Raw genomic sequence first — 71,263 nt, 5'->3', positions numbered from 1 at the left:
CAGCATTCCCACGTCCTTTTCTGCTGGGCACACTTCCAGCCACTCTTCCCCAGGCCTAGGCGGCTGCATTAGGTTGCTGTGAACCAAGAGCAGGAGCCAGCACTTAGCCTTGTATAGTGGCACGAGATTGAACTCGGCCCATCGATCCTTTAACCCGGCTGGCAGCTAAGCACCACACAGGTGCCTGTACTGGGCTGGAGTGGCCGCAGGGGCTGGAGTGGTAGCAGTGCTGCACCTGGCCCTTGCTGGGGAGGTGCAGCAGCTGGGGAAGGCATCTGCCAGAGGGTTCAGTGCTCGGGCAGAGGTGTGGGGCAACCACCAGCTCCGGCACTTCATGCTGCTGGGGCTGCAGGACAGAGGTCCCCCAGAGCTGCTCATCTGCAGCCAAGGCCAGCAGGCAGGTGAAGCGCTGCAGTCACTGAGGCACCAGGGCAGGAGGCAGCCAGGGACACCACGCACGGGGACCCCAGCAGGCTGTTCCCTAGGGCCTGGGCTCCAGAGCCCGCCACCGCGGACACAGGGCCAGACCCCTGCCCTGGCTGCGGCTCCCTTCCCAGGCTGGTGATGATGCTCTTTTTCTTTCCCTCGATGATGTTCTTTAGCTTTTCCTCATGCCCATCCGTCAAGTGCTGCCCAGCAAGCCTTAGGTGAGGAGCCACAGTCCTCAGGGGCTGCCTTTGTGTGACTTAGGGGGGCACTCCTGGCTCCAGCAAAGCCTCATTAGCTGCCCTCGTGAGGGCTGCCGGCTTCTGGTGGTTCCCTCAGCTACTTTGATGGCTGCACACTGTGATCCCCACTCCACTGTGGAATACATCTGCCCCAGAGCCGATCGCCTCAGGCGAGTGACTGTTAGATGGCGGTTAACAGTGCTCACAACAGAAGGCTTTTCATAGTCCACAAATTCCTTTAGCTGCCATTTCACAGCTCCACTTACAAAGGGAGCCCGAGCTTTCTCTCTCCCCTAAGCACAGCCCTAACCGACGCACGGAAAAGACTCCACAACCATAAGGTTGTAAAGTAGGTACGCTTTATTGCGGTGCATCGGACACACTGGGAATGGCTTCCCTGAAAAAGGTGCGCGCCTGCCCGCTCGTCTCTCACAATTTTATACACGAATACTGTTACATATTACATGAGCTCTCATACATATTCATTGATTTCCCCAAAAAGGCGGACCTCTTCCAAGTACTCATTTCTATACTGCCTGCCCTTAGTTCCTTCCGGCTGCACCTGCGCAATGTAGCCTGGTGGTCGTGGGCAGGGGTCTTTCAGGATGAAGGCAACGAGGAAGAGCAGGTTAAGCTCTCTTGACCTTTGTGGCCTTTGACCTTCTGTTGGACAGTTTAGGCCTTTTTTGCTTGTCTTTGCCTTGTTTCCTGCCAACAAGTTGTTCATCCTTCCCTAATGAGTTGTTCATCCTTCCCTCACCTGTTGGCCTTGAGCGATATCTTCCTTTTTACATCTGCTGCTCATAAGGTTCTCGTCTACATCCCAGATAATTAGGATATTTTACCATATATGTAGCTAAATCCATCAATGCAAAATGGACTTCCTTTACCGGATGCGGGGGGAAACCTTGTTACAAAAGATGAGGAAAAGGCGGAGGTGCTTAATGCCTGCTTTGCCTCAGTCTTTAGCGGCAATATCGGTCGTTCTCTGGATACCCAGTACCCTGAGCTGGTGGAAGGGGATGGGGAGCAGAACGTGGCCCTCACTATCCATGAAGAAATGGTTGGCGACCTGCTACGGCACTTGGATGTGTGCGAGTCAGTGGGGCCGGATGGGATCCACCCGAGGATACTGAGAGAACTGGCGGAGGAGCTGGCCAAGCCGCTTTCCATCATTTATCAGCAGTCCTGGCTATCGGGGGAGGTCCCAGTTGACTGGCAGCTAGCAAACGTGACGCCCATCTACAAGAAGGGCCGGAGGGCAGACCCGGGGAACTATAGGCCTGTCAGTTTGACCTGAGTGCCAGGGAAGCTCATGGAGCAGATTATCTTGAGAGTCCTCACGCAGCACTTGCAGGGCAACCAGGCGATCAGGCCCACTCAGCATGGGTTTATGAAAGGCAGGTCCTCCTTGACGAACCTGATCTCCTTCTATGACAAAGCGACGTGCTTAGTGGAGGAGGGAAAGGCTGTGGATGTGGTCTACCTTGACTTCAGCAAGGCTTTTGACACCATTTCCCAAAGCCTTCTTTTTCTCTCCCTCTTCTGTGACTGAAGCCGCATTGAGGCACACATTCCCCGTTATGGCCTTTTCTGTATCCTTGCTGTATCTTGTGCTGTCTCAGTGGTCCTAGCAGACACCACAAGGTAGCTTATAACTCTTGAAATGCAAGCAATCCATGCTCAGTCCAGTCTCACATTTCCCAAAAGTTAAGTTCTTTCTGCCCAGCTTACAAACACTGCCTCTCCATTTCCCCCATCTGCAACATGTTCTGTACAGTTATCCATTTCTTAGTGAACAGCGCTCGCTTCTGACTTAGGTGAATTCAGGTCTGTGCCAGGTTTTGCAGCATGTACCTCATTGCACGGAACTTCAACAACTTTCTTCATAACCTTCAGCTCACTGGGATGAGGGGTTGCTCTGCGCTGTAGGCCCTACCGAAGAAAAAGCACTCATGCAGAGCATGACATTTAACAATCAGAGGAATACGTGTCATACCTCAAGATTGAATCAGTTCAAATGACATGTTTTATCAGACCACTAGAGCCCAAGCTGGACATGAACAAAATGTCACAGAATCTGATGTGGACTTCTCTGCTATTACAGTGTGCAGCTGGGTCCAGGACTTCATTCTGGTCTAACCAAAGCTCGCACAAGTTTGGTAGCACTCCCAGAGTTATCTGGCTGTAACAGAGCAGGGCAGTAGCAGTGTCACAGCAGTAGCAGTGTCAGTCCTTTCCAGGGGAGAAACTGCTCTAGGATATTCCAAATCACACTAAAACTCTGCAAAACTCGATGTTACTGCTTTCACACCTCCTACAACCATTCACCAAATGGTTTATGAAACTAACATTTTGGTGTGCCACAATACTGCAGCAAATATGTTTGGAAGTGTCTGGGTTAGCATACTGGCTGCGGAAGCTCCCAACAGGAAACATGGAAGACAACAGGAAGGACTGTCCAGTAGCAAGGTTTTGGAAATGCTGGACCCACAGTAGAAATGTGTCTTTCTCCCCCTCCTCCCAGACATGAATAAAAGCTTTTGGTTAACACTGACAATCCCAACATGATATAGCAGCGCTATCAGCAATGGTAGACGTGTTCATAGTATTGCTCCTTTTGTTACCTGTAAACACAACACACACTGATGAGTGTTTGGTTTAGGAGTTAAAGCACCACTCGAGTGCTGTTCAAGCATCAGCCAACTGTTCTCACAAGCAGGCTGCAGTTTTGTGCATAGGAAGCTGCAAAATCTCTTCTGTCTCCCATTTTAGTTGGCTTTCTGCCAAAAAGCATTTCAGAACATTAAGAACAGGGTTCAGTAACAACTTGATCCACAACTGCAAAGGTAAATATCACTGGATTTCCCCCAGTGTCAAGACGAGCTGTAATTCAAGATTATGCACTGGCTCTCAGCGTACTTAGGTTTAGGCTTGGGTTCAGAGCCCTCCATGGAGGCACCCACCACATGCTAGGCTGACATCACTGTCAGGAACAACATGGAATGGTCCTGTACTTTCTAAAGGAGAAAATAAATTACAAAGGGAAATGCAGAAAGTCAGCCCAGCAGAAGTGAAAAACGACAGCTGGTGGCAGTGAAACACAGCAGAGAAATAAAGTACCAGACAAGAATTTCATTGGAAAGGAAAGATCTTTAGGCAGCTAGGTAGCAACAAAGAATGCCTCAGAGCAAAGGGGCTTGGAAAAAGCAGAGCAAGGTGTGTATAAGGGTAGTAGAAAGTGAAACAGGGCCAACACACAAAGAAAACATTACACTGGGAACAATGACTAGGCCATCCTGGGCAGATCAGAATCTTCCCAAACAACCTGAGGGTCTACTTCTTTGCATTTCAGACAAAACAAAACAAGAAACACTTCCAAAAAGGTACAGATGCTACCCCTACCAACCACCCATATTCCCTCCCCACCATGCCTCACCTACCAGTAATTCCAGGTCATTAGCACCAAGGTCCAACTGTTCTAACTTGACAAGGAATGAGAGTGAACTGCAAGATACAGGGAATAGAAAGGGGACAGGAGAGGAAAACTAATAATACTGTGTACAAACAAGTGATGTACAATGCACCCGCTGACTGATGCCCAGGCTATCCCTAAGCAGCCAGACTCCCCACCCTGTCCAGCCCCCCATATAATTGTTCAGCATGATGCCATATGGTGTGGATTAGCCCTTTGGCCAATTTGGGTCAGCTGTCCTGGGTTTGTCCCCTCCCAGCTTCTTCTTCACCCCAGCCTGCCTGCTGGCAGGACGGAGCAAGAACCTGAGAAGTCCTTGGCTTAGTGTAAGAACTGCTCTGCAACAATTAAAACATCAGGGTGATACCAACGTTAGTCTCATACTAAATCCCAAACACAGCTCTGTAACCTGCCCTGATCCTGACATCAGGCTGACGGGCCTGTAATTCCCTGCAAAGTCCTTCCAGCCCTTCCTGTTGCCTGGAGGCACGTCTGCCAGCCTGCAGTCCACTGGGGCCTCCCTCATCACAGTGGGCAGCAGAAGAGACCTGCTGCGCTCCTCCCTTGCCACGGGAGCCCCACGGCTCCCACTGTCCCCCCAGGACACAGTGAGCTCCACAGCCCTTCCAAGGAGGCAGGAGCAGCTGGTGCAGCAAGGCTGCCTCTGCCCTCCGCAAGCAACCTCAGGGCCCCATATACAACAGCCTGGCAGCATGGCTCTTACCCTCCAAACCGTCACACAGGTAGTCATTGTGGGCTTACATATGATGTTACAAGCACCCGGAAGTCCATAGCACTAATATCTACCTCTCTGTGAATATAACAGGCCATCAAATTATGGTCCCTTCATTTCGTATTTCATGTTAACAGTTAATATGTCACTCAGTAGTCATGTAACTTATTTCTCTTGAGACCTAAGACAATATTAAATTACATCTCATGCTTCTTCTATATTTGTCAAGGTGGGTGATTTATGGACTAATGAACACATTTCATGTGAACTTTTACAATATTCACCTCAGTTTCATTTCCATACTCAATATGATGTTCATGAAGGTGCATGACTACAGGATTGCTTTTCTCCAGTTAATTAGAATTCAGAGCATTTCTCTAGGTTAAAAGCAAAGAGTATGCAGCCACTTATGTTAAAATTGTTGCCCTGATTTTCACTGCTAGTGATTTCAAATTCTTTTCAGGCTAATTGGTCTGCTTTTCACGTTACTTAGCTTTCATCATCCCTTTGCACTTCATTTATAACATATTCATTTTTTATATATCAGAATCCTACTCACTGCACTTTAGAAAACAGTCTTCCTGGCAGGGGAGAAGGAACAGAGGTCTATGAAATAGGATATAGCTAATGATGTAATTAGCAGTATACCAAGCTAGTACCAGACCCAAAGGATTATAAATTTTATAAATGTTTATAAATCTAGTTATCTGATTCATTTTATATTTTGGCTTTTGGTTTTGGTTGGATGGTTTATTGGTTGGTTTGGTTTGGTTTGGCTTGGCTTGGTTTTGTTGTTGTTTTGTTTTGTTTTTGAGAAAGCCTGAGAAAGTCATAATTTTGATGAGGCTGAAACTCATGAGTGGTATATGGATAACTTTTCAGCCCAGGGAGGTTTGCATCTCTTTTTCCAGTGAGCTATTCATTCAAGAATAGCTCTAGAATAGTTGAGCTATTGATCAGCATCCAGGTGATTTTTTATATTGTTTTTGCAGATGTGGAGGGATGAGGCATGTGCTACAGGGTAATGGATGCAGTGGAGTTCTCTGTAAAGGTGATCTAATGTATAGTGTTGGAGAGAAGGCACTACAGTTGGTGACTACATGAAAATAGTTTTTGCTTGTTTGGAAGCTCTCTACAGGTACCTCAAAGGAGGCTGTAGCAAGGTGGGGGTTGGTCTGTTCTCCCACGTGCCTGGTGACAGGATGAGGGGGAATGGGCTAAAGTTGCGCCAGGGGAGTTTTAGGTTGGATCTTAGGAAGAACTTCTTTACTGAAAGGGTTGCTAGACATTGGAACAGGCTGCCCAGGGAAGTGGTGGAGTCACCACCCCTGGAAGTCTTGAAAAGACGTTTAGATGTAGAGCTTAGGGATATGGTTTAGTGGGAACTGTTAGTGTTAGGTCAGAGGTTGGACTCGATGATCTTGAGGTCTCTTCCAACCTAGAAATTCTGTGATTCTGTGTGATTCTGTGAAGATGCAAAGCAGGGCATGAAGTGGAATGTCAGCACCAGAGCCTACCTGAGCAAGTTAAGTGATGACCATCATGTTGAAACAGAGGTTATTTATTTGAGGGACTGGTGTGGCAGTTTTAAGTATTTCCCGTTTGGGTATTACAGGTGATGCCCAGTCCTCAGTGTGGGAGAATTATCCTTGGGGCAGGTGAATGGTTTGGGTAAAGGAGTGGGAGAGAGGAATCGCGGGAGGTAGATGCAGAGAATAGTCAGACTTGCTAGTGTCTCTGATAAGCACTGGCCTTGGGCAAGGTGGGAGTTGAGCAGCCTGCTTCCACTTCTCTCTTATACAGATGTTGTGGATGGAGGTCTGTAGGCTTTGTATGAGAGGCTACTGAGGGACGGTGTCTTGCCATATGAGGATGGTCCTTATCTGGCAGCAGAAGAGAATCTTGAAGGCCATGGTGCCTGGAGTGAAACCTTTCATTTGATTATTTGTAAAATGAATCTTAATGAAATACATGCTAAACATACATATCTTTACTATTTGACTCTCCACACAAATCATGCTAGACATCACTCCAGGGAAGGGAACAGATAATGTAAGGATATAAAGGAAATGGTTTTAGTGTTAGGAAAAAGCGTTGGTGTTAGCATTAGTTGATAAAGTGAGAGGAATGTCATAAAAGAGCTGGGGGGAGAAAGAAGAGATTGGAAAGCTGGAAGAGGTAGGTGAAAGGCTGGGCTCCTTCGTCTCCACCAAGACAGGGATGCCTTGTTGGTAAGCTCTGCACCTTCATCTTTTGGAGAGGAATACCTGAGACAGCATTTTGCTAGCACTGTTATCAGATATGAGCGCTATTGCAGAAAGGGTGTTTATCAAAAACAATTCCAAATCTCATATAGAAAATAGAATCATAGAATCATCCAGGTTGGAAAACACCTCTAAGATCATCTAGTCCAGTCCCATCTGTCACCTTATTAGAAGTTTTCAACTTTGTGAAACTGTCTCAGTGAAAGTTGTTGGCAGGGCTCTTAAACAGGCAAGTGTTTGACTTTGATAGGCACCTTTTAATGTGACACAGATCCTACTCCCACTCCACCTAGGTCTCCCACAAAAAGTTATTTACAACAGAAGCCATTTTATATCTCATGGTATATCTCTACTTCCTTTGGCAGTGTGAGAAAAATCTCAATTAATTTTCTTCAGACAGGATCTTCTGCAAAGCTATTTTATTTGTGATTGGAATGGCGGAAGTCCTGTCAATTAAGAGTGCATTTTAGTAAACAAATCATAACCTTTTATTCCCTATTACCCGACGCCTGATCACCTCCCCTGTTTCCTCATTGACTGAGTACTACAGGTTCACAAGCTACTCAACACTCCTCTATAGCATATATGTACAATTTTCCTTTCTTTCTTTTTTTTCCCCAACCCTTTAATTTCTCCTTTCTTATGTTTTGAGAATTTGTGATCTTTGTTTTACTATTCTCACACTGCTCATCCTATTTTTCTCAAGCTTCTACCTTGTTCTGGAACAGTGAGGGGCCTTCTACTGTCCACTTACCTACTTTGCATTTCTCCTTGTTATGATTCCACAACTACCTTTGAATACAGAAAACTAGTTCTCTACTGCAAAAACACAACTTAGTTTCTCACAGCAGCCTTTTCACACACTCACTCACAACGGAAGTCTGTACTCTCTCTGTCTCCAAATCCTAACCCTAACTCTGAACTTTCTGTGAAACAAAACAATTTGTGGACTTTGACTGATTCCAAAGTGCTGCCCATACAGCAGGGCCCCACGTGCCCCAAGGCTCCAAGAGCCCTGCTGGCATATCATAGTGGGACTGGCTCTGGTCTGCACTCAGCTCACAACCACAAGATGTGTGCTGCTGTGTCCCCAACCCCAAAGGCACATCCTTTGAAAGTCCCTTCACAGTCACACTAACAATGGGAGTCTGTGTTTTCTCTCTCTCCAAACCCTAAGCCTAACTCTAGACAGTGCCCAGGTCCAACACACACCACACACAGCACTTCCATGAAATGCTGCTTGCAGTGGAAGCAATTTATTTAGTAGCCCTTGATTTCCTTTGGCAGCCTTTTAATGAAATTGCTCACAATGGGAGTCTGGACTTTCTCTGTCTCTCTCTAAACCCTAACCCTAGCCCTAGACATTGCCTAGATCCAAGAAACATTGCACCTAGTGCTCCCAAGAAAAATTGCTCGCAACAGAATCTTTTGGTAGCCCTCCACTTGCTTTGGCAGCACTCTCACAACTTCAGTCACAAGGGGAGTCTGTGCTTCCTTTCTTTCCAAACATAAGGACAGGGCTAAGACAGCTCCCAGGTCAAACATTCGTCCTAGCAAGAGCTCCCATGAAAAAGTGTTCACATCTGAAGCATTTGGTAGCCCTCAACTTCCTTTGGCAGCCCTTTCACAACCTTAGTCCTAGAGAGAGTTTGACCTTTCTCTCTCAAAACCTTAATCCTAACCCTAGGCAGTGCCCTAGTCAACACCCTCTTCCAATACCCACCCCACCTAGGCTCCCATAAAATAGTGCTCACAACAGAAACCTCTTGATAGTCCTTGACCTTCTTTGGCAGAATTTTCACAAACCCACTCAAAAAGGGAATCTAGCTTAGAGCTTGGGGATATGATTTAGCGGAGGACTGTTACTGTTAGCTCAGAGGTTGGACTCGATGATCTTGAGGTCTCTTCCAACCTAGAAATTCTGCGATTCTGTAAATATTAATTCGGAGAAGTTTTAGCATCTTCCCCATCTCAGTAGCACATATGAAGCAAGGAGTGTTGCCTACATATTCATTCTTAATCCATCGCTCTCTAATTTCTAATCCCATGTTTCACAACGAGGAGCAGCCCAACGATCAAGCGCAGCAAGGACCTGGGCCAGCACCCCGGAGCCCATGTGGCCGCCTGGCACCGCAGAACTACAGCTCCCAGCACGCCTCGGGACGGAGCAGCCCACCTGACCCTGCGGGGACTCTGGAACGCCCCCCCACCGTGGCCCTCCCCTCCTCTGCTCGCTCTGCACTATGGCAGCTTCCACCGTCCCAAACTGCCCATGCTGTCTCTCTCCAGGTGCCCACACAGGTTCCGAGGGAGCCTTCAGACCGCCTCCCTGGTAAGGCAGCTTGTGCTGACGGGCCTGCTTCAGTGCCCCGCGTCTCTTGCTGGGGGAGCAAGCTCTCCTTTTCTGAGAAGAACTTGCTTCTTATTTCCAACCTGAACCTTCCCTGGCAAGGCCTGACAACCACCACCATAAGAGAACAGATGTTTTACTAAGACACACTGAGAAAAGCAGGGATGGAAAGTCAGTTGTCGGGGTGGGAGTCTTCTTCCTGAGAGGAGTCCATTCTCCTGTCCACGTTGGCTTTCATGCGAGCTGCCAGGCGGGAGAACCTCCGTCCTGCTGATGTGCCCTCCAGGCTGTAGAGGTGCCCCAGTAAGGAGAGGCAGCGGGTCTGCTGAAGCATCCAGGCTAGCTTCTTCCTCCTGACACACAAGAGAAACTGCTGAGCCCAGAGGCGCGGCTGTAGAGCACCAAACCAGACTGGGCAGGGGAAAGTGGGGTGGCAGCTGAGACACGTACACCTCCTCAGAGGAAGGGAGCTGGTGCTGGAAGGGCTGCCGGCACGGAAGTGGGCAAATGAAGAAGTGCTGCCAGGGGCAGCCAACCGCTACAGAGGGTGTGCTGGCACTACAGCATGGGGGGGGGGGGGGGGAAGTGATGCCAGGCACCAGCAGAAGGACTATCGCAACTCTGAGCCTTCTCCTCATCACGCCCTTCCCCCCCAACCTTAACCCAACCCCATCCCATCCCTTGAGGTCACTGCCTTCCTTCCCCTGTTAAGCCCGTCCTCCCTGTTCACATCTCTTCTCTGTTCCCAGCCACCCCAGCCTCATCCGAAACGTGCCAGCAGGTGCATCCCTCGGCACAAGCTGCTTTCTACGCAAAGGCCCAGGGACTGCACAGGGGGGCAGCGTGAGGCTGCACTGGCCCCTGTTTGACCCACATGTCGTGCCTTAATGCCTCGGTCCTGCTAATGAGCTATGGCACAGCTTAGGCGTGGCCTGAAGTCCAGGCAGGCCTGGGCCTGAATGCCTGGCACCAGAATACTCTTCCTTTCCCACGCTCTCCCTTCTGCTGCTTACCGAGCCTCTAGCGGAAGAGAGGGTGTTCTGTTTGTGGCACAAAGAGCACCCTGAAACCTTTCCCACAGAGACTTGACAAAGGCTCCGGCGCGTGTCTGAGGGAATCGCTTTTTCAGAAGGCTCAGCGCCTGCCTGGTCGTTTTCTTGGCCAGCCCCACGCGTCCTAGATTACAGCAGACCTGCACAGGAAGAGGAAGCCATGCAGACATGGACCGCTTTCCCAAGCCTCTCCTCCTGCAGAGGCTGCAGAAATGTATAACGGGCTGGCCATAGCAGGGACACCCCCTGCAAGAAGGGCGTCACCCTGCCGCTTTACCTCCGCTTTGAGGCTGAAGAAGGTCGCCTCCTCAAAGCAGTCTAACACAGTTGCTGTCTTCCCCATGGAGTTCCTCAGGACCTCCGCTTCGTTGAGCTTCATAAGGGCCTTTGAGCAAGCACACAGGCAGCAGGTGAGCATCGGTGCAGAGCCCCCAGCTAGCTCCACCCTTCCCTCTTGCCTCCTGTGGCACCTGCCTTAGGAGGGCCCGCATCTCCCCATGTGATCCCTGCCCTAGCACAGTGCCCCGTGGGCTCAGAGCTCAGGCACCAAGGGAGCCTTCAGACTGCCTCCCAGGTACTGCAGCTTGTGCTGACGGGCCTGCTTCAGTGCCCCGCGTCTCTTGCTGTGGGAGAGGCAAAGCGCAGGAAACAGTCCGGCTCTGCCCCCACTGTTTCTTTTGGGAGGCCCCTCAGCGGGCGTGTCCTGTTGCAGTGGACTCCAGGTGCAATGCGTGCTGGCAAGCAGGGTCACTCACCATGTAGCTGTTGGAGACGTGCAGGTAGGCAGCCGCACACTCCAGCAGGTAGTAGAAGGCTCGGGAAGCATTGCCTGTTGCCACATAGTGGCGAGCCAAAGGCATAAGCACTGATTCAATGACGGCTTCGCATTTGCAGGAACACTCGCCACCGTCCTTCTCTTTGGTCCTGCTGGGCTGCGCACTTGTCCATTTGCCCTCTGGTGGAAACCGCTCTGACGCTCTGGTCAGAGGCAGGTTGCCAGGAAAAGAAGAGAGCAAAGAGCAGATGAGCATCACCTGAGATGACCCTGCTCTCCCTACGGGTAGCAACAAACCCCTATTTCCTGCTGTCTCATCCCAGCTCCCACCCCACAGCCAGCCTCCTCCTCCCAAAGCTGGAGTCCCAGCCAGCAGCCAAATGGCAGAGCTCCATCTGTCTCCTCTGGAGCTCGCTCGTTTCCACAATCATCAGAACCTTGTCTCCTCACCTGAACTCCTCCTCCGAGAAAGCCTGCTGCGGCTGCAGGGCATTTGCACTACCTGGGAAGAAGAGAGCGTGTCAAGGGACTCCCCACGTAGCCCGGGCTAAGAGCTGCAGGCTTGCAAGGGTCCTGTCGAGCAGACCCAGGGCACAAGAGCTGCGGTGATCGTCCTTGTCCCCTGGCTTATCCCTGGTGTTGGGGACCCGGTGGGCCCCAGCCTGCATGGGCCTGGACTTCCAGAGGGAGGGGGCTCCGCTGCACGGCACACAGCCTACCTTCAGGGATGTGAGTCCTGTCCTTCTTCAGGTGTTCTCCAGCGAGCACCAAGGCCTCCCAGCTGTGCCAGTCATCCTCGTCAGCAGAGCCCTGGCAGTTTTCCCCATCCTGGGGACTGGGGACGGCGAAGCGGTGGAAGGCCACAAAGTCCCCTCCGTGGCAGCTCCGGCATTTGTGCGCGTGCTTCTCCAGGAAGGCAGCACACTTGCGCTGCGTGCTGGCCCTCTGTCTCTTGGGCCACAGCTCGTAGGCTGCCTCCTGCAGCAGCGGGGCACAGAAGGCCAGAACGCCAGCCTGCTGCTCCGTGTTCTCCTTGCTTGTAGACGGCCTCTCCACCCCTGCAAGGCAACGGATGGTGGCCTCAGCCAGAGTGGTAGAGACATTCCCAACAGCCGCTGGGAATTTCCCTCTGCACAAAGCTGGTGGGGGAAGGCCTCCTTCAGCTACAGCGCTCCTGGGTCTACGTTACTGCCACCACTTACCGCTCCCTGCCTGCTGAGAGGTGGCCGGCCCCTCTAGAGCATCTTGGATGTCTCTGGGCACCCCTGTGTCCTTCAGCCACTTAAGGATGTTGTCGCTCACCAGCATGTCCAACAAATAATTCATCTGCTGCCTGGTGCAACTGGGAAGGATGTGAGCCAGCAGCTGGGTGGTAAACACTGGCCCTATGATGGCTGCAAACTTCAAAACCATCTGCTTCTGCAGCGTGATCTGGTCCAGCTCAGCCAGTGCAATATCTGTCAAGAAGAAGCAAATCGTCTCTCTCTTTTGTGTCCCGGAGCCTGAGCTTGGAGAGGCTGGACAGTTCCACCACAGGAAACAGGGTAGACTTTGGCCTCTCTTCCTCAGGATGGCACCTGGTGGGCAATTGGAGCCCAGGGGAATGTCTTCAAGATGGCTCCACTCCTCTTGCAACCACAGGCCACAAGGCCCAGGGATAAGAGCTCCTCCACCACGGATGGGGAGGGCACGATCCTGCGGGTACATGCGACCCGTGATGCGACCTACCGGAGCTGAACTAGGCTGATGCCCAGCAGCGCACACAGAGAGCAGAGAGCGCTTTCAGCACCTCAGAGCTGGACTTGGAGCTCCCCACAACTGCTGTGGGCCTCACAGCCGGCCCACAGCCCGGAGGGGGACATCTGTGTCCTTAAGCACAGAGCTCTGTCTGCTCAGACCAGAGTCGCCTTCCTGGCAGGGCCCCCCAGGCTGAGAGGGTGCTTCTGCAGCATGCTGATGCCCAGCCCCTCTCTCACATGCACCCCAGGAAAGGACCCCAGCACAGCCGCGAACTCAGCCCCTCACCTTTCAAGGCAGCCGGCAGCACGGTGGTCTCCAGGCTGACATCTGCTCTGACGGTGCAGACCCTGCCACTGTTATTCCCAGCACTGGAGCTTGAGGTGGCTGAGACAATGGGTGAAGCCTCGACTGCAGAAGCTGGGAAGAGAGAGAGAGAGAGCATGAACAGGGTGGGGCAAGTCCAACCTGTCACGGTTGGGTGCGCTTCATGGCCCGCACCGAATGCGGTCAGTGAGCAGGGCAAACCGGTTTCCACTGCAATGGTTTTGTCTGCATTGCCCTTGCAACTCTTTTTCTGCCTTTGGACCAGCTGCCCAGCTGTACTGAACGAATATCCCGCAACAGAACGCAGCGGTTGCTACCTTTGACAGCGCTCCCTCCCACAGCCAGGGAAATTGCCAGTGATAATCCAAAAGGCAAAGCCCATGCAGGCTGTCCCCAGGGCAACAGCACTCTGCTTGGCATTGCTCTTGCAATTACTGCTCTTGCGTTACTGCCAAGCTCCTCAGTTCCCAGCGCCTTTGCGGGCATTTCTGGTTTTGGATTACACTTTCCCAGGTCTGACCCTCTCCTGCAGAAGGGCTTTCTTCTCGAGGGAGCTGGTGGCTTGCCAAGGTGACAGCAAGGTGTGCAGGAGCCCACACCTCAGCCAGATCAAGTTCTGTCCTGCTGCCAGATCGGACTCTGCCCAGACTCACTGGAAAGCCACAGGACACGGTCGTGTGTGTGTGTGTGTGTGGGTGGGGGGTGACGTGCAACAGCATCTAGCCAGTCCGCAACAAGAGTGCTTACCGATCAAGCCCTCCCAGTTGTCCTCTACTATTTTGTCCTGCCTCCCAGTGCTGAACAAGAGCATGTTGTTGCGACGCAGGCAGCGCAGCAGTTCCTCACAGTAATATGGGATGCCAGAGCTTCTTTGGATCAGGAACCTGGGCAGGAGCAGACCCAGCAGTGACCAACACCAGGGAAGTATGGTGCAACACAGTTCTGATGGGCAGGTGGCGAGTCACTCAGGCCTCACAGGGTAACCAGCCTCTTTGTCACAGCTACGGCTCACTTCAGAAGGGGGCGGTCCTCCCACTGGCTTGGGCGTTTGGGACCCCTGACCCTACACTGTTTGCTGGAGTCCATGGGGAAATGGTCGTGGGCAATGTCCAAAGCACAACACAGCAAGCCTGATCTTCCCTGTCCTCAGGAGCCCAGATCTGCTCTGGCAGCTGGCTGGACCCCTGCTCCTGGGAATCCCTACTGCAGCCTGGCTACATTGGTCAAAGCCTTTTTCACACCTCAGCCACGCTGAGGCTTGGGTACCCATCTCCCTCTGCTCTCCTCTCTCCTCTTCTCTCCCTTTTCCTCCCTGCCTTGCCCCCCCTCCTCTGCAACAGCAAAGGGCTGTCACTGCCCACGTGCTGCGTCCTGGGAGCTACCTATTTTTAGCTCACACCTGCTGTGGTGAGTCTTAAGGAGAAACCCAGGTCCTTGCTGGAGTCAAGGATGCTGCCAGAAGGCCCCGTGCTTCCTTTCCTGCGGGGCGACTTCCTTCCGTGGCAGCATAGGTCCAACCCCTCCGGAAGAGCTCCGTGGCCTGCAACATACCTTGCTAGATCCCTGGGGATGCTGACCACTCCAAGGTCCTGGCAGACTTTCTGCACCACAGCTGCAGGTTTCAGCTCTTCCAGATGAAGACAGCTGATTCTCTGGGACGTTGTGCTGTCTGCTGCAGCTTTGAAAAAGCTCTCCGTTCTCTCGTGGCCAGGAGCTAAGCTCATCACCATAAAGAGCGTGACGCTTTGGAGCACGGGCCACATGACAGTCCAGGAGGCAGGGTCAATGAAGTGGGCGTTGTCGATGACAAATATGCCAAATTCTCCTCCAAGGATCTGAAAAAAGCAGATGGATCTGTGTGGAGTCTGGCGGATTCTCAAGCATCCTCTAGGGGAGGAGATGCAGTCTCTCTCTCTGGAGACGGAGAATACTCAGAAGTCTCTCCCCAGCCGCTTCCCTCTTCAGAAGCTTACTGGCTTTTCATTTCTGCGAGACTTTAAGGCCTCCTGGAACATCACTTGCCCTTCTGAAGAAGGGAGCTTGGGCAAAGGAATGCAGAAGGCGTCAATCCTCCTCCAGGGCACATACCCTCCAACTTAACAGGAGGCGAGCTACGACGAGGCATATGGGGAGGGCATGAGAGGGGCTTCTGGGAGGAGGGGCTCCTGGGCCCTGAAGGGCGGTGACCCTGGCACATCGTCCTGCTGCCCACTCAGGCTGTTCTGATGTGGAGCCTGCAGCGGGCAGGGTTGTTTTCTTTCTCTGACCCAGGTAGAAGGAGGAACGCTCACCTTCTGTAGCACTTTCCTACAAGTCTTCTGCAACTCCCTTTTCCTTTGAAGGTCATGCATCTTGCAAACCTCGTCTGAGATGGCAAACTGGACAGGAAAGCAGAGTCAGAAAGAAACATCATCCTGGGACCAGGCATGCCTATCCACCAAGCTAGACAGCAGAGCAAAGCGCCTCTGCTTTTGCATGAGGTCAGCGCAAGCCTCTCTTCACTGGCCTTTCCAGGGCGCTGACCAAGACACCTGGCACATGCACAGGACATGAAGTCACCACAGACAAGGAGCCTCCCTGGACCCAGGAATCAGAACGGGGTGCTATGAGCACTGCAACTCCCAGCACAGCAGAACACCCAAACAACCACCAGACTACCTCAGGAGGCCTCCCTCTCGCTCTCACCTTGACGAGGAAAATGTTGTTGAGGAGGCAGTAACTGCTCTCTTCTATCGCCCCTTGGAGCTTGGCCTGCAGGGTGCGCTGCCGGTCCTTGCACGTTTCACCCGCCTGCAGTCCCAGGGCCCTGGCCACCAGCATACAGACGGCAGAGAAGGGCTGCCTCATGTTGGCCTTGGTCAGTTCCATGGTGACAACCCTGCGGTGCAAAAGCAAAAGGCAGTTGAGCTGCAGAAAAGGCCCCCAGTAGCCCACGCCTGCCAAGACAGGAGAGTTAGAGACTCACGCTGCCTGGTTCTTACTGCAAAGGAACGCAGGGTGCACAGTCCCGGGGGTGTGGGCGGAGGGCCAGGCACAGGGCAGAGGCATCGCAGTCTTCCACGAACGTCAGGGGACGGGCATGGGAAGGATCTCAAAAAGCCCACTTACCTGTGCCCAGTGGCCTGGCCCAGAAAGGCCAGCTCAGTAAGTAAGTGGCTCTTTCCAGAGCCCAGAATGCCTGCGTACGCCAGGATGCGCGGCTGTCCCAAAGTCTCATAGGCCTTCAAGCTGCGTTCAAAGAGGTCAATCTCCACCTCCCGACCTGTGAAGACCAACCAGGAAACAAGCTGTTGCAGCATGCTGAAAAGCAGGGCAGCATTCCCTTTTGCTGGCACGGCGGCTTCCCTCCACCATGTCAGCAAGCCTGCCTACACCCAGGCCTCCTTCCAAGCCCCTCATCTCAGAGCCGCCTGCCTGCTGGCCACACGGCGCAGCTCCTAGGAGCTCTTTCCCCTCCGCTTCTCCTCCCACAGGCAATGAGATTCAGCCAGCTGGACGCAGCTCCCCACACTGATCCAGCCCAAGACTGGAGGGCACACTTTGAGGCACTGCAGGCAGCTGCGCCCAAAAGGCATGCCAAACATCTCACTGCACCCTGAGCCCCAGAGCTCTTGCCAGCACCCTGTAGCTAAGGTGGCGTCTTCGGGCCTGTTGTGGTTTTGGCTGCGATACAGCTCCTTGTCTTCACAGGAGCTTGGAGTGTGCTGTGATGTGGTGGACTTGCCACCAAAGGAACGCCGAGAACACACTGAACTCTTGCCGAGCAGTGCTGGCACAGTGTCAAGGCCTCTGCAGTTTCTCATGCTGCCCCACCAGCCAGCAGGCTAGAGGAGGGAGGAAGGGAGCGAGCGGCTGTGTGGGGCTCAGCTGCCTACCGGGGTTAACCTCCAGCAAGGTGCACTGCTTTGGGCAAAGGGAAGCAGCTGGGGTTCTGAAGAGCGAGGACTTCTCTACCTACCCAGCAAGGGGCCATAGTCCGACCTCTTCTTGGTAAGACCCATGTCAAAGATGCTAGAAGCGGGAGAAGACAAAACATGAGTTTCACTTAGTTGTTCAGAAGCCAGGGAATATAGAGCCTGCTGTGTTAGGGGAGGAGACCCGCCGCAGGTAACTGCTTTTCTTTCCAGCAGCATGCTGTCCGGAGCATGCTCCCCGGCCAACGTTCGAGTGGACATGCCAGGACAGTTTCAAGCACGAAGAAGGCCAGCAGCCATGGCGGGACAGCAGAAGGTGTTGGGAGTCCCTCGCCAGAGGCCAAAACCAAAGAAAGCCCAGATGCGGCAAAGAAGCCAGGGTGTGCTGTTGGCTAGTAGACTGCTCTGCCACCCTGGACAAGCAAAAGAAGCCTCTTGGAAAGGAGGACCTGTGTCACTTAGTGGCTCAGGACACCAAGCACCTGGCACCTTTGGCTCAAGTCTTTTGATAGTTTTCAAGAGACAGCAACGTTAACATCCAAAAGGTCCTCCAACCCTGGCCTGGAGGGACAGCTGAGAACTGAGCAGGCAGACAGGAGGAAGAGTGGCCCAGTGGCCCACCTTTCCCCAAGGCGACATGACTGACCCAAAGCTTCCTGCGCAGAAGGAGCTGGGAAAAAATTCCTCCTTGCATCAGAATGACCTCTGCCTTAGCCTTGCACATAGTGGAGCAAACACAGGGCAGGGAGGGAGCCCAGCGGAAAGCCGCTTGGACAAAGCCTGCATGGCTAGCGTGCGTCTCCAAAGCCAGGACAACCTTCTGCACCCCACTGGCGTCACTCGCAGCTCTCTTAGCAGCAGGAGACACAAGGGCAGAAAGGCACAAAGCAGACCCATGCCAGGCCTTTGGATCTTCTTGGCCATAGGGAAGGGATGTCTGTGGGAGGCCAGGCTGGTCTCTTGCTGCACAGCTCCTCTTTACCGGTCAAGGTTGCACCCTTGGCTTCCCCTTGTGGCCCCATCCAGATGGCTCGGAAGACACTCACCACTTGTCGGTGATCCCCACATATTGATAGATAGCGCCGGGATCTGTAACACCTTTCAACTTTGTCTTCGGCAACTCCTTGAAGAGGTAACTGGGCAGGCGAGAGGCCTTGTAGGTGTCTTCATCACAGGACACCAGCCTGGGGTAGTGCACCATCAAGCGGGCACCCAAATTCACCTTATGGCCAATCACTGCCGTGGAGAGAGAACACATTGACATGGTTAGGAAAGCAGCCTTGCCCCACCCTTTAAGGCCAAGGGCTACTTCCCCTTGCTGTCCATAGGTGCATGCCTAGTGCACTGCACCAATGAGCACACACAGCAAAGATCTTTTAATTAATTCATTATATAAATATATATATATTATATAATTAAATATTTTATTATATAACTCTGCAGAGTCAGGTGCCTGGCGATCTTCCGCAAAGCCAGCACACCTCTGACTTGAATCACCGTTACTTGTACACAGCAAACTTGTGAAAGCTATCTCTTTGGGTACTTCTGATTGGCTATTACAGCTCACCTAACTTATGTCTCCTGAGTTTGCACATTACAGAGAAAGAGTGGGGGCTGGGGAAGTGGGGACACATCAAATCCCACATTAGCATACGTTAGCATTTTGATGGGTACGATTTTTAATACGTTTATGACCCTTAATGAGCAAAAGGTTACTACAGATTAGTCTGGAGCTGTTGTTCTCCTCCTTGTTTTCACCTTTTGTCCCTTATCTCCCTTGCTGCTGCTAGCTCAAGGCTACCTGTCTCTCTGTTCCCTTATTCTCTCACCTAAAAGACTATACAAGCTATAGAAATACTACACAAGCTACAGGACTCTCTATATTCTTCAAGGTTTCCTTGTTTTTCCCAGCTTTGGGACTACACCCTCAGGCACAGGTCAACCCCGCAGCAGGGCAAGCTGACCCAGCGGGAACCGCAAGTCTCTGAGCCCATTCTCCCACCTCAGGTCGAGACCTGTGACATCTGGGCCGCTCTCGGCAGGCTGTAGCATATGTGCTTGCCCCAGCCTTCCCATCTCTTCATGACTGATGTGTGTGTGACAGGTGTGCTTAAGCACACCCACGCCAGCCTCCCACTCTTCAGACTAAGGTGCGGTACCTGTATGTTCAGCCCTCTCCGGATGGCCACAGAGGCCGTAGAACATCGTCCCGCTGGTGACCCCAATAGACATTGCCCTGGCACACAGGGAGAGAAGTGCAAATTCAGTGGTGCCCCAGGCGCAGTCCTGCTCGCCCCGCTCTGCCACTTCCCACGTCTCCCCTTGGCACCAACCAGGGACACCTGCTGTCCCACAGCCGGTGTGTGCCTCGGGGACTTGGAGAGCTCAGGACACCACACACAAGGGACCTGGGGAGGGTGCACGCAAGACGACTTGGACCCTTCCCCTGAGGCCCGATGGCCATGACCTGCAGCAGGCCACAGCCCCTCTCACTAGTGGAGGAAAGCAGGTGCTACCCACAGAGCACCTACAATGCCAGCGACTTTGAGATTAGGCCAGAGCCCTGTTCCTGGCAGGCTGTGCTTGGAGGGACTGCGCCTGGCTGCAGTGAGCTAAGCCCAGGGGCCACCTGCTGCCTCTCAGGGTGCTGCCTCAATCCTGCCAGGGACAAAGGAGGCCAAGCCAGGAGGCCACGTCTCTTGCTGGTCAGCCCCCTTGCGCTGTCCCAGGCAGCACGCATGCCCTGCAACACCGCCACACACTCACTCAAGTTTCCTCAATGATCTGGAGCACGTGCTGAAGATCTGAAGAGCGCTGTCCAAGGCACGGGTGCTCTCGTCACGCAGCTTTGCTCCAGACATTCCGAACACACAGAGGAATGTACAGCCCTGCAGAGGACAGATGCAACACATCTGGTTACAGTGCCTATGGCCAGCAGCTAATGCCGTTCCATTGCAGTCGCCAGGGAGACCAGTAGAGCTGCAGGTCAACACAAAGCCACAGAGGACTGATCCCACCAGCAAGGCAGAGCTGCTCCTCAGTCCCTCTCCACTAAACAGACACAGGCCACCCTCTGGGGGTGGGATTGCTCCCCCACGCTCACCTTATCAAACAGAAGGCTTTTGTTGATTTCACCCCCGTGAGGACTGATGATTGTTGAAATCATCCTGTTGGCATCACGGAGGCCCCTCTGAAGATCCAGTAACCTGGCCTCTGCAGAAAACTGCAGCTGGATAAAGAGGCTGGTGACTGGCCGTAGCTCAGACCACAGGTGCAGCGGCATATCCACGTCCAGCTGGAAGTGAAGAGCACGACAGCTTTGCCAGCCTGTTCTCCCGGCGGTTCCTCTGGGCCCGTGCCACGTACCGAGGGAGAGCAGGCATCTTGGCAATACCAGGTACTACTGGAGGAAGGGTAAGTCCCCTGCTCGGTGCCAATCGCAGGCCAGCCTGCGGCAGGCAGGTCATAGCAGAGTCATAGCACAAACGACAGAGGGGAATGTTCCAGCAACACTGCATCTTGTGGCAAGTACAGATGCGAGGGGCGACCCTCTGGCACGTCCCAGGGACTTGAGCAGACTCGCCCCCTTGTCCTTGCCTCGTGCCCACAGCACGTCCAGAGCAAGAGTCATGGAAAAGACAGAGGCAAGTCCACCTCCTGCCACCCGTGCCTCTTTGAGGAGCAGCACAAAATGGGCAGTTGCCTGGCACGTGCAGCACCAGTAAGCCTGGCATCAGGTCCCCTGGGTTCCCGCCCCAGGGTGCTTTTTCTTCCATTTGTCTGTTTTCACGAGAGCTCCACCCATGCAATGCACACCGTCTTCTGCCCTCCCAAAATGCAGCCTCCAGCAGCAGTGGCCTTACCTTCCTGAGAGGAGCTGCTGGTATGTACTTCTGCATCTCTGCTGCCACTTTAGGACCATTGGACACGAGAAAAGCTGGCCTTAGGTGCCCTAAGGGAAGCAAACGCAGGCCTTCACTGGTAGGACGGGACTAGAAGGGGGTTGAAAGACGGGGCTGGCACTGGGCAAAGCAGAGCAAAGATTCTTTGGCGTTTCCTCCTGCTCCCCTCTGCAGCTGCTTGGCCAGAGCCATCCCCTGGAAGGAGGGGATGGCAGCGACAGCCTCAGCTGAAGCACAGGAGGGACAAAGGCACGAATGCTGACTGAAAGGTGGAAGAGGGCAGGGGGAGTTCCTCCCTGGAACTCTGAAGCAGGCAGGCCCCATTTTTCCAGCCAGTCTCAGAACACGGTGAAGCAGGGACTCACCTATCCTTTCCAAACGCTGCATCTTCGCGTGTTGCTCAAACTGGCCTGCAGCATCTTGGTGTTCTGATCCAGACATGTGCTCCATCCTCTGAACCTGCAGACACGCAGAACAAAAGTACTGCCACTGGCCTCCCCAAGGAGCCCCGGGAGACACAGCCCGCCCCTCCACTCTCACTTTCCAGAGAAGGGCAGAACCTCTTGGTGCAGCAAGCCCACCTCTCTGGATTTTCAGCTGGGACAGAAGTGCCTCTTCAGAAGGACCAGAGCCACGCAGGCATCACCCAAGCATGCCCCAGCTCTCCAGGACAGCTGCGCGACCCACGGGGGACATTGCTGGTGGGGCCCACACCCTTCCTGTGCTTCCCTCGGCCAGTCACACCAAGCAAGCACTACCCAGAGCTACCCCTGAGGTGGAAGGGCAACTGCTTCAGCTCTCTACCAACCCTTACAGCTACAACTCTCTCCACGTCCAGCGCCTCAGCCTTCTGGCACCTGCCTCCTTCCCTCTCAGGTGCAGGTCTTCAGAGAGGCTCTAGAGGCCAACCCGTCCACCTACCTTCAGAACCCGTTTGCCACCAAGAAGCCTGGTCTGGATCTTTTCCTGCTCACACAGCTTCCAGCAGGTGGGCGAGACAATCACTTCACTTTTAACCGCAAGGTTTTGGGCATTCATAACTTCCTCCAGGGCCTGGCTGCAGATGAAGTACTGCTGATGGTACCTGTCTCCAGCAGCCAGTACGGTCATTTGCCCTGCGGAGATCCCTGGGGAGAGAGCAAGAAGCAGCATTGACACCGGGGAGCAGAAGCAGTCAGCAGCACTGGAGAGTGCCAGGGCTGTGCACGTGGCACAGCTGACCCTGCAGCGCCCATACCTATCTTCAGGTGGAGCTTCTGACCCACGTGTGTGTCACGACTGCCATGCTTCTTCTGGATTTGTTGGCAACACTGCAGCACCAGGCTGATGGTCTGAGGCAGCTGAGCTTCTGATGCTCTCCACAGCACCAGCACAGCATCCCCTGGGGAAAGTGAGGGGAAGGGGAAGGCTCTCCTGAGGGACAGCAGCAAGTGGCCAGCCGGCGTGCAGAGGAGGACGGGCTTGTGGGAGGGCATCCTCCTGAAGGACAGCACCCTGGCCACAGGGACCCCTCCCCTCTGCCAGACCAGCCACAGCACCAGCCAGGGCAGCAGGGCAAGAGGGTGGGTGGCGGGGGGACCCTCTGCCCAGCACTCCTCCGCAGCTGCAGCAGCCCAGGGACACCACCGGAGGGATTGCTGCGTGGCCAGAGAGCTGCTCCATCAGGCCAGAGCACAGAGCAAGCGGCTCCCGCGGGAAACACTGCACAGCAGCAGGACATGGAAGCAGCCTCCTCCTAAGGACATACCTCCAAACTTCAGGATGTCTCCTCCAAAATCCAGCACAACTGTGGAGAAAGAAGGGAAGGCAGAGTTATGGGGCACCTTCTTCCGGAATCCGTGGGGCAAGCCACCTGTAGCCACAGCCCTGGCCCCTGTACAGCGAGTTGGGAGGCCACACAAGCACAGTACGGTGCAAGCTGGAAGGCACCTCTGGAGAGTATCTGCTCCAGTCCCGCACCCCATCTCCACTCAAGCCGAGCCACTCAGAGCCACCTGCCCGGGGCCACGTCCAGACGCCTGGTGAAGATCTCTGAGCGGGGACACTTGCAAATGCTGCCAAAGTGGTGGCCACCACATGCTCACGGTCAGAGACGTCCCCCAGGATAAGGGGCTCAGGAGGGCCACACACAGATGTCAGTGCGAGCCTCCCTAGGTCACTGGCACGCTGGCACTCACTGGATGCCCCCAGCCTGCCTGCGGTCCTAATGGCACCAAAGCGGTGTTCCATCGTGGAACTGGAACGGTCTCTCTGCAAGCACAGAGACAGATGCTGAGAAAGCAGGTGTCCCCTTGCTCATACGATCAGAGAATGATCTAGGCTGGAAAAGGCCTTCAAGATCATCAAGTCCGACCATCCACCTAGCCTACTGAGTCCCCATCACTAAACCATCTACCTTAGTGCCATGTCCACACATCTCTTAAATAGCTGCAGGGACTGGGACTCCATCGCTTAACTGGGCAGGCTGCTCCAGTGCTCAACCACAACCTCCTTGAAGAAATTCTTCCCAGTACCCAACCCAAGCACAGCCTGCCCCAAATCGAGAGCCTTTCCTCATGGCCTCTCTCTTGTCACCAGAGAAAAGAGACCGACTGCCTCTGCGCTGCAGCCTCCTTGCAGGGAGGTGGGAAGCGCAATGAGGTCTCCCCTCAGCCTCCTCTTCTCCAGACTAAACAACCACAATGCCCTCAGCTGCTCCTCGTAACTCTTGTTTTCTAGACCCTTCAGCAGCTTTGATGATCTTCTCTGTACACACGCAAGCAACTCAGACATCCTTCTCGTGGTCAGGGGCCCCGAACTGAATGCAATATTCGACGTGTGGGCTCACCACTGCCGTGTCCAAGAGCTATCACTTCCCTAGCCCTGCTGGCCACACTAGTTCTCATGCAGGCCAGAATGCCATCGGCCTTTCTAGAGACCTGGGCACGCTGCTTGCACATGTTCAGCTGGCCGCCAAGCAGCAACCCCACATCCTTTTCTACTGGGCACATTTCCAGCCACCCTTCCCCCAGGCCTATGTGGCTGCATTAGGTTGCTGTGTGCCAAGCGCAGGACCCACCACTTAGCCTGGTTCAGTGGCATGTGACTGGACTTGGCCCAGCCTACCTCAGCAAAGCCTTCCCACCCTCAAGCCAGTCAACCGTCCCGCCTAACTTGGAATTGTCTGCAAACTTACTGATGGAGGGTGCATTCAATCCCCTCCTCCCTCCCGGTCACTGATGAAAATGTTAAACAAAAAAGGCCCTGGTAGAGTGCCCTGGAGAAGGCCACTGGTGTCCAGACACCAACTGGATTGAACCTGGATTGAACTCCGCTTGCTAGGACTCCTTGAGCCCAGCCGTCCAGCCACTTCTTTACCCAGCAAACAGTATGTCTGCCCAAGCCCTGAGCAGCCAGTCTCTCTGGGAGAATACTGTGGGCAGCAGTGTCAAACGCTTTATAAAAAGCCAGGCAGACAATGACCAGAGCCTCTCCCTCCTCTACCAAGTGGGTCACCTTGTCGTAGGACATCAGGGTAGTCAGGAGGCACCTAGCCTTCAAAATCCCACGCCAGCTGCTTCTGATCCCTCCATTGCAGGCATGTGCCATGTCACAGCACTCAGGATCACCTGCTCCGTAACCTGCCCTGATACTGACATCAGGCTGACGGGCCTGTAATTCCCTGGAAAGTCCTTCCAGCCCTTCCTGTTGCCTGGAGGCACGTCTGCCAGCCTGCAGTCCGCTGGGGCCTCCCTCATCACAGTGGGCAGCAGAAGAGACCTGCTGCGCTCCTCCCTTGCCACGGGAGCCCCACGGCTCCCACTGTCCCCCCAGGCCACAGTGAGCTCCACAGCCCTTCCAAGGAGGCAGGAGCAGCTGGTGCAGCAAGGCTGCCTCTGCCCTCCGCAAGCAACCTCAGGGCCCCATATACAACAGCCTGGCAGCATGGCTCTTACCCTCCAAAACGTCGCTCATGTAGTCATTGAGTGTTTGTGCCAGCTCGTCAGCACCTCTGTCTGTGCCGCTCTGCTGGACACACTTCTCTGACAAAGAAGTGAAACCTGCAGGAAGAACAGGCAGAAATCAGGACATGTCTACGTGGGCCACAGGGCCTGGCAGCCAGTCCCATGCTGCCAAGCCTAAGCGCCTGTCAGTCGCTGCATCGCAAGAGAAGCCAATCCGTGCTCTCTTTAGCCATCACAGCAGGAGTCCTCAAGAGCGACAAGATAGCTGTGCCATCTACGGGCCAGGGCCCCCGAGGGCCTGGTGTGTCCCAATGGCTCGTTTCCGGGGAGGCTCTACCGTGCCCAACCCACCTGAAAAATCCGCTAAGAACAGCACTCCCACGATAAGCCTGGGGATCTGGCTGTCCCAGGTGAAGTCCTCAGAAAGAAGATCGGGGAGGAGCACGCTCCTGTTCTCCATCTCAGAGTACGGGTACTTCCCCTCCCAGGCAGATGCTATGGTCAGTGCCCTGTGGTACCGGGGTACCTCAGCAGAAGACAACCATGCCCAGCTGGGAGGGAGGAGATGAAGACCCCTCAGCACCGGACGGTGCAGTGAGCCTGGGGCCTTCTTGAAGGACAGTTTGGTCTCTGCCACCATGGGTCATCACAATCACCTGGTTGTGATGTCATTCATAGGTCATCGCTTAGTGGCTGCCCTCCAGCAACACGGTGGGCTAACAGTGCCATCCTCCATAGATCAATGCCTGCTGAGCAGCAGCCGCTGTGACCCCGTACAAATGTATAGAGCTACTTCTTCCAATGAGGTTATTAAAAAAAAAGGAAAAAAAGTACAAATAGGATTAAGACTGGAAGAGGGTAAAGAACATTCATATATTCATGACAACATTCACCACCAGAACCTTCCAGAATGGTTGCTCAGTTCTTCTGTTCTGGGGGGGTGGTTAGGGGCTGGTGGCAGGGAATGCAGGCTGCTGGTCAGTTAAGTCAGCGGACCACTGACACAACCAGAATGAAGAATGCTAACACATAAATAAAATTCAGAAATTATTCTATTCTGGCTAGAAAAGTTGTTTCATGTTGTTCCATCCATCCAAGAGGAAAGGTTGAAAACAACAGTGGCAACGTGAAGTTTAAGAGAAGAAGAGATAAGGAGTGAAGGATGGAGGATGAGGATGGTAACATAAGCAGCAAACGGTGGTTAGTAATTAACCTCTTAGAAGATCACTAGAAAAGAGATATTTAAGTAGGAGATTTGTTTTGTTTTGAAAACACTGGCTTGTGCTTTTAAGGGTCACCGATTACCTGAACTGTTTGCAAGGTCACTGCTTGAAAACTGGAAAACTTGTTCAATAAAATTAACAATTCTGTATATTGAAAATTGTTATAAATGGCTCAGGATTCAAATTAGGATTACATAAAAAAATAGGATTTATTGAGAGAATATAAAGGAATAGAGGTAAGCAAACAGCGCTGGGTGCACCGGGAGTCTCCGCTCCACCAGGACGCATACCAGTTACATCAAGCAGCTGATTTTTATGCTCCTAGACTAATACATATTCATTACTACTTCTAAAAAAAATAGATTATTAAAATTAGCTTCTGGGGTGCAGTCCCTCCTACTGGAGCATGCGCAGTCTCCTCTGGGGTCTCTTCTGGGGGTCTCTAGGGGTCTTTCATGCTGAAGGCTCGTAGTCTTCCTCTCCCCCTTTGTACTTCCTGGGCACCATGCCAAGTTTATAGAACATCCTCTTCAAGTCTTGTCTCCCAGCCGTCCTTCAGCTTCTTTCTCCTTCCTCTTTCTCTCTCGGCCCCCCCTAACCAGATACCAAAGATCCGCATAGTATCCCATAACAGTCACTAGTTGTTATCAGTTGTTCTGAAACTCCCAGGCACACGAGTAATTAAAACATTCTTCCCCAGCCATTCACAGACACATCTATAGCAGTGTTAGAAATAGAAGTCCGGAATAACAAAAGCAAACAGGTTCATAAATTTAAGAAGTGATAAATTGACTAGAATGAGGGGGAGACTGGGACACACTGCATCTGTGGTTCAAGAATTAAATTGCCAGTGCAGGGCCCAGAGGCAGACAGGATTCAAACAGAATTGTTCTTTATGGACACGAATTGTTAAAACATTCCTCACAATCCCTTATCTTCTTTTTAATATCAACAATTCGTGTCACTTCTGTTGTTAATAACTGGATTTCATCAGTCCGTTCTTGGAGGGTCCAATTCTTAAACATCATAATTGACATATCCCCTTCCTTTTTTAATGAAGTTATTACAAATGTACTATTTATCACCCGGTGTATTAATAATGTAAGACAAGGCATCATACAAGGTATAAACAATAACATCATTACACCACATAACAACAAAAATAACACCCTTTTAACCCATGGTCCACCAGGCAGCCATGAAAATAAATCCCATTCCATATCCTTCCAGGTTTGTGTTTGCTTGCTCACCTCCCCCCTCCTTCTCTGGGATGAGAGAGAGAAATGGGAAAGTGAAGCCTGTGAGTTGAGATAAAAACAAGAAAATAATAACAATAATAATAACAATAATGATGATAATAGTACTACTAGTAATAATGTGTACGAAACAAGTGATGCACAATGCAATTGCTCACCACCTGCTGTCCGATGCCCAACCTAACCCCAAGCAGTCCGGCCCTCCTCCCAGCCTGCCTACTGACAGGACAGTGAGAAGCTGAATTTGGCTTGGTCCTTGGCTTGGTGTAAGCACTGCTCTGTAGCAATTAAAAACAATTAAAACATCAGCATATTATTAACATTCTTCTCATCCTAAACCAGAACATAACATTCTATCAGTTACTAGGAAGAAACACCCTTTTTAGCAATCTTTAAACAGCAATTACTAAAGCTAAATTTTCCATAGATTTCTCCTTCTTGTGCTAGTAAATAATCCAAAGATAGGCAATTTTGATACAAAGCAGTTCTCATCATTTATAACTATTTCTATTACAGCTAATAACCTAATTATTCTATTAAGTATATATACTGGGGTCCTATAGTCCCAGGATCTGTCTTCTGCCCACGTATCTGGATCATAATAGGCAAACGCCTTCCGTCAAGGAGTTAGGCCCGCTTTCAGGGTCAATTCAGGCTTGTGTTACCGTTCAGCCTGTCAGGGTGATCCAGCTCCTGTAAAATGATCACAATTTTATATAGGTTTAAAAAAGAGGTTTTTTATGTTATTTTCTCAGGACAACCTGATCTTAGTGTGGGAGAAGTCCGGTCGAGGCCCTCTCACTCGGCAGTAAATACCCATAGGGGTTGCCTCCCTCAGTAGACCATACACACCGCAGTGGAGGGTCCTGCCCCGGTCTTGCCTTCTCCCTTTTCTCCCTTTAGGCTTGTCCCCTTTATCTGGCATCCTTAATTCATGCAGAGCCTCGTTGCTAGAATATTAGTTCTCCCTTAGCTTGAGTTTCAGTTTCCCAGGAGCGGACTCAACCCTCCAAGTTTCAGTAGTTACTGGTCCTTTTATTCTGGATGCGTGGATCCCTTTCTGCAGTTCTCACAGCTGTTTCAGTAGTCAGTAAAACAAGGTACAGTCCCGCACATCGAGGGTTCAGTGATTCTTCCCTCCCATGGCTGCTTGTTGAAACACTTTCCTTTTTATCTTCTGACAAGTTTAATAACAGTTATCTAATTTGCTTTGCCGTATGGCCCTTTCCAGGTTCCTGTAGCAGGATTCATCTGATAGCCTTTCAGGTTGATACAGATTTGACTACAGATACCAGGGTTTTGGCATTCATCACTATCTCCACAGTTTCCCAGCTGGACAGTCACATTCATTTATGTTGCATTCCTTTAGGGGCTCATCACCCCAGTCCTTGCAGTCTCTCTGCTGGTTACACACTTTATTGATATCTATGCATTCTCCACTTCTGCACTTGAATTTGCCAGGTCCAGAGCACTGAATAACATTGTTACATTTTGCTTCATCAGTGCCATCCAGACAGTCTCTCACACCACTGCACTGCCTACTCCTATGGACACAGTTCCCATCTTCACATCTGAACTGGTCTGGCCTGCAGGTCCAGGAAGGGCAGTTAATTTCATCACTTCCATCCTTACAATAAGGATCTCTGTCACATCGCCACAATTCTCTTCATCTTTTCCGGATCCCCATCACACTGCCATCTGTTTGGCACACACTGACCATTGTTGCACACAAAGTCAGATTCAGCACACATCTTCTTCACACAAGCACTCTCATCACTGCCATCTGAGCAGTCTTCACATTTTACTCTAGCACCGTCGGCAGCAGTGCACAGTCAGGCGAAGGCGAGCAGCAGGCAGAGTGCCCTGCACCGTCACCTGTGTCACTTACACTACTCCTATTACCCATGCTGTTAGTGTCAGTGGCATCCTCCTTGTACCGTTTCTGTCTTTGTCACCCCTTACTCTCCCCCTTTTCTTTTTGCCACTGGCCATTCACCACAAATGGATGAGACATATGATTACTAGTTAGGAAAGAGAGTGTAACGTCTGCTATACGGCTGCAGGCAGTGCCAGCTGCAACCTTAGGTTTGTGAAAGAGCCTGCCAGTGGTCATTTGGCAGTGTAATCTGTGTCTCTGCGCTCCTGCCCTGCAATAGAGCTAAGTCGTCATTAGTAATGGTTATAACACCGATCTGGGGACTAATAGTCTTTTTTGCATTGCAAGATAAACCTTTTATAAAAAGAATGCTAGAGTGAAGCAGCACAGCCGCTGCTGCCGCTGCCTCCATGGTCACATCAGACAGGCTGCAGGGTCCTGATGTCCGCCCCTCTGCTCTGTGCCAACTCTCCTCACAGTGAGAGTCGACTGCCGGTGTCCAGTGACGCCTCTGATCTCCCGTAGCAACTCGATTTCGGATGTTCCGCAATTACTTCAATTTCCCCGCGTTTTACAGCTTCTGTCAGGTCTCTCAGAGCCGTCCGTGGCTCTGCAGCGTCCCAGGGCTCTCTCCGTCCAGCGGTAGTACCTCCGTAGTTTCTCTGGTCTCCCAGCGCTGCTCCAGTCTCTCGGCGCCGCTCCGGTCTCTCGGCCTGTTCAGGTCTCAGCGAGTCCAGGTCTCGGCCTGTGCGGGCCTCATATGTTGCAGGAAGCATGTCATATCATGCTCCTGCCTTTTTCTTGTCACAGTCAAAACATTTAAGAGCAAAAATAGGATACACAAGATACACCGGGCCCATATATTAGGCACCACCACTCAAAACTTGGATAAAACAGCACTTCTTTTCAGTCTGTCAAGCACTTCGTTCGTCTCTGCCCACTCCCCTTGCGGAGAGTACGGAACAACGGATCGGAACTCTGCACTCGCTTTGCAGCAACGCTGCGTCTCACTCACACAGCACAATCGCACACGGAGGCCTCCAGCACATCTCATTCATACCACAGGAATATAATTTAGAATGATAACCAACCAAATAAGTATTGTCTCTGACTGTGTTCTTCGTGAAGTGACTTGTAACACTTTGTTTCAAACCCTTACACTTACACAAATACTTTCAACACAAAATACATACAATATGCAAATATTACAATATACAAAATGTCAACACAAAATACATACACAAAAACACATACAATTATTAACACTCCAGTTAGTATCCCTCCAGCAGCTGAAAACATACCGTTTATCTGCAGTTTCAGGAGATCTTTGCTCCTGCGGTGAGCAGCTGAGAGTGGAGTCCCCTCCGAGCAAAACGCTCCGGGTGCACCTAGGGGCGTCCACGCTGCAGCCGATCCCACAGCCGAGCAGAGTGTCTCCTGCCTGGCTCACCAAAATGACTCACAGAAAGCTGACTCCACAATCAGTAAGATTGTAAAGTAGGTATGTTTACTCAGTTCCATGCAGCACGGGGCAGGTAGTCCCACCAAAGTCGTGCACTCCTAATGTGGCAAATTGCTTTAGTAAAGAGTTACATATACATGAACATTCCTATACATATACATATTCCTAACGTGTCCCTTTGTGAACAGTCCTCCTTATCTCAGACCCCTTAATTAAAGTCTGTACCATGAGGTTGTTTTTGATCTGGTTCTCGGGGTCCGAGAGGCTCCTGTTATCTGGTGCAGCACAGGCACAAATGTAGCACATATTCATTCTTAATCAATTGCTCTCTAGTTTCTAATTCCAATGTTTCAGCTTGCTCTTTTCCGGATCCACGGGTATTCTACTATTAATGTTCAAAGCCTGACAGACCCCGTCCTCCGTGGATCAAAATACATGGGGTCTTAAGGGTTCTTTTGGTCATTCTATCATAAAATACAGGATCATTTTCAATTTACTCTTTAATTTTCTGGGGCCCCTATTGTTCCAATTTCTAATCATTATTCATAATGGACTTTTTGGTCATATATCTGGTAATTTGCTCCCTTTCTGGTCCTTGGTCTTTGATTTTATCTGACCCATCTGGGAATTTTACTAGTGGCAATTCCCACAGCCCTTGGTTGCCCCCAGTGAGAGTGTCTTGCAGGGGGTTTAGGACTTATCACCCACCCGCATATCACTCCCTTCACCGGCCCAGCCCCCCCACAGGAGATTAGAACCGGTGAGAAAACAAAAAGACCTCCACGCTGACTTTAGAAGTCTCAGTTACACTCTCACACACACAAACACGGGCAACCGCACCTTTACCCAACCGGACGGTATCTTACAAATCAGTCGTCTTCATCCAGAATCCAACTGGACGGTATCCACAAGCATCTCTGCTGTCTTTGTCTGGGATCGAACCAGACGGTATCCAAACAACTGTCGTCTTCATCCAGTTCAATTCCGGACACCGGAATCCAACCGAAAGGTATCCAAACGACCCTGTCGTCTTCGTCCAGATCTTCGCGCGCAGAATTACGGGCAAAAAACAGCCGGCAAGGGAGCTCAAAAAAAATCAAATTCTTTGCTTACCTTTATTCAGGTTCAGGATGGCATTAGTCCCGATCTGACTCAAACAGGAGCCACCAAATGGTGGGGTGCCTCTCCTAGATTAAATCAGAATTCAGGAACTATAGCCATCCCGGACGAGCCCCCAAATTGTTATAAATGGCTCAGGATTCAAATTAGGATTACATAAAAAAATAGGATTTATTGAAAGAATATAAAGGAATAGAGGTAAGCAAACAGCGCTGGGTGCACCGGGAGTCTCCGCTCCACCAGGACGCATACCAGTTACATCAAGCAGCTGATTTTTATGCTCCTAGACTAATACATATTCATTACTACTTCTAAAAAAATAGATTATTAAAATTAGCTTCCGGGGTGCAGTCTCTCCTACTGGAGCATGCACAGTCTCCTCTGGGGTCTCTTCTGGGGGTCTCTAGGGGTCTTTCATGCTGAAGGCTCGTAGTCTTCCTCTCCCCCTTTGTACTTCCTGGGCACCATGCCAAGTTTATAGAACATCCTCTTCAAGTCTTGTCTCCCAGCCGTCCTTCAGCTTCTTTCTCCTTCCTCTTTCTCTCTCGGCCCCCCCTAACCAGATACCAAAGATCCACATAGTATCCCATAACAGTCACTAGTTGTTATCAGTTGTTCTGAAACTCCCAGGCACACGAGTAATTAAAACATTCTTCCCCAGCCATTCACAGACACATCTATAGCAGTGTTAGAAATAGAAGTCCGGAATAACAAAAGCAAACAGGTTCATAAATTTAAGAAGTGATAAATTGACTAGAATGAGGGGGAGACTGGGACACACTGCATCTGTGGTTCAAGAATTAAATTGCCAGTGCAGGGCCCAGAGGCAGACAGGATTCAAACAGAATTGTTCTTTATGGACACGAATTGTTAAAACATTCCTCACAAAAATGGTATGGTTTAAATATTAAACTTCATAAATGTTCTCATTTGTGTATTACATTTATGAATCCAGTAGTTCTCAACTGAAAACAACCAAATGTTTTAATTAAGGTTTAATAGGAAATAAATGCATTTCAACTTTCCAAACTCGTTTTTCAGCAATTTTAGCCTACTGTAATTCCAATTACTTGATTCAAATCATGCTTCAGTCTGGTGTAACAACAAAATCGAGTTTAACTTTCATTATTCCATTATTGCCTAACATTTTCCCAGAGTAAACGTAATTTAGATGGATATAAAAGACACCGCATGTAACCAGCACAAAAACAGTCACTTCATTTTAAATGTGCATAAAAACAAACACAACAACAAACCACACAGAAACCCAAACACATGAATGGTTAACTTTTTGTTCCCTTTCTCTCAGACAAAACCTTTGTCTTACTTCGGAGAGCAATGTCTTGATATCTGAAGGAGCTCCCTCCTTGAAGTCATCCATTCCTAGAGTCAAAACGATCAGTAATTCATCTACTCACAAGCATCTTTTCTGCTCTGCTTCCACAAATTATGTCTCATCTCAGAGCAGAGCCATGCTACTCTACCATGTTATTATACCTTCAGCTGGGATTTACATGGCTGGGATTGGTGTGCTTTTAGACCAGCAAAGATCATTCAATACATTCGTTTGACCTCCTGCGTGCTACAAACCACAGAGTTTCACCTCAACATTCCCACATCAACCCTGCAGCTCCCAGTTCAGCTATTTTATGGTTTATGATTATATATATTGTAACTATATATAGTTACAATTCCAAGGACAGCTTGCAACGTAATTATTCAATTCAAATTACAAATAGGTTCTCGGGCCCCCATACTACCTCATTCCGGTTCCAGGTAGCTGGTCCATAATGCTGTATGATTCTTTCAGGAGGCCATTCATTCTCTCCCCATTCTTGGGCACTACGCCCAGCTAAGGAAGCATCAATAGATCGTTTTACTCTATTCAGATAAAAACAAACAAACAAAAAACTCTTTTCAGCTGGAATTAGCTCAAACCTTTCTTTACATAGAAAGAAAAATCTAGGAGCGTAACAGAATGACACCAGGCAGAATGACAACTCCCAGAGGGAAGCCCTACAGTGACAGTGAGTCAGAACAGATGATCTGTGGCCACCCCAGGGACAGACTCAAATGCCATGACCTGCGACTGAAAGTGACCGCCAGAACTGGGATGATGGACGCATAGAATGCTTGCCTTTAAGACAAGAGACCGGAAGGATGGGCAGTGCAAACCCCTTAAGAATAACGCTTCAGAAATGAATTCCCAAGCCTGAGCTCCTGCTGAAGCCCAGATGACTTCCACAACAGCGACAATGGAAACAGACACAATCTGAAACCAAATATGCACAAGACCCAAAACGCATCTGCTCTTTAAGCTGTGACTGCAAGACAAGAAGTGCTTGGATCAGCCCTATGATCACAGAATCACAGAATTGATGACGAAACAAGCATTTAGGACCTTTAGTGTGGCTACCAAGTTGCCCATCTAATCTGTCCAGTGGAAGAAGGCGATGAGGATATCAAAACCTGAGGAGCGCGTAACACATAATGATCATATCAGGAAACATTCGATACAAAATAAAAGTTACACGCACGGAAGAAGTGATCCCTTTAAGCTCCTACTGCAAGACAAGAGGTGCTCAGCTCCCAGTTGAACATCAGCATTATTCCGATGAGGTCAAGTGTTCAATACCCTCAGGATGGCTTCCCCAGGGCCTGCCGAGCACCAAGAGCAACAGCACAGCACAGACAACAAGCTGGGACTGCCCTGCCTGGCACGTGTTCACGCTGTACGTGACAGAACTCCCCACACATCATCTCTGCCTGACCTGATCAATCCTGAAAGGCCCCATCCGCTGCAATGACTTACAAGCACAGACCCTTGCCCTATGGGTCCATTCACAACCCCAACTCAAACATAGCACTTGCCCCCCCAGCTTAGCTTGGGAATGCTGGGAGGCAGGTTCCATCCTCATCAAGGAACACAAAGGCTAGCCAGGACACTGCTTCAAGCCTAAGGCTCCTCTTCACCTGCAGAAATAAAGTGCCATCAGGCACCAGCACGCCAGCCAAACTTCTTCCAGGGAAGCACCCTCCTCAGAAACAAAACAGTAGTCAACTGACCTGCTCTGCTACTGAAATCAGATAGACACCCCCTAGACAACTCCCTGCCTCCCCCTGCCAACACACAAGATTTGCCCCTGAACTTAATTCTCAGGGCTCAGAATCCATCCTCAATGTGGACCACAGAGACCAGCTAGGATGTTCCCAGTACCTTCTTCATCCCTGGAAAAGAGGAGTCACCCAGAGGTGGACCAATAGACTACCAAACCAAAAACAATGCCCGTTTTCCAACTTTTCTCCACTCACCTTCCCAACCCACACCCAGCGCTTCCATTCACTGTGCCAAGCCAAGCCCATGGGGCTTAGATCAAGGAGAAAGAACAGACAAACGTGACAATCCATAAAACGGTCTATACCCACTCCTCTTCTTTCATCCCCTACCGCAAGAGCCAAGAAGCCCCAGACCCGTGTTCCCCAGCCCAGTATCACCGCTTCGCCCACCTAACACCCCAAAGAGATGCATCTCCAGCATTTCAGGAACTAGAACTGCTGACGCCTGGCGCGCCTCAGAAACGTGGCAGGAGACGTACTCTGCTGTCGCAAGGTAGTTTGCCCAACAGGCAAAGCAGACTAACACAGTCCACCGACCAACTCAGGGCCCACACTGCTGTCCACTCACCCTCGTGCTTCGTTCAAGTTTCCGTGCCCATGCCCTGGGCTACAAGAAACAAAGAGAGAAGGTCATGACCACGATGGACACGCAAACAGTACAGCTTCTTGCAGAGGACTCAAACACAGAGACCAGAGCCAGAAAAAAAAAAAAAACACACCCTCAAGTCCACAAATGCCAAAAAGCTATGAATGCACAGCAGTCCCGGCAGGGGTAATTACAGACTTATCCTTTACAGATGAAAAAGGTGACCCTGCTCAGTCTCTTCGTACTACTGCGCTTATGCAGTCGAGCCCCTTGCAATGCGTGCTGAAGCTCTTTGTGAATCCTCTGGACAGTGACACAAATGGCTTGATATATCTAAAGATTGAAATGTAACGCCAAAAAAAGGAACCGTACCCCACGATTTCCCAAAAACAAGTTAGCCAGCAACCCCTCCTAAGCATCCCTCTTCTAAGTGAATTCCAAGCTCTTAAAATCTAGAAGGATGCAAGGTCTAAAGACTCAACAGCCAGCAAAACCACAGGCAAAAGCTGCAGAAATATAACAAACTGTCCCTAACCCTGAACAAGATTACACCTTACATGCCTACTGCTGCTGGTTTCAGATACATGCTTACACAGGGAGCTTCGACAATACCTTTCTCCTAAACCCTGCTCCCTCACTTTGCCACCAAGGTTGTAACTTTGATAGTATTTGACATACAGGCAAAGACTCACAGTAAGCCCCGTAATCCTACAAAAATCCTGAGGGACCCAGAACCACTAAGCAAACACACAAACTAACATTATTGTCCTATCCATGAACATGCCATAACAATGACTCACCTGAGAAAGAACTGCATGCAATAAAGGCACCTAGTACTATATCAGTTGCTTTACTCTACCAGATCCTACTAGTTGCTACCTTAAAAAGATGTGCGTACCGCTCTCTACTTGGAAACGCATCAGTCCGTCCGTAGACTCTGACCCACCTAAAGAGCCCTGACTGAAGGAAAAACAAAGCACTTACCCCAAAGAGCAGCCCAGGCAGAAGGAGCTCTCTGATGGCATACCTGGGGCTCATATACCGTTTGGCCGCGCCCAGCACCCAAGCCCAATCACCTGGGAAAGGGAAGGGGCAAAGCACAAGAAAGTAGAAAGAGAGCAGAAGGAGAAGCAGCAGCTGGCGTGTTTTTGTTTGTTTGTTTGTTTTTAATCTGACTTAGCTCAACAGCAAGCAGAGTGCAGACAAGAGAATCGGGCTGTTTCTAGAAGCAACGTTCCGCATGCTTAGGCTGCAGCTTTTAATCTTGAAAGGACAATATGACCAAGCAAGTAACTGGATTTTTTTCAACTGAAATTAGCTCAAACCTTTCTTTACATAGAAAGAAAAATCCAGGAGCATTAAAAAAAAAAAAAAAAAAAAAAAAAAGCACAACATGCCAAAGAAAAACAATTCAAAGTAATAATATCACTTGCAGGAAAAATCACATACTTGAGTAGGCTATCTGAGAACCAAAAGGCCATGCTGACGGGTCAAAACACACTACAGGACACTGGGTCCTGGCCCTCCGCTGCACCGACTTGAAACCCATCCCTAACACAGCATGAAAACTTGAAACCCAACCCAAACACAGACACAGCATTTCAGCCTCAACACAGTTTTGGGAACTGCTGGAAAGCAGGCTTCATCCTCAATGAGGTGTGCTCAGGCTACACAGCATGGGGCTTCAGGCACCTCTTCCCCTACGGAAGAAGACCGCCATCAGGAACCGCCACGCAAGACAACCTTTTTCCTCTACAACACCTTTCTCAGGAACAACGCAGCATTCCAGAGACCTGCTTTGCTCCTGTTCTAAGGGCTATCACAGCCCACCTTGCCTGTGGCACCTGATAAACAGAGGAGAAAGCAACCACAGCAGCAAAACCCACAGCAGCCTTTGGACAGTTACTCTCATCCCCTCCTTAACCTCAGCCTCTTACCTGCCCCACGTGGCAGATGCTTCCACCTGTTCTCTTAAGCCACTTAAAGCACCTCTGAAAGGCAAACTGGAATTTTACTCTATTGGATGTAGGAAAATAACTGCAGTGACAACCGCACCCCAAAAACAACTGCTACCTCTGTTCATCACTCACCAGAGTCACTCCAGAGGCAGCTCAGGTCATGACGTCCTGGACTGCACACTGAGTTTCAGCCTGAACAAAGGAAAACACAGCCAGAAGATAAACTTTCAGCTGCCAGCGTTAGCACCCATCCCTCATCAACACAAGCGACTCCATCTTTAATTGTATCCTTTCAAAACAGCGGTCCACTTGCCTCTGTACCTGGAAATTAAGTCCAAGCTCAGAAGGAGTAGACAGCATCACCCATGCCACCTGGGAACACAAAAGGACAAAATGACCACTGTGCTTGCAAACAACCACCTGCCACACTGCTCCTCTATCCCAAACAGCCTCACCTCAGACCCTGAGGGAAACACCTGAGTGTCTTCCGTTCGCTTTGGATAAGGGATGACCAGGCTGAAAACACTCTCACCTTCCCTCACTGCTCCGTGACATGGGGATTTCCCTTCCCTGTCCAAGACTGCACGAAGCACCTGCAGAGACAAGAGAGAAGCACACCCTGAGGCACCTCACAGCCAGAGTGTACCTGCTGCAATACTCTCTCTTCCCAGCTCCGTTACTCCAGCTGCTCACCAGCTTTAACTGAGATTCTCGGCTCACAGCGCCAAAGCAAACTCTGCCCAGGCCACACAACACACACTACACAAGCTACGGTATTTAAGACACACGAGCTGGAACGTTCCTGCCCAAGAATCAGTCGCATCACACAGGACGGATGCCGCATGCTCCTAGAAACCAAACCTACCAGTCCTGAACAGCTTCCCTGCCAGACAGCTCCCCACCTCCTCCTGCCAACCACGCTCAGCACACGCACTATTTGCCTCTCAAAAACAACAACAACAACCAACCAACCAAACAAACAAAAACCCACAAAAAGTAAGAACATACACACACAAAAGCGACTGAGCTCCACAGATGCCAAAAAGCCACGCACACACAGCAGCCCGGCAGGGGTAATCACAGACCCTTTACAGATGAAAAAAGGTAACTCTGATACGACCCTGCTCAGTCTCTTAGTAATACTGTGCCTACGTGCTCAAGCCTCTTGGAGCATGTAATCAAGCTGTTTTTAGTTCTCTGGAGAGTTACACAAGTGATTAAAATATAACTCAAAACCAGAAGTGTATCCCACCATCCCTAAAACCAGTGATCCAGCAACCTCTGCTAAATATCCCTCTATTAAGTGAATTCCAAGCACTTAAAATCCAGAAATCCATAGACTCCAAGCTGCCTAAAGAAGCACCTGTAGAAACAAGAGAAAAAGCACACCCTGAGGCACCTCACAGCCACAGCATACCTGCTGCAACACCTCTCTCTTCCCAGCTCCTTTACCTCAGCTGCTCATTAGCTCTATCTGAAACGTGTGCCCAGGCAGCGCTGCACAAAGTTGTGCCATCAGACTTAAAAAAAAAAAAAAAAAAGGCCCACAGCACAACAGCTGCTGCTCCTTCTGCTCTCTTTCTACTTTCTTGTGCTTTGCCCCTTCCCTTTCCCAGGTGACTGGGCTTGGGTGCTGGGCGCGGCCAAACGGTATATGAGCCCCAGGTATGCCATCAGAGAGCTCCTTCTGCCTGGGCTGCTCTTTGGGGTAAGTGCTTTGTTTTTCCTTCAGTCAGTTGCAGGGCTCTTTAGGTGGGTCAGAGTCTACGGACGGACTGATGCGTTTCCAAGTAGAGAGCGGTACGCACGTCTTTTTGAGGTGACAGCTAGTAGGATCTGTTAGAATAAACTAATGTAGTACCAGGTGCCTTTATTGCATGCAGTTCTTTCTCAGGTGAGTCACTGTTACGGCACGTTTACGGGTAGGATGTCAATGTTAGTTTGTGTGTTTGCTCTGCTGTGTCTGTGGGGACACGCTGTGCTTGGCTGGGAACCTGGGGCGGAAGTGATGTCAGGGCCTGTCTTCAATCAGGGCGGAAGCACTGTGTGATTGGCTTGGAGGAAGCCAGGGCAGAAGCAGCATGCAGGGCTTGCCGGCGCCATGGGCAGAAGCTGTCGGGGCAGGCCGGGACGCCGAGGAGGGGTGGCGCAACGAGGTTGGTGGTCGGTGGCGCGCCACGGTGGGCTGGATAGGGAGGGGGCGAGGCGGCGGGTGGTTGGTGGCTTCTGTGGAAATGGCCCTTGTGCGGGGTGGGGGCGGTGCATTCAGAGGAACCTTGACAGGCTGCAGATAGGGGCAGGCAGGAACCTTTTGAAGTTCAGGAGAGGGAAATGGCAAGCCCTACCCCTAGGGAGGAACAACTCTATTGAGCAGCACTGGATATCTGGGTACTAAATAAGCATTTCTTCATGGAAGGGGTGGTTAGGCATTAGAACAGGCTGCCCGGGGAAGTGGTGGAGTCCCCATCCTTAGAAGTATTCAAGAGACGTGTGGGCACAGCACTTAGGGATATGATTTAGTGGTAGCATTAGGTTGATGCTTGGACTTGATGGTCTTAAGGGCTTCTTCCAACATAAGAATTGTTGTTGAGGATGGGGATTCAACTAACAAGTGCATTTTTGGGAACTGGCTCTCTCCTTCACTGTAGGTGACAGCAGCTTTGTGGGCCCTGCGAGGAGGCACCTCTGTAGTGATTGCAAATGGAGTCCACCCGAAAATCTCGGGTCATGTCATCACAGATATTGTAGAAGGGAAGAAAGTTGGAACTTTTTTTTCAGAGGTAAGACCTGCAGGTGAGTACGGAAGTAATATGTACGCTGGGAGCAGTAGAGATTCCCTGGCAGTTTAGGGTTGAAATTTGGCTAGGCCTGCCTGTTCAACAAATGGGAAACTATGCTCTGCTTGACAAGCGGCTTTGGAAAGGTAAGTTTCAATGTTGGAATGGAACATCTTGAATCCTCTGCTTGGGTTCCTTCCAGCTGATGACTTGCTGCATCAGCCTTGCATTCAGAGAACTAAGTAGAATTTGTCTTGTTTTCAGTCTTAGAGGTTATCGTCTCTTATTGATGATTTCAGGGTGAAAGCATGCATATAGAATGTAGTGCTGAACTAAGATAGTGTGCGGTTTCATGTTTTATCCTAGGTTCTTCTTATGACTCAGTCTTTTGTTACTGTATGTAGCAATGTTTTCCTGCCTGTGTGTTGCTGTGACAATGTAACAAGGGCCGCAGAAAGTCAGACCAAAGATCTGTGATCTTAGCAGAATAGAACAAGTATAGAGTGATACTCGTGACTTGCACTGTAAGACAAGCAAATGCCTTGGAGTATAAAAATGCTAAATGGATTTCTTGTAAAAATTGGCCATATCCTTTGGACCCAGGTAAACACTTAGCATCCATGGGTCACAGGAGTCACGAGCCTTAACCAGGTATTGTGTGTAAACTCTGGAGCTAGCACTATGTGAAGAACTGCTTGCTTTACTTTGTGTGTGCTTGTGGGCAGGAGGAGTGAAAGTTGCTTCCTGCTGGCTTTTGATGCCCCCACCTTCTGTATGGAAAGAGAACATGGGTGATCGATCTCTGTTCAACTTCTATGATGAGACATTGTCTTTTCCCTCATTGCTTTTTCACATGAAAAAGGTGTTTTCTTAGTCCTTTTCTACAGAAACTGTTCCAAAGATCTGTCGATCCCTGTTTCTCTTGGCTGAAACTGTTTTTATTCTACTGTGACCTTTTCAAGGTGAGCGAAAATAAAAGTTTGTGTAGCGTCCGAGATGCAAGTGAACCTTCAGTTTATGAGATAGCAAGGCTAACTTTGAGTTTTGATTAGATTGTGGATGGTTTTTGTTGCCTTTCCTAGGCCTTCTCCAAAAGCTTAAACAGGGAAGTTGCTGTTCAACGCTGATGAGCATTGAAGTGATGTTTTCATAGGATTATGTGCACTACCAAGGCCTGATTTCCCCTTTTGTCTCTGCATTGCTTCATGTTTATCTGCTGTGAATTGTACTTGCTATTTTGTTGCATAGTGGCTGCAAAGGAATCACAGGCTGGTTGAGGTTGAAAGGACCTCCAGAGGTCACGTGGTCCAACACCCCTTTTGTGTTCAAAGAACACAAAAATACACGCCACATTATAAAGTATGACCTTGCTTTAAAAAGCTGTTTTAACAGTCCTTCATTAAGTCTTATTAATCAAGTGTCCCCTAGTTCTTTTCTTACGCTTCCCACTATACCTCCTGTTATTTTCCTTACCGTGGGAATTCCTGCTCTGGCAATTTCTGTAGGACACTTCTTGAATAGAAGTCCGGGCATATTAGTCACATGCCAAGTCATCTGTTCTACAGACAATTTCAAGAGTTAAAAGTGAAAACGTAGCTTATCCAGGAGCTCCTTGAGAACTCCTTAGTGAAATGCTGCCTGAGCCTTTTGACTTGTTCCTTCAGTTTCTGTTTCAAAACTTGTTCTGTATCATTTCAGTTTGAGATGGATTCTTTGACATCCGTGCCAAGAAAAAAACCTCTCCTCTGTAGGAGCCCTTCAACGTACACAGAGCGGAGAGAGAGCAGCTATTGTGCAAGCTGTTGCTGAGGCTGGTTTTGGCTTCCTGTATTGTTTGCACATTCCCAGGTTGTTTTGCAATCTTTTCTCTTTTCAGTAGTTATGTAATTAAACTTTTTCAAAGGATGCCTTCCTTTTTTTGCAGTAGCCTCCCACTCCCTGAGATGTAGCTGTCCTTGTATTCTTTTGCTCTTTGTCAAGTCTTCTTGATACAGGTTGTATACTTGTTTGTCCCCTACGACATGGATGATCTTACTGAATCTCTGTGATGCCTTGAAAAGGGCTATGCTCGGGGACCGTGGCAGCATTTTGGTATCTGATACAGATTTTCCTGTTGTGGCATACAGTAAACTTCTTTGATATGTCTCTTAAGACCGTACCTGTTTTTCTGCTTTGAGTAAGGAGTTGAAAGTTGAAAGGTTAGTGTTCATTTCCTTCCACCTTTGTCTGCATGTCTTGTGGTTGTGTGTGTGTGTTTGTTTTGGCAGGCCCTACAGTAGAGCAGCAGGGTGGAATGTCTCGAGCCGGTAGCAGGATGCTGGCAGCTCTGCAGCCTGAGCAGGTGAGAGAACAGTATGTTCTCGCTCTTTAAGGCTGTGAACATGTGGCAAGTTTTAAAATACAGGTTTATAACACAAATGGGTCCTGGAAAAAATCAGCTGGCTCCAAGTATTCAGGGCATCAAGCCAGTGAGAAGATGTGTCAGTAGGAATGAGCTGAAGTGAGCCAGATGTCAAACACCATGGAGTTCGTGTAAGAATGCAGTTCAGACACTTTTCTCTTTCAGAGAGCAGAGATTTATTTTTTTTTTATCATCTCGCTGACTTATTAACTGATCAGAGAGAAGAAATTCTCTTGGCAAACAAAAAGGACTTAGAAGAAGCTGAAAATAAAGGTAATATTGCGGGTCCTTTCATGGAACACCTGTTGTCATGAGCTTTTCTGGGCCTCAAAGGAAAGGAGCAGAACAAGAGTAGTCTGTCACCTGCAATTGGATATTATGGCCGTCACAGATTAGGGAACCCAGGACTTTGAGAGCTTGTCAGTGTAAGCAGCTGCAGCTTCCGTAAGAGCTGTCTCTATCAGAGAAGATGGAGAGAGAGGCCTTTGAAAGCAGCAACCCACAGCATTGTTTAAAAAACTAAAAATAGAACAGTGTTTTCTTTTGCCAAAGGAGGCTCACTTTAGAAATTAAATCTAGCAAGTATCTTCCCTGTTATCATCATGCATGAAATAGCATGAATATTCTCCTGGGCTGGTTAACGTAATGTTTGGCCCCTGTGGGGAAGGTTGTTACTTAAAAATGATGCTTTCCAGAAAGAACCACCTTACCTTCTGACTGAGGAAAGTACAGTTCAGGCAGCACAGACTAAATCCATTCTTTTGTGTAAGAGTGGTGCGTGAGGAAGCTGGTCTTGGGTTAGAAAATGTGTGGAACTGGCGCATCACGAATTGTAAAGTTCAGTAAAAGACATACGGCAACCATTTTGTACTGAGGAGAATGCCTGGAGGGACATTTCTGAGTAAACTTCCTACCTGAACGTGTTCAGACTAGAAAACTCCGGCAGCTCTTGCCCAATCTGAAATGCTATGCGTTCCTTTGCTCTTTGGGATTTCTATCTGTGAAATAGAAAGAGGCAATTAGTGCGCAAACCTTCCAGGAATATTGCAAGGGTAGAAATTGGTAAGAAATTCAGGTACACGGTTGTGTAACGGTACTAGAAATAGGACAAACTTTGTCTTTGCGGATGTTACTTCATATACAAATCATTCATATCGTATTAGGTGTATATGTGATGGTAGGTGAAAGCGTTGTCAAATTGGAGCAGTTTGATTGTAGCTACTAAACTTAATGCTTTACATTGTTCATCTTAGGTAGGTTTCTTGCTGCGGCGTGGGAAACAGCGGCTTTTTTTCCTGGTTTGACCATTAGGTCACTTTTTCTTGAAACTAGCCAGATAAATCTATCTTGAGCGCAATTTTTTCTTTCTTCTAGGAAGATTGGCACTTCCTTTGTTGAAACGTCTCAGTCTGTCTACATCAAAGCTGAACAGCTTGGCTGTTGGGCTCTGTCAGATTGCAGCATCTTCACAGGACAGCGTCGGCAGCATAGTTCGGAGAGCACGCATAGCAAAAGATCTAGAGTTGGAGCAGGTGACAGTGCCTGTTGGGGTCTTTCTTGCGATTTTTTTGAGTCCCGTCCAGACTGACTGTCTTCCACAGGTATGTGAGGAGGGCAGAGAGATCTTTGATAACAAAAGTGTATTTCTACTGGTGAGTTATTGGAAGGCTGCAAGAAGTCTTGCCTCAAAAGACTTCTGCTTGTATTCTTCTGAAATGAATTCTGCTGTCATCCCATTTTTTTTTTTTTTCTACAGAAAACTACAGTCTTCTTGGGACTTGCTTGTGCAATGCTGAGAGTTATTCAGTGTTGGTTTTTGATACCCAACGTAGAGAAGGAGTTAGCTTACATTCAGGTGGTGCAATTTCTGCCTGTGTCTTATCACATAGCTTCCCTGCTTAACTTGCAACTTACAAGGCTCCTACCAATGAGCACTTTTCTGTCCATGCTGACTACAGCTGGATTGCAGGCTACGATTAAACATCAAATGTTTAATATAGGTCGTTAATAACAAACTGCAACTGTTAAGAATATATGCTGACAAGATCAGCACGAAGTAGAAGTTCTAGGCTCTGAGTGGTCTGTCCCATACTGATACTGCATGTTTGCACTGAGGCAGAATGATATCTTTCCACAAGCGTGTAAAAGCTAAGTCTAGGCTCTTACTGCCGGTATCTTTAGCAAGACTGATTGAGCATTTCTCTAACATATGAGCAAGTATTTGAGGAGCAAGGGATGGGTATGGGCACTTAAAAAGAGACTGCCGAAGGGCAGCTTCACAACTGAATTTTGTGAGTGTTTGTCCTCGTTTCATACTGAAGGGGAGTCTGCTCTAGGCAAAGTTCATGTGAAAGGAAAAGGCAGTAGTCTCCCTTTCTGCCATTATTGCTTCCTTGCTGCTTGCTCTGTTCTTCACAGAAAACCAGTATGTTTCCTTGCCAAATTCTAGTCTGTCTTCCTAGACTCCAGCCTTTGCCTCCTGGGTGTCTTGCCTTGCCTAGCCAAAGTCTCCCATTCTCCTCTTCTTTATCTCATTTGTTTTATCAGGCTGATTCTTACTGGCTTCCCACCCTCAACCCCCCCCCCCCCCCCCCCCCAAACTTTCTTTTTTTTTTTTTCTTTTTTTACAGACTTAGGATGGCTTGTCTTGTTACTTTTCTTCCTGCCAGCCCCCATCCTCAAGTTCTCCGATGTAACTTCAGAGGATCATCTTTGATACCTCTGCATCTGAATAATATGGTTTCTCTCCCATGCTGTAGCTGATAGTAGGATGGACTCTGAGTGCAGAGGAGAGGTTGCTTCCTCCATAGTTTACTATTGCATCTCATACTGGTTTGGGTAAGCAATTACCGAGGAAATTTGACTTCTCCATGGAGTAGTGTGTGCCTGATAGCTAGCTGGAGATAGCATACACGGAATTGAGTCAGTGCTCAGAGTTCAGTCTTGAGTTGCAGTAAAGGTGAAACAATTGCAGACTAACAGTTTACCTTCTAGTGAGCTGCGAAGCGAGTGCGGAGTTCCGATCCGCGGTTGCGTATTCTCCGTGAGGGGAGCGGCCGGAGACGAACGAAGTGCGTGACAGACCAAAAAGAAGTGCTGTTTTCACCAAGTTTTGATTGGTGGTGCCCAATATGTGGGCCTGGCAGTGTATCTTGTGATCCTATTTTTGCTCTTAAATGCTTTGAGTGTGACAAGAAAAAAGGCGGGAGCATTATCTAAGTAACTAACAGTTTAGAAGTGTTGGTGTATTTGCTGTGGCGTTTGGTCAGTTTGCCAAGTACTGGAGAGGTGGAGGGGGCTGACTGATTATCAAAGCGGTAGAACGGAGAGAGTCCTTTCTGTGGTGGTTTGGGCTTGAGCCCTGGCAATTTGGTAAGAAGGGGGAGAGTGAATTTATTTAGGTGTCAATGCCTTTTTAAATGGTATTTATTGACGGATACACAGGAGTGATTCCTTGTTTTGTATGGGCTTATTAAGAAAGTGCATGAGAAAACTTGGCATTTGGCTCGAAATTCGGTCCTGTTGAAATGTAAATTTTGTGGAAAAGGTGGTAATGTTTGTCTAGAAGATGAAAGGCTGAGTGCTTCAGCTCTTTTCCTGAAGTTCCATGGATTTATGATTGGAACATGGAACGGGGCTCCTTAATAACCTGAAATAGTAAAGTTTGTATGCGGGAAGAGGCATTTAATCCCAGAGAACTGGGACATTTGGGAAGAAGATTAGGAAAAGATAGTAAAAACCCACAGTAAAAAGGTTTGCGTGGAAATTGAAACAAAGGACAGTAACTAATAAGGAATAGTAATAAATAAATAAAAGGGAATGGAAAATCAAAGAAATGAGTAATATCCAAAACAAAGATGTTTTAAAGAAAGCCTCCTTGGGTGCACACTGGCACATTCAAAGGATATTGTTAGAACTGGGAGCGCAGAAAGGAAGAGGACTTTCACTAAGTATTGCAATCAGTGGTGGCCACTATATAAGCTAAATGGCCACTTTATGGATCAGTCGACTATAACACTATCTGGCAATTCATGTTTTTGAGGAGAGAAGGAAAATAGGATGAAGTGTAGTATACTGATACGTTGTTTCAGCATCTTGGAGAGAAAAGGAGTGGAATTAATTGGCCCTTGACTGAGCCTTTGGTGTTGGCGTGAGAAAAGTACAGGCTGGAGAAAGATAAAGGAAGCGTTAAAAGAGTTGTCCCCGGTGTTAAAGGTGTGACATGTAGTATTTAACAGAGCCCTTTGAAGTTGAATGAGCAGGGAAGGAGGATGTAGGAATGTTAATAGTTCTGCCTCAGCAGGAAGCTGTGTGTTTTGTTTTTTTTTGTTTTTTTTTTGTTTTTTTTAAATAGCAAAACAAATTACGCAACGTTGCTTAACTTGTCAGAAGATAGATAAGAAAGTGTTTTGACAAGCAGCCACGGGAGGGAGAAAAACAGCTTACAGGCCTTTTGAGAAAGTACAAGTTGATTTCACTGAATTGCCCAAGGTAGGGAGGATAAAATATCTATGGGTAATAGCCGATCATTTAACACAATGGGTAGAAGCTTATCCTGTAGCTCGAGCTATGGCACAAATGGTGGTAAAAGCTCTATTAGAACACCTGATACCTAAATATGGGATAATCCAGTACATTGCTTTTGATCAGGGCACACACTTTACTTCTAAAATAATAAAATTATTATGTCAATCATTAGGTATTCAGTGGGAATACCATACTCCGTGGCACCCACAAAGCTCAGGGAAAGTAGAAAGATTGAATCAAACACTAAAACAACACTTGGCTAAATTAATGATCGAGACACAAATGCCCTGGATGAAATGCTTACCATTGGCACTTTTAAACATAAGAACTAAACCACACAGTGAGACCGGATTATCGCCATATGAAATGTTATATGGTATGCCTTATTCTCAAGGGATGCGTCTAGGGAAAATGTAGTTGAGGAGCGTAGCATCCAGAAATACGTAATTACCATTGGAAGGAGGTTACAAGAGCTAAGAGAAATTGGAATGATGGCTCAAACACCACCTTTAGGATTTGCTATTCATAAGATACAACCAGGAGACAAGGTCTTAATAAAAACCTGGAGGGAAGAATCATTGAGCCCCCGATGGGAGGGACTGTAAGTAGTAAGTTTTACTTACTACTGAAACAGCTGTGAGAACAGCGGAAAGGGGTTGGATCCACAGATCCAGAATAAAAGGACCAGTAACGACCGAAACCTGGAGGGTTGAGTCCACTCCTGGGGAACTGAAACTAAAGCTAAAGAAGAACTAATATTCTGGCAATGAGGCTCTGCATGAATTAAGGACGCCAAATAAAGGGGACAAGCCTAAAGGGAGGAAAGGGAGAAGGCAAGACCGGGGCAGGACCCTCCACTGCAGTGTGTATGGTCTACCGAGGGAGGCGATGGGTATTGACTGCCGAGTGAGAGGGCCTCGACCGGACTTCTCCCACACTAAGGTGAGGTTGTCCCGAGAAAATAACGTAAGAACTTTTCTTTTTAAACCCATATAAAATTGTGATTCGTTTTCCAGGAGCTGGATCACCCCGGCAGGCTGAACGGTATCCCAAGCCCAAATTGACCCTGAAAGTGGGCCCAACCCCTTGACTGAAGGCGTCTTGCCTATTATGATCCAGCTACATGGGCAGAAGACGGATCCTGGGGCTATAGGACCCCAATATATATGCTTAATAGAATAACTAGGTTACAAGCTGTAATGGAAATAGTTGTAAATAAAACCGGAGGTGCGCTTGGCTTAATTGCAAAGCAAAATACCAAGATGAGGACTACTTATCTACTTCTGTATCAAAATCGCTTAGCTTTGGATTATTTACTAGCACAAGAAGAAGTCTGTGGAAAATCTAACCTTAGTAATTGCTGTTTAGAGATTAATGATGAAGGTGTTTCTTCCTAGTAGCTGGTAGAATGCTACGTTTTGGTTTAGGATGAGAAGAGCGCTGATAACATGCTGATGTTTTAATTGTTGCAGAGCCGTGCTTACACCAAGCCAAGGACGTTTCAGCTTCTCACTGTCCTGCCAGCGAGCAGGCTGGGGGTGCAGCAAGAGCTGGGAGGAGGGCTGGACTGCTCGGGGTTAGGCTGGGCATCGGACAGCTGGGCATCAGCGGTGGTGAGCAATTGCATTGTGCATCACTTGTTTCATACACATGAGTAGTAGTAGAACTATCATCATTATTGTCATTGTCATTATTATTATTTATGATTATTTATTATTGTTATTTTCTTGTCTTTATCTCACCTCACAGGCTTCACTTTCCCATTTCTCTCTCCCATCCCAGAGAGGGAGGGGGTGAGGTGAGTGAATGGCCGTGTGGTGTTTAGCTGCTAGCTGGGTTAAACCACAACAGAAAGAAAAGCTGTAAATGAACTTGTAAAAGAAATGAAGAAGATTGCACACGTCCCAGTTCAAACTTGGAATGGAATCGATCTAAGAAGATTATGGGAGGGGGCTTTATGGGCAGTGATTGTTTTGCTAAAATGAGGATGGTTGTATTGTGGATATGTGGAGAATTGTTAATAATTCCATGTTTAATACCTTCTATTACCAGGCTGATACACTCCAGTTATACAAGGAATGCAAATATCTGCAGTACCTGTTGTGGGAATAGGAATGTTGTTTTTGCAGAGTTACGTTGTTTAGAGGGCAGGAATGTGGTACTGAGAGATGCTTACAGTGATAAGAAAGCTTAGCAGGCGACCTTGTAAAATGCAGACAACCAGACTTCTTAGGACAATTAGGTGAAAATCACGGTGTCAAGTCAGACAAGTGAAGAAACATTACCTCTCCAAGCAGTAAAAATGTCAAAAGAACTTTGAAATTTAACAGGCCGGCAAGTGAAGGCCATGCATTGTTTGTGAAGCATCGGATAGATGGTGAACCTGGATTACCCAGTCAGTGGGGAAACAGGGGAGGGTCCTGTCATCAGAAAGTATATAAACTGTGTTTTGGAACTAGTAGGTGCGCTCTCCTGCTTGTGGGGCGCCCGCCATTGCAATCGCGAACAAATTACTTCTTCACTGAGATCCTCGCCTGAGCCTAAGTTACTGGCTACGGAGTTTCTCACACTGTTGACCCAGAACCAGGGAGAAGAGAAAACCCATTGCCTGACGATAATAAAAAGAAAAGAATATCCAAAATTGATACCAATTTGGCAAGTATTGACTCGATTGGAAAGGAAAACACGGATCAATACCATGAAAAAGGAGATGGGGGACTGTGAAATATGTTCATCTGATTCGTGTCAATATGGAACAATGCTAGGGCCTCATAATGAAATGTGACCTTCTGTCTTACATCCCCTTGTATAAATAACCACAAGTCCAAGAGAAACAGAGTGGTTAGTGTATATAGTTCTTGTATCTTGCAAAAGAATGGTCTAGCAGTTTGTGTTGATAGAGGGTTTGAAGGGTAAACCTTGAGACTCGGGTCTGGGAGATAAGAGAATAGGGGGGAGTTTTTTGAGATAACTGCTGACTATTGCATGAGACACAACTTTCTGGCATCTGGCCCAGAGACTACTAAATAAGGGGAGGGGGGGGAAGCTGAAGAACGACCGAAGGACAAAACTTGTGAGGAAGACTACGAGCCTTCAGTATGAGCGACCCTCAGAGGGACCACTGGAGACTGATACGCATGCATCCGTGGGATGGTTCGGGTTCTGGGAAACTAATTATAATACTCCTGCCTTTTCCAAAAGTGGTGATGAATATGTATTAGCCTAGGAGCATAAAAACCAGCCGCCTGATGTAACTGGTGCGCGTCTTCGTGGAGCAGAGACTCCCAGCGCACCCAGTGCTGTTTGCTTACCTCTGTTCCTTTAATAAATTGTAAACTTTGATTGTAACCCTGTATGGGACTCGGTCATTTATAACAATATACAATAGCATGTTTGTCTCTAGTACTTACAAGGCGAAGTTCTGAGATCATATTTCACAGACTGCTTCTTACAGATTTCAAGAAATCCAATTGTTCTGAAGTACAGCCGTGCTCTATTACTATCTAAAGGGAACAAACTGTTTTCAAACCCATTACAGATTGGATGTTTTTTATTTATTTAAATAAGCTTGTCTCTGCAGCTTTCCTTCGTGATGCTGATCTTCGGAGAGGCAGATTGTTAACAAGATACAATCAAATTGCATTTTAATGTCTAGTTTTGTATGTTAAAGACGCACAGTATCTGGGTACAGCAAGGTTCCACTAATTGACAAGGATCTTTCTGAAGTATTCCTTATTTTTTCAGTATTCTTTTCAAATTGTGGACAGCAGGATGAGGTAGAATATCAAACACGGTGACTGTTTTTTACCCAGAGGACGCTAGTAGGGAAAAGGAGTTGGTCTGAGTTGACCTTGACATGCTTAAGGGGTTGGTACATGAGAACCTCGTGAAGTTCAAGAAGGCTAAGTGCAAGGTTCACCACCGTCATCAAGGCACTCCCAAGAATGAATGCAGGCTGGTTGATGAGTGGATTGGGAGCAGCCCTGCAGAGAAGGACTTGGGAGTGTTGATGGATGAAAAGCTCTACATGAGGCAGCGATGTGCAGTTGCAAACCAGAAAGCCAGCCGTATCGTGAGCCACATCAAAAGTATGACCAGAAGGTCCAGGGAGGTGATTCTCGTTCTCTACTCCACTCCTGTGAGGCCCCACCTGCAGTGCTGCATTCAGCTCTGGGGACTCCAACATAAGAAATAAATGTGTTAGAGCAGGTCCAGAGCAGGGCCACAAAGTTGATGAGGGCTGGAGGACCTCTCCTATGAAGACAGGCTGAGAGAACTGGGGTTGCTTAGCCTAGAGAAGAGGGGGCTCTGAGGAGACCTTATAGTGGCCCTCTAGTACCTGAAGCAGGCTTCGGGTAAGCTGGGGAGGGACTTTTTGTCAGGGAGTGTAATGACAGGACAAGGAGTAATGGCTTTAAACTAAAAGGGTAGATGTAGATTAGAATAAAGGAAGAAATTCTTTACTATGGGTGGTGAGGCACTGGAACAGGCTGCTTGGGGAAGTTGTGAATGCCCCATCCCTGGAAGTATTGAAGGCCAAGTTGGATGGGGCTTTGAGCAATCTGGTCTAGTGGGAGGTGTCATAGAATCATAGAATGATTTGTGCTGGAAGGGAACTTGAAGGTCATCTACTCCCCCCTGCCATAGGCAAGGACACCTTCTGGTTATAAACGTAAAATCAGCGTGATAAAACAAAAGGCTTCTGTATAAGAGAGCACAAGTAAAATGTTCGTCGTAGGAAGAGCTCATTAGCTACTTCCAGCCAGAATGATTAGGGATAAGAGTTCTTGCATCTGAAATAGTTTTATACAGCTAGCGAATTTGTGCCAGAGCCTATGTTCAGGGTTTCCTTTGACTTACTGCAGTCTCCCTTTGCCAGTAGTACCCTGAAGCTCAAGTTTGTTTCTGAAACGTTAAGATACTTCATTTCTGGAGTTACACGTTCTGACTCGGAAAAAATTCTTGGTGCTGTATACTAATATTGAGTAAGTCAGCAGAATGCAAAATCCTGTTCTTACTCTATTTTGCAGATGTTATTCTCCCAGAGGAGTCAGATCACTTTGTTGTTGTTGTTGTTGTTGTTTTAATTCCCTTCTGGCAGGTGTCTTCTTTGGCCATAGCTAGCGGAAATGGCTTGCTAATAAAAGGAGGGAAAGAGGCAGCATACAGCAATCAAATCCTTCATCATCTGACTCAAGAAGCACTCTCCATTCATGGAGTCAAAGATGCAGTGCAAGTAGTAAGTGTCTAGAATTAAAGCAACAACTTTTGTGCTGTAGCATGTAGAAAAAGCACAGGCAGAGCTTGAGAATTCAGGCCATTGACTGTTTGTGTCACAACTTTCACGTGTGAATACAAGCAAGGAAGTGGAAGATGTCTGCCATTTGGAGAAGCTGGTAGATCTAATCATTCCACATGGTTCATCCCAGCTAGTCAGGAATATCCAGAAAGCTGCTAAGGGAATTCCAGTGATGGGACACGGTGAATGGATCTGTCATGTGTATGTGGACACAGATGCCAGCGTGGAGAAGGCCACATGAATAAGTAAGCTGTGAGTGGGTGACTTGGATACCATGAGTGTAACTGAACTACACATTTGGAATATGTGGTATGGTTACAATATTATTATTATTATTATATTATTATTATATTAATATATTATTATTATATTATATTAATATATATATTAATATATTATTATAACCATAGGTAATAATAATTCACATGCTCTTCAAATTCTGTGTCATAAATGTTACGTAACCAATTGTTTACTCTTAAACCTCAGTCAGAGACTCAAAGTGTGAATATACTGCTGCCTGTGATGCTCGGGAAACACTCCTAATTCACTGAGACCTGCTGAGAACCCCGTTGTTTGATCAGATCATAGACACGTTGAGAGTAGAACAGGTTAGTCATTTATACTTGTGTTGGCTTTTGTTTTGTTTTATTTACTTGTTGTTCATTTTAGGAGCCCTTGGTCTTGCTGACATAGCCCTATGTAGTTTTATGATAACATAACACTTACGTTACCCACATGTCTCTTTGTACACCTTTGTACTCTTTTCGGAGAGCTTTCTTGGCTTCTCCATGCAACCCCAAGCTTTTCCATAGAAACGATCTGCAAGCAGCTTCTTTGGGGTGGCTGCATGCCATTGCTGGGATACAACTACTTCCTTTTACATAGAAAAAAATCATTCTCTGCCTTGGCAGAGCATTTCCCCAACCCTTTCTCTACTACTCTTAATTCTGACTTACTGGCTGGCAACCTCCCGGACCCAAATACTATTCTGATTAAATCTATTAACTTACCTTCTTACCTCAGTCGTTTCCCATTTTATGTTTCTCCTCCTCTAATCTGCTTCATCCACATATTTTGAACATTTTGTCTCACTTGCCTTTATTCCCACCCATTTTCCCGCCCATTATTTCCCCCTCCCACTGTTCCACAGGAACAAAGGCCACTGTCCTACATAATTGCTTTGACATGCGTAATGTTTTGTAGCAGAGATGCATCACGAGAGAAATATTTGTGAAGTACTTAAATTACACTTAAAACATGGATTTTTCACATAGCATTTCCATTTGGCAAATAGTGTATACAAGCAGTGATTGATGCAGGAAAACATGGTAAAATAGGTCATGTTCCGATAATGTTAAAGTCATATTAAGAGAAGCTTGCCAGATAGCTAGTCAGGAGCAAGTCCTCACTCGCTTGTGTTTTCTTTTTGTCTTTTTTTTTTTTTTTAATGTCTGGTTTGGTTGTGTTTTGTTTTGTGGTTTTTTTTTCATAGAATACCCTGAGTTGCAAAGGACCCATGAGGACTACCAAGTTCAACCCCTAGCTCCACACAGGACCACCCAGAAATCAGACCATGCATCTTGGAGCGTTGCCCAAACACTTCTTGAATTCCAGCAGGCTCAGTGCTGTGACCACTGTCCTGGGAGCCTGTTCCAGTGCCCTGCCACCTCTTGGTGCAGAACCTTTCCCTAACATCCAGCCTGACCCTCCCCTGTCACAGCTCTATGCCATTCCCTTGGGTCCTGTCGCTGTCACCTGAGAGAAGAGATCAGCACCTGCTCCTCCACTCCTCCCTCTCATTGTTAAGGTGTCTTAGCTGCTACGATTAAATTCAGAGATTGACGATGCATTAGATCTTCTTCATCAGGATCGTAAAATAACTGAAAGTCCTTGCCTTGTTTTGGGCCCAGTAACTCTTTTGTGTCTGAAACATACACTTTGGAGAGGGCTGGTGTCAGTTTACAAAAGAAAAGGATAAAAACAGGTAAGGTCTTTTGTAGGGGAGACTTGCAAACCTGGAAATATCTGCCTTCCTTGAAACTCCCCTCCCCTCATTTTATATTGCTGACTTTGACATTATATGGCATAGGCTATCCCTTTGGTTAAGTTTGAATCGGTTGTGGTTATGTGCTCTCCTAACTTTTAGCAGACCCTCGACCTTCTCACTGTGGGGGGAGAAGAGAAAGCCTTGGAACTGTGTGAGCACTGTTTAGCAACAGCCAAAACAGTGGTTTGTTTAAGGCAAAAATCCAAAATGTAGCAGTATAGGGACTGCTATGAAGAAAATTAACTCTATCCTAGCTATACCCAGAACAACAAGCTGCACTTTTCACCTGTTACGCATTGGTACAATCTACAGCACAAAATACTTCTGGTATTGCAGGTGAAGATTCATGCTGGCCCAAAGTTTGCCTCTTACTTGACGTTCAACCCCTCAGAAGTGAAATCTCTCCACGACGAATATGGGGATCTGGAGAGCTGCATTGAGGTTGTGGACAGTGTACAAGAGGGTGTCGAACATATCCACAAGTATGGAAGTTCTCACCTGGATGTTACCGTCACGGAGAATGGTTTGTGACCAATCTGTTCCCTTAAGCTTCTGCTTTGGTTTCACTGTGGGATCTTGTTATTAGCATAACTACTTACATTGCAGTAGTTTCTCTTATCTTGGTTCTGTAGTGAGCATAATCAGCTGGAACCCTATGAGCTAAATCTATCTGTAGTTGTGTTTAATTCAAGGAAAACATGTTGTGTGCCCTTATTCCAGGAGGTGAAGGCATGTGTTTGAGCAACTGGCCAACGACAAGTCAACGCATGCTCTTGTCAGGCAGATTGCTTTGTGTTCCTGTATTGTACAGACTTACCACATCAGACAGTTTTGCAGAAACATCTCCTGAATCCTGGAGACGTCTTTAGGCCTCCGAAGGGGGAAGAGGTGAGCTTCTATAGAGGGAATATGGGCTGTAAGAAAGATCAGACTATATACGTTTTGTCTTCCCAGGTTGCTTTTAAGCCTTGCAAACAAGGACCACAAGTGTTTTTCTCCATCTCTCCCAGTCCTTTATTTCCCAGTTCCGCATCTGTAGCGTAAAAGCTGCATGTATCTCAGTTCCCAGTTTCTTGCTCCTTTGATGCTGCGAACTTCTGTTCCTATGCGCCACTCTGTGCTTCTTCCACTCCTCTGCATGAGGTTTGAACACTCTGCCACTTCAAAACGTAGCTAGAACTGCTCCCAGCCAAAGGATGACTCTCCATACAAGGCTAAAACTTCTGAGAGTCAGCTACAGTAAGGTCATTTTGATTTGTGGCTCATCAGTGTGAGATTCAAGCAGGCATCTGTTTCTGTACCTTCTGCAGAAATTAAACGAGTAGCACCGAAAGGCATGCATTTGATACTGTAAGCCACTACCTGGTGCACTAGTGATTTGCTTGGGTGTGTACTGGAGATAGAGTTCATCTTTAGCATTCGTCCCATTGCTCTGGGCAACTGACTTGCAGCTTACAGCCTTACAGAGAAAGGCATCCTCCAGAGTACTAAGGCTCGTACAACTCTGCTTGAGGTTGTTCCAGTCTCACATGTTCTGTGTTGAACTGGGTTAGTTAGCTGACTTCATGTGGTGTTTCGGCATTCTCTTTCCCAAATACTATTTTCAGTATAAACTTAATATAGGACTTTCCATTAATTTCCATTAATTCCATTATGATAGGACTTTCCATGTTCTTTATAGAACAGTTCCATGTATCCATTGAGATAATGTAGAGCTGAACATGTAGTTTAACTGTCTGACTGCAAAATGTAGCTCGGGGCTGCTGTCACTTCTTCCCAGTCATACAACTATCCCTGTTTGCGAGGTCTAGGCTGTAGTAAGAATTAGACGTCTTTTCACTTCTTGTCTTTGCAAGCTTCTTGTAATATTTATAGTTGTGTCTATGTGATAAACGTATTACGAAGAAGGTGTGTATGAACATGCTTTAATCCAGGCTGTTAAATACTGTCTGATAATGTTGCAGGTGAAAGTTCTGTTATTGTATCTCTTCACGGTATGAGGCTGTGCCTATTGGACTGCATGATCACTCTGTACTGTATCCTATTTTCTTCTCTGCCTCTTTTTCAGAGAAAACAGTGGAGTTCTTCCTCCAGCATGTGGACAGTGCTTGGAATGCCAGTAACCGATTCTCTGATGGATAGAGATTTGTACTCTGTATGTGCCTGTGGTGTGCAGGCAGCTAAGCACCACAAAGCCGTTTGCTCCCTCAGCAGTGTGGGAGGAAGGAAAGACTGGAACAAAACTGAGTATCAGTTACCTAAGTAAAGAGGTGCACATACTAGGAAGTGCAGAAGACAAGGGAAACATTAATTCCTGAGGTAGAAACTACTAGAAATCGCTGTAGCAGGCTTGAACATGCAGTGCTCTGTGTGTTAAAAAATTGTGTTTAGGGTTTTATAAGATCACGCAATAGTCTGTTTAAGAAGAGGAAAAAGAAAAACAAAAAAGGATATAAGAATGGAATCCTGACTAATTTAGTTCTTATTGTTCAAAGGGTAAACCCTCAAACAAATGTACGATGTATGTAAGACACACGTAGCTTTCTGGCTTCTTTCTCTCTAAAAGTGAAGCTGAAACTGACAGAAGTATAAACATTCCAATTTAGAATAAAGCTCCTCTGATCAGAACAGGTAAAAATAACTTCTGACACTTGGGGAGGAGTGAAGGAAGGGAGGTGAATGACTGCTTCTACATAAAGATGCAGGGCTATATAGTACAAAGTTGAATATCTTCTGAGGATCAACTACCTTTACCTTGTGTGTTTTCTACAGGTGATGAAGTTGGAATTAGTACTTCTCGTATCCATGCACGCGAACCAGTGGGAATTGAAGGACTCTGAACTACAAAGTGGTTACTGACAGGGGACAATCATGTTGTTTCTGACTTCTCAGAGCACGGGAGCATGAAGTAGCCCCATGAGAGCCTACCTCTCCCTCAGAGAAATACCGAGTACATTGAGAAAACTCATCAATAAAATGTTTATTGAAGACGTTCAGGCTTCAGGGTACTCTTTGGGGAAAGAGATTTGCTTTTCAGCTCTGAGATCATTGTTCTTGGTCATTGTGCAGTACAATGAATATGAAGTGATCCCATCCGTGACACGCATTATTTGTTGCTGCCTCTTACTGTTTCCTTAGATAGTATCTGCAAACTGACCTTGCTTTTGCCAGAGAGGTTTCTTTAAAACATGCAGATACCGTAAGGAAAAGTTGAAATATCTGCTGCGTTCTGTTCATGCCCTTGCTCCCCTCCAGCAAAGATGCCTGGTGGTAGAGTGTAATTTTTTTTCCCTGTCTTTAATCTGAACACCTGTCTTGGTGAACAAACTCGGTAGCTTTCCTTTAGTCACGTGACCACAGCAGCTCTTGAAAGCTCTAAAGCTTTAAGACACTTACTGTCTTTGTTTGATCACTCTGTGATTCCTATGCGTTTGGAACGTATATTTCATTAATGTTTTGACCAAGCAACCTTTTTTATCTAATTTCTTTGTATTTTTGACAACTGTAGATAAATAGCGCAACTGTATACGGTGTGAATTTTGTTACCTCTGTCCACCAGACATTTATTTCTCATGGGTTTTCTGTGAAATGTAATCCCTCCAAACCCGTCGTCCAGATGCAATACTACCTTGAAGTTTAAAAGAAGCTCTGAATAAATGCTGCCTTTTGCGTACTGGAACAAAGGAACTCACGTGTGCATGCTGCAGCCAGGGCTCAGGGAAGCCCTCCATAGGTCAGGGTGGTTGGAGTGTCAAGGTGCATGGGGAGGGAGTGGAATGGTGCCACACTGCAAATGCTGGCAGGGCAGGGAGTGGCATGGGTGCAGCCTGCACAGGGACATTCTCTCCTGTGCATCCGTTTCTTGCTGCTAACTTGCCTCTGCATGCTTTGTTGACTGCTGGCGTGTGCGTGGTACTCAGGAGCCAACATAGTGGCACACAGGACCTATCCGGGCATCTGGGTGTCTGCTGGGTAGCCATGTTACTGCACTCACCCATGTAGGACCATTGCACTCTACTCTGCAATCCTGAGAAAGCCATTATGCCCCACGCTCCTCTTGTGCTTCTATGCTCTCCTGAAACTTTGTGACAACTGCTTGCACTGCAACCACAACTGGTACTGCCCATCAATGATAAAAGTACTGATACTGCAGCAGCCAGTACTGCACGCCTGCAGTAGCGTTCCCTGCAATTCCTCTGTCCAGCTACCGCTGTTACTCCTTCCTCTGTCCCACTCGTCTCTTGATCTTTTTTGATTCCTCTGCCCTTCTCAGTGTCTGTCTTCCTCTATCCTTTCCCCTGGTCTCATAACATCTAATCTAACTCCCCTCTTTCTCTTTTAGTTTGGAAACTTCCTTGCCCTGTCATTATCTGTCTGAGCAAAGAGTTGCTCTCCAACTTTTTTTATAAGCCACCTTTAGGCACTGAAAGGCGGCAATTAGCTCTCCCTGGAGCTTTTTCTTCTCCGTGATGAACAACTCCAGCTCTCTTGGCCTGTGTTCAGAGGGGAGAATCCCCATCATTTGTTCTAGCTTTCGTTGGGTTAACCATTTCCATTAATGAGGGAACGGTTAAGGCAATTACTCCACAACTACCCAAAGCAGCGATAGTGAGAAGCCCACTTCCAGCATCCATTTCCCATGCAGGGACAGATGGACACTGCTTGATGTCTTGCCCCCCAGGAGAAGGGGAGTCGCCACCTGTCCGTGTTGTTTTTTGTTTTTTGTTTTTTTTTTTTTTTTTCTTTTTTTTTTTTCTTTTTTCTGCGAGTGATATTATTACATTGTTTATTTACATGTTTTTGTTTTTGGTGTGTAATCTGTTATGCTCCTAGATTTTTCTTCCTGTGTAAAAGAAAGGTTGAGCTACTTCCAGCTGAAAAAGCTGGAAGTTCGGTTACTTGCTTGATCATATTGTTCTTTCAATATTCAAAGCTGAAGCAAAAGCATGGGGATTGCTGCTTCTAGAGAAACACCAGTTCTCTCACTAGAGTACAACGCTTTCTCAAAAACATGACAGGCCATTAGCTCAGGGTAGCGATCATGCAGCTTATCGGTCACAGTGCGCACAAGAGCATCAGGTCCCCCTCTCGTCACAGAGCCTGTCCGTGGTGTCTCCACTCCACTCTGTGCCCCATCCCGTTCCTTAGAGTCAGCACACGGATATCTCCTACTGCGACAGCATGTAATGTTGGAGGCGTTGGAAGTCCTGATCCATCCATTCGGAGCAGGAGACCGTGTTTTGATGCAAATGTGGAAAGAATCGAAGCTGCAACGTGAGTGGGAAGGACTGTTCCAAGTGCTCCCGACTCCTGAGATGGCAAGAAGAACGGCTGAGAAAAGTGCCTGTTCTCGTCCTGGTCTCCATTCTGCCAACCTGCTCCTTTTCGTTCCTTCTTTCTGCTTCTTTATTGATGACATAACTTCATCACATCGTGTTGCCTTCCTTTTTATTTTTTTTTTTTATCTTGAGGGCAGGCTCCACTCCTATACCCTTCTCTCCACAGCAGTTCTTTTCAAAACAACTTTTCATTGGTCAAACAACTTTGCAAATAACAGTAACAGTAAACACCCAGAAACTTCCATGCCTCAATGGCTGGAGAACAAGAAACCCGAGACTGCATGCAGTCTCCTGAATCACCCTTCTCTGTTCCCTCTAAACTCTTTTACATTCCTGATGGCCTCATCGAGAAGAGTCTAGTGTTAGGGTGGTGTTAGTGTCTAGTGTGGGGCTTTCCAACCCCCATGGCCACCCTCCCAAATCTTCCCCTTCTTTATTAATATCAACCATTTTCTTGACATGAATTACCACTCCATATATAACACTTCCAATTAGGTGGTAAATTCTTCCTTGCCCTCCCATCACCACATAGCCACCAATACCCTATACCTAATTTTCACCCACTTTCCAAAGATCCATCCACTCCAGACTCCTTATCAGGGTCCTATGCTACTTGGATAGTAATATTACAAAATGACCTTAAATTGGCTAGATTATATCCCCCTGCATTTACAGTTTTTGAACAGTCAGGTTCCCGACCAAAACTAAGCCCCAGATCACGCAAGATCTTTTGTTCGCTGCTATCATTGACCCCCATACACCGACTTTTAACAGTAACGTTTCCCGTGCTTATAAAGCAAATTTCGGTCCCTCAGGGAGGGTATAATTTACCCTTTCCACTCCCCAACATTGAGCGGACCACATCTGATTAGTCTATATAATGCATTGTTCCAATTTCTGGAGGGTATCCCATATAGCGGGATTTCCATATTGCCCCTCGGAAGTGCAGTACATATCCAACAGTCAGATAAATTTAAAGATCGGGCGACTCTTTCAGGTATGTTTACATACGAGTTTTCCTTCCATGCTTGAGCTGATACAATAGTTACAAGCAATGTCCAAAGTCCATACGTATTGCCTTTTCAATTTCAACTTATTGGGTCCCATCGTTTCAAGTGTCCATGGACCTTGCGTTGACTTCTTGATTCTCATGTGGTGAATCCAAGCAGGTTGTTCTTTAATTTTTACTGCGGTGTATGATGTAAGCAGCACCTGAAAGGGTCCTTCCCATTGGGGTTCCAAAGTTTCTTCTGCAAGAGACTTTACATATATAGATGTATAATCTCCAGGTTGTACATTGTGTATAGGTCTATCCAAAATGCTACTCCGGGTTCCAGCTACATATTTTCCAATTTTGTCTAATTGTTTCCCTAATGCCACCATATAGGATGTCATAATTTTGTCTCCTGCTTGTGCGGACATCCCCTTCTGTATTCCATAGGGTTGTCCATACAGGATTTCAAAAGGGCTCAGTCCCTCCTTTGCTCTTGGCCTTGTTCGTGTGCGTAAGAGAGCCAAAGGAAGAGACTGAGGCCAGGCCAGATTCGCTTTCTGTCCCAACTTTACAATCTGTTGTTTGATCAAGTGGTTCATCTTTTCTACCTGGCCACTTGACTGAGGGCGATACGGGGTATGAAGTTGTCAATCTATACCTAGATGGCGGCTGATTTGTTGCACTATTCTTGAAATAAAAGGCGGTCCCCTGTCAGAGGATATAGTAGCTGGTACCCCAAAACGTGGTATTATTTCCTGTATTAGTATTCTTACCACCTCCCTAGCCTTGGCTGTTCTGGTAGGAAACGCCTCTGGCCAACCTGAAAAGGTGTCAGTTAATACCAACATGTATCGGTACCCCCCTTTTCTTGGGAGTTCCAAAAACTCAATCTGCCATTGTTGTCCAGGCCCATTACCTTTTCCAATTTGGCCTATCCCTAATTTTGGAGTACTTTTGGGATTAGTCTGGAGCCAAAGGTCACACTGCTGAGTCAGTTGTCTCACAGTGGTTCCTTGCCACAATTTCTCTGATCCAATGTTTATATAAGGCTTCAGTCCCCCAGTGCCTCTTTCTATGTTCCTCTCTTATCAAGGGCCATATCATATAAGAGGGAATAATCATTTTCCCTTGGGGTAAGAGCCCACCCTTCCTCGTTATAGGAACCTGCTAGATCAGTAATTAATTTCTGATCTTCCTTGGTATATTTGGGCTTACCTTCTAGGGAGATTTGCCCACTGGGGATCAGGGCCCCTTCTGTTTTTACCTCCCTTTTGGCTGCATGTTTTGCCTCTCTGTCTGCCAGCTCATTTCCTTTTTCCAATTCTGAGTTTGCTTTTTGGTGTGCTCTGATGTGCACGATTGCCACTTTCTCAGGGAGCTGAAGTGCTTCCAACAACTTCAAGATTACTTTTGCATGCTTGATATTTTTGCCATGCAAATTCAGTAATCCCCTCTCCTTCCAGATCACTCAATACGCATGTACAACCCCAAAGGCATATTTTGAGTCTGTATAGACGTTTTTGATTTTGTCTTGGGCCAATTCCAAGGCTCGGGTCAGATCAATTATTTCCACCTTTTGTGCAGAGGTGTTCGCAGGTAAAGGCCCGGATTCTACTGCCTCTTTACAAGTGGTAGCTGCATAACCATTGTGTCGTTTGCCACTTACGACTTAGCTGCTCCCATAAGTGAACCAGTTTTCTGTGTCTTCCATAGGATTGTCTTTCAGATCTGGACGGCACGAATATACTGCTTTGATGGTTTCCAGACAGTTGTGATGCACTGGGTCCCTTGTGTTCCCACTGAGAAAAGAAGCTGGATTGACAATGTTGGTGACTACAATTTCCACATCATCCTGTTCCACCACTGTAGCCTGATATTTCAAAACTCTTTGTGGGGAGAGCTAATGTCCACCTTTTGCTTCCAGTACTGCAGATACCGTATGGGATGCTAACACGGTTATTTTCTGGCCCAAGGTAAATTTTTGGGCCTCCTGGATGTTTAGTACTATGGCCGCAACCGCTCACAAACATCCAGACCATCCCTTTGCAGTTGTGTCCAATCGTTTGGAGAAATAAGCAACTGCCCTACGGTATGGGCCCAGGTCTTGTGCTAATATTCCCAGGATAATCCCCTGCTTCTCGTGGGAAAAAAAGTAAAATGGCGTACTCACATTTGGGAGTCCCAAAGTTGGAGCTGACATCAGGGCCTTCTTCAGTAGCTTGAAAGCTTGTATTGCTTCCTTGTTCCATTGAGGGCATTTCTGTTCAGTAGTCGTGAGTGCATACAGGGGTTTAACAAGCAGTCCGTAATTCTAAATCCATAGATGGCACCACCCGCTCATACCCAAAAAGGTCCATAGTTCCTTCACTGTTTGTGGTCTTGGAGTTTGGAATATTGCCTCTTTTCGAGCCTGTCTCAAGGTCCTTTCCCCAGCACTGATTTCATATCCCAAATAGGTTACCTGTTGTTGTACTACTCGGGCCTTTTTCTTAGATACCCTGTACCCTTGGAGTCCGAGAAAGTCTGGCAGATTCACCGCCCAAGTCAGGCAGGTGTCCCTTGTTCTAGTAGCAGTCAGAATATCATCAACATATTGCAGCAATTTCCCTTCTCCTGGTGGGGCCTCCCAGGATTCAAGATCTTTCGCTAACCGATTTCCAACTATTGTGGGGCTATTCTTGAAGCCTTGGAGTAACACCGTCCAGGTGAGTTGGGTCCTACGCCCACTCTTGGGGTTTTCCCATTCAAATGCAAATCTTTTCTGGCTGGCTTCACGGAGAGGGAGGCAAAAGAAGGCATCCTTTAAGTCAAAAACTGTAAACCAGGCTAGTTCTGGTGTTAATACAGTTATTTATTGCCCGTAGATCCTGGACCACCCTATATGACTCATCCGGCTTGTGGACAGGTAATATAGGGGTATTAAAATTGGATTCACATTCCCTCAACAATCCTACTTACACTTTTATTACTGGTCGAATTCCTTCCCTATCTTCCTGCTTTAGAGCGTACTGCTCGATCCTCACTGGCTGCTTTCCCTCCTTGAGCCGAATCTCAACACGTGGGGCATTTTTAGCTCTCCCAGGTTCATCAGTAGCCCATACGCCTGGGTATACCTGGTTTACGACTTCTTCATTAACTTGTCCTTCCATTGGCAGGTTGACTAGGGCTAAACTCATTACCTGTATATATTGTTGATCCTTTACCTCCAGAGTAATCTCCCCTTTTTCAAATTTTATTACTGCTCCTAATTGCTCTAATAAATCTCTACCTAAGAGTGCCCTTGGGGAGTTAGGCATATATAAAAATCTGTGTATGCCCCATTGTTTCCCTAACTTGTACTTCAAAGGTTGACAAAAATAAGCCTTTTCAGGTCGATTGGTTGCACCTTTTACCCTAACATAATCATTCCCTAAAGCCATTAATGCTTGATTTAGAACTGAATATGTTGCCCCCATACCAATAAGAAATTTCACTTCCGTTTCTCCCCTATCTTCATTATAACCAGTGGAGGATCCGTTAGGGTAGATTCCCCAGGTCCCCGTTATTTCTGCCAAAATCAGGGGCTGATTACCCTAGGAAAAGGCTAGTCAGTTTGTTCTCTGAATCTGAGAGATCTGGGTCCGAATTTTTTTTTTTTTTTTTTTTCCATTACATTTCAAAGTTGGTCCAAAAATTCCATGGGGGTTTCTTTTGGACCTAGTTGGAAGCATATTCTCAATTCCCAATTCAAACAGATTCAAGTATTAACTTAACTTCATAATTTTCGGGATGATTAGGGTCTCAGTGGGGTGGGTCAGGGGAATGCAATTGTCAACAGTTCCCTGAGCGGTCCCATTGGCAATCTGAGCTTGCACATGAACTCAGGTTGTTTTAAGAGTTAACTGCTTTTCTGTTTCCATAACAACTCTCTCTGGGACCCATCATGATCCCTTTGCCCCAGAGGGCTAACACCTGTGATTTTGAGATCTCAGCCTGGGGCTGAGACAGAGCTTTTAAAATTCCTACATCCTCTTTCCCTGCTCATTCAACTTTAAACACCTTTAACACCTTCAACAACCCTTTTATCACTTCCTTTATCTTTCTCCAGCCTGTACTTTTCTAATGCCAACACCAAAGGCTCAGTCAAGGGCCAATTAACTCCGCTCCTTTTCTCTCTAAGATGCTGAAACAACGTATCAGTATACTACACTTCATCCTATTTTCCTTCTCTCCTCAAAAACATGGATTGCAAGATAGTGTTATAGTCGACTGATCCATAAAGTGGCCATTTAGCTTATATAGTGGCCACCACTGATTGCAATACTTAGTGAAAGTCCTCTTCCTTTCTGCGCTCCCAGTTCTAACAATATCCTTTGAATGTGCCAGTGTGCACCCAAGGAGGCTTTCTTTAAAACATCTTTGTTTTGGATATTACTCATTACCCTGGCCCAGGCTCAGTGCTCATCACAGCAATGGCTGACATCCCAGCAGAAGCCAGCCCGCTCTCTTTGGGCGCTACCTCAATGCATGACTTTGCTCACTTTGGCCCCTCCAGCTCTCTCCCCACTCCCGGTGCAAGGACGGAGTGAGAGAGCAGCTGTGTGGTGCTCAGCTGCCCACTGGGCAGCCAGCATGGGGCACGAAGGATTTGAGATAACAGCATCACTGGCGATCACCTGATTTGCACCTACGTAGAAGCAAGCAGCTCCAACGCAGCCGTGTACCTACTGCTCCATGGGATGCTACTATGCAGTCTAACCCCTCATGGTTCTGAACTACCCCTGCTGATAAGGATGTGACCTCCTGTAGCGCTGAGGTGATAGAATCTGCCGGAACATTAGTAATTTGCTCCACTGTAGCGGACGTTTAGTAAAGCATGTTGTGTTAAAGGATAAGGAAGTTTGGCAGGACCTAAACCCCCTTGCGTTCCAACTTGTCCTCAGATATCAGAGGGGCTGGGGGTGGCTGGGTTTGGATTCTGAGCGATGCCCTGTTTGGAACTATAAATCCAGTTGTATTCAATAGACTAAATTATCGTGATCATGGATGCACATATCGTGTAATACACTTTCAGTCTAGTAAATGACTGGTGTAGTTTATTGGAGCAACACGAGCACAGGTTCTTTTGGATTGCCGCTGATGAAGACTCTGTCTGCAAAGCACGTGCAAATACCAAGACTATGACTAACACAACCAGCTACATATACGTTAACTTGTGGAACAACTCTATAGAGAATGTTAGGTTTCCCAGGGAAGCACTCGCTGTAACTGAGGGTTCAGACCTCACCCTGTAGGCATCCCTGTAGGGGGGAAGAAAGGTTCAGCACGGCAGCCTTCGGCTGATGCCAGGAGTCAGCGACGTCCTCCCTACTTGTCTGTGGTGGTGTCTTCCCCAACATTTTCCTCTCTTGAGCCCTTTTTTACTATGTTCCTGCTTTTAGGTAGTGAGCGACTCAAGTCATATGCGCCTTTGTTGTGACTGGTAGACATTTTCCTGGCTTTTGTTTTTGCTCAGGGAAATTCAGAGCGTGTGCTCAGTGAGAGGTAGTTGCACCTTGGAGGCGGGTAGCCTTGGGGATGGAGGTGTATTTTGGCACTGTAGTGAGATTATAATGAGCAAAGTTCATCCAGAGGACATGAGTAGGTTGTCAGTTAGACTCAGGGCTGGCCATGTAATCTATCAGTTCCGTACCATCAGGCTCACTCTAAAATCGCGCTGTTCCTAGCAAAATGGCCCGACGCCCAGGAAGGATGAGGCAGTGGGTTGCTCTAACATGCTGTGGCCAGGGAAGCAAAAGCTTTCCTTCCTCTTGGTTTCACAGCCTAGCAGAGCAGCTTGGTGCCGTGGAGTTTTCTAACCATTCAGTTTTCACACAAAAAAATGACACGTTCAAGCGGTGAAGAAAGAGGGCTGTTTCTTTGGGGAAAGTCCAGCAGAGAGGTTACTCAGCGGGGCCCGAGGGCTGGAGCTGGGCTCAGCACTGAGCACAGCTGCAGCAGCATAGCCAGCCAGCTCTCGGGACACGGGGCCTCCTCTCCCACACCCTCCGGAGCCGGTAACGTAGTGCTTGCAGGCTGAATGTGGAGGAAGTTCTCAGGACCAGGATGGTTTCAGTCACCAGGGAGGAGACCGAAGGGCTGCTGTAGCCCTCCATGCTTCTCAGGGCTGACATGGAAAGGAACAGAGGGCAGCTCAGAGCCTGTATCACTGGGAAGCACGCCCAGGAACCCCTCCTGCCAAGCCCACCCCACCTCCTCAGCTGGGGCAGGGGTCGCAGCTCACTGCCCAGGGTCTTTTCTCCTCCCAGCCAGTTCGTGCTGATACCCCACTGCCCTCACTCACCCTCGATGATGTTCTCTAGCTTCTCCTTGCGCCCATCCACCAAGTGCTGCCCGGCAAGCCCTAGGTACACACAGCCCATCACAGATCCCGCTGGCCAGCTCGCCCCAGACACAGTCCCCCCCTCAACATCCCTGCCGGCTTGGCCATGTGTGCCCAAGTGTGACACCACCCAAGGAGGCTGCGAGGCACTCGCTAAGCTTCCCACCAGCAACCACTGCATGGGCAGGGGGTGGCCGAGGGCAGCAGGGAGCCCCCACAGGCACTCCAGGCCCACTCTGAGCCAGCAGTGCTCTGCAGCCACGTGGCTGATTCAGCAGCAGCTGGGGCTGCGGCCAAGCTGCTGTGGGGCACAGAGGGCCCATGGGGTTGTGACTCACCAATGAACCTGATGGCCGCCTCTTGCAGGGGCTCCTGGGGGCTCCACAGGTATGGCAGGCTCTGGCACAGGTAGTCATCCACTCTGCTGCTGTGCCCCACCAGCTGGAAGAGAATAGTACATGTGGATGGGGCTGGTGCAGCCTCGCCCCTTGGCCAGGCCAGCCCTGTACGTGGGACTGGCTTCCCCTGCTGGGATAGCCTGATGCAGTGGCTAGAGGCAAGGGTAGCCACCCTGCACCCTGGGCCAGGGCTGGCAGGCCTTGTCTGGGCCAGGTTTTGGGAGCCCTCGGGCAGTTGTCCTTACCAGGCACTTGCCAATCCTCTGTGGCTGAGCTGTCTCCAGCAGGTTCCTGAGCTGCTTCCACTTCAGGAGCTTGGCAGCACCAAGGAGGGCTTCCCGAGAGGCCTGCAGAGCAGCAGAGAGTGGGAGATGAAACCACTGCGCATTGGACAGGCCCTGGTTGTCCTGCACCTTGGCGAGGCTTGGGGGCTTTTCTGGCCCTTGCTGGGGAGGTGCAGCAGCTGGGGAAGGCATCTGCCAGAGGGTTCAGTGCTCGGGCAGAGGTGTGGGGCAACCACCAGCTCTGGCACTTCATGCTGCTGGGGCTGCAGGACAGAAGTCCCCCAGAGCTGCTCATCTGCAGCCAAGGCCAGCAGGCAGGTGAAGCGCTGCAGTCACTGAGGCACCAGGGCAGGAGGCAGCCAGGGACGCCAAGCACGGGGACCCCAGCAGGCTGTTCCCTAGGGCCTGGGCTCCAGAGCCCGCCACCGCGGACACAGGGCCAGACCCCTGCCCTGGCTGCGGCTCCCTTCCCAGGCTGGCAGCCATGCTGGCTCCTGCAACCCCTGGCAGGGGCTGCACCCTTCTGCGTGGCCCAGGGCAGCCTGCAGGCCAGGGTTTCTGCAGTGAGCACGCTGGCGGCTCCAGGGTGCTCATGCCCAAGAGAGCAAAGGAGCATTCAGCCTAGGCATCTGGCGGGTCCCTGTGCATAACATGGGGTCGACAACTGTTGGGCACCTCACCACTGGCCTCAGACACCTGCAGGCACAGCTGGGATGCCCGTGAAAACTCTAGTGCCTAGGTATCTGTGGCTACGCAGCACTGCTGAGCACAGCTGGGAGCAGGCAGGGCAGGTCTGGAAAATGTCCGTGCCCACCTTCTTGGCCCCTGACAGCTCTGGGGCTGCAGGAAGCCTCCCAGTGGGCTTTTCTGTGGAGGGCTGCATGCGGGGCTGGATGTGGGGCAGGGAGAGGCCCCTCCGCTCTGGCCCTCTGTGCAGGCGGAGGTGTAGTAGGGGCAAAATGGCTGTGGTGGGCCTGGTGCAGGCACAGAGGGGCTCTGCACCTTTCTTTTGGATTCGGGAGCTTTGGCCCTGAGGTGAGGCACATTCAGAGGGAGCCTTGCTAACAGCCCATGCCCCTAATGCTCAGGCCCTCCTGAGGGGTGTTGCCCCCTCAAGTGAATGCTCAGCTTAGTGTCCCCACCTCAGCCACACGCTGGTCCTGGTCATGCAGGTGGAAGAAGAGGGGGAGGATGGTGCTCTGCACTTGCTTCTTCATCTCCTTCTTATGGGTGCCCTCTGCAACCTCCATGGCATCCTTGCAGAGAAGGATGGAGAGCTCTCTCATGCAGCTGGACTCCTGGTGAGACAGAACAAGGGAGGAACTCAGTCCAGGCTCTTCCGAGCTCACAGTGAGCAAGGGGTTGGTGTGGCAGACGGAGACACACGCTCCTGGCTCTCACTCTGCAGTGAGCTGTGGCAGGTAGGCCAAGTGTGTGGGCAGTGCAAAATGGCTCAAGACACAGGAAGGGCAAGGCAGTGGGTTGCAGATGGTCCACCCTGGGGCTGGCAAGGGGACACATGGCAAGGGGAGAAGCGGCCATGGGCAGCAAGGGGCCGAGGAGAAGTTGCCATTGTGGAGCACACATCTGCAGGGCTCTGCACAGGGAGGGGCTGCCCCAGCAGGAGAGCCCAAGAAGCACCAAGCAAAACGTTTCCAGCACGTGCCCAGGGATCGTGGTGGGCGAAGAATCCGCAGGCCAGTGAGACACACGGAGAGGGACGCACCACCCCCAGGCCACATTCACGTGCCCCGTGGCCACGCTAGCCAAACCTCCTGCTTGCCCACCAGACTTACGTTTTCAAAGAGGGGCAGGAGCCTGTCAGGCAGCTGCAGAGCGATGGGGCCAGCCACTTGCCCATCTGCTAGGCGCAGAGTGTTGCGGAGGACAGTCACGGCCTTCATACTGATGTCGCTGTTGGCATCCTGCAGTTGCTGCACGACCTCTGGCAGCAGGTCTTGCAGAGTTACTGCCTACATGAAACACAGCAGTTCTGTTTCAGAAACACCGAAGACCATCCTGGCAGAAGCCCTTTGCTTACAGCAGGCACAGCCCAGAGCAGAGGTCTGTCTCCAGGAGCGTGCTGAGGCCCCTTCAGACAGAAGGCTGCTGCCTTGGGTTGCAGAAGTAGCCACTTGTGTCAGCCTGGCGCCGTGCGGGGCCTCATCTTCCCAACCTCAGCAGGATGACTGCTCTGGGTAGAGTGCTCCTGCAGCTGAGGCAGCCCTGCGCTGGCTGGCCTGGGGCCTGGCATTGACCTCTTTCTGGCACAGCAGGAGGTGCCTTTGAGCGGACACTGGTGCCGCTCTCCTCGTGCTGCACAGTCCAGGCAGGGGCTGCCCAGAAGCGCTCAGGGGCTGATGAAGACGGCAGTGAGAGCAGTGGAGCCACTACCGCCCCTCCCGATTCTTGGCAAAGTCCAAGCAAGCCTCTGCGGGCAACAGCACCTGCAGCCCAGCCCCAGGCGGATGCCGCCACTTGGCCCAGATGCCCCCACTCACCATCTTGGGTCTCGTAGACAGCGTGACGAGGCTTGTAACCGCCATCCTACGCAGCACCGAGGACTGACTGCGCAGGTGTGAATGAAGAATGTCTGGGATGCAGGCATTGACAAGCTGCTCAAAGTCTACGCAGTCCAGCAACTGAAAGACACCCAGCAGCCCAGTGAGAGCCTGGCCCAGCCGGCAGGACTCCTGGCAGCACGCTGAATCTGCCAGAGAGCCCAGAGTTTCAAGGCACCTTGGAGAGGCACCGCTTGCTGCTAGGCCCTACCTCCATGAAGACAGCCATGGCGGTGATCTCCTTGTGCTTCTGTCTCTGGCGGAGACATATGACTGCCTCTTCAAACGCCGAGGCACCGAAGAGCGGTGCTTTGCTTCGCAGAGCCCTGGCCAGGGGAAGAACGCATTGGTAGTACCAAGCTGGGCAAACAAACCTCCTTGGGACTGTGCTTTCAGCGCTAGCTCTTATCCCATGGGCCAGACCAGGGCAAGGCTTGCATTTCTGCACTCTGCTTCAGCAGCTGGTGCCATCCACTTGAGGAGAGGCCGCCCGCCCTTCACCACATACCTTGCCTTTGCAAACATGGAGGGTGACGA

General features: G+C 48.8%; 1 protein-coding gene and 1 pseudogene across 2 annotated transcripts; one reads left to right on the top strand and one right to left on the bottom strand.

Moving 5' to 3' along the window:
• Positions 1 to 10,574: 10,574 nt before the first annotated feature.
• LOC311221554 (adenylate cyclase type 10-like) lies at positions 10,575 to 25,601 on the bottom strand (the record flags this gene model as incomplete). Its single annotated transcript, XM_084305612.1, has 24 exons — positions 10,575 to 10,682; positions 10,820 to 10,927; positions 11,298 to 11,520; positions 11,768 to 11,819; positions 12,037 to 12,375; positions 12,520 to 12,774; positions 13,343 to 13,474; positions 14,129 to 14,265; positions 14,933 to 15,216; positions 15,673 to 15,759; positions 16,067 to 16,259; positions 16,490 to 16,643; positions 17,340 to 17,392; positions 18,342 to 18,531; positions 19,455 to 19,531; positions 20,062 to 20,183; positions 20,399 to 20,590; positions 21,159 to 21,247; positions 21,563 to 21,656; positions 22,119 to 22,324; positions 22,435 to 22,578; positions 22,945 to 22,983; positions 25,133 to 25,237; positions 25,493 to 25,601. Coding segments are annotated over 24 exons (3,492 nt in total), but the record flags the coding sequence as incomplete, so codon positions are not given.
• A 14,218-nt stretch (positions 25,602 to 39,819) lies between these two features.
• LOC311221553 (delta-1-pyrroline-5-carboxylate synthase-like) lies at positions 39,820 to 57,764 on the top strand (annotated as a pseudogene). Its single transcript has 11 exons — positions 39,820 to 39,918; positions 40,387 to 40,531; positions 42,783 to 42,856; positions 43,084 to 43,189; positions 44,291 to 44,517; positions 52,545 to 52,682; positions 52,792 to 52,987; positions 53,229 to 53,350; positions 55,126 to 55,312; positions 56,858 to 56,944; positions 57,562 to 57,764. The product of its transcript is annotated as a delta-1-pyrroline-5-carboxylate synthase-like (transcript).
• The last annotated feature ends 13,499 nt before the right edge of the window (positions 57,765 to 71,263 follow it).

Source organism: Netta rufina (genome assembly GCF_964035555.1).
Source record: "Netta rufina genome assembly, chromosome: Z".
Taxonomy (NCBI): Eukaryota; Metazoa; Chordata; class Aves; order Anseriformes; family Anatidae; genus Netta; species Netta rufina.
Note: the sequence above shows the minus strand (reverse complement) of the source record. Positions and strands in the feature narration are given on the sequence as shown.